A 72089-nucleotide genomic window follows, 5' to 3' on the forward strand; every position below is an offset into this window, starting at 1 on the left:
ATCCTAAAAGAGCTTAAAAGTTATTTAACATAACAAGGAGAAACTATTTACTATTTCTTGCCCCTGGAAGTGGGCCTTTTTGTAAGATTCTTTGTAGCTCTTCTTCAGACTAAAGGTTAATAATTATGCCATTTTCCTGCATCTGAGAGCTGTTAAAAGAAGAGCTATATGATGTTTGTAAAGGATGTATGTGTTTATAGATAGCACATAATAATTAATACATGCTGATTAATTTTCTACCATGTGCTAGCAGTTGTTGAAGAACATAGGAAAAAATGACAGCACCTTGTAAACGTCCTAATGGAGTTTATTTTGGTCAGTTTTACAGGTGCGAAGAGGGCATGAAGTGCCTAAGTGAGGCTCAGGGAGGTGTGCATCACAGGTTGTGACTGCCTGAAGTCTTTTTTTTTTTTTTTTTTAAAGAGAGAGTGAGAGGGGAGAGAGAGAGAGAGAGAGAGCGAGCGAGAGAGAGAGTGCCTGAAGTCTTGAAGAAGTTAACCAGATGGATGGGGAGGTGGGGGCAGAATGGAATTTGGGTGTGTGAAGCTGTGGTCATTCCAGCAGGGTAGCCAGAGGCCAGAGCTTGTACACCTTGATACAGAGCTTTGTTAAGATCTCATAGGTTTACTCTATAGATGAATTTGCGTATTACTCAAGGGATTTAACCATAGAGTGGTGTGGTCAGATTTATGTTTCCCCCCAAAAAAAAATCACTAAGGAAATTATATATAATTTAGAATACCAAAAGTAATTGGAAGCTATTGAAATTGTTCAGGTAAGAAATGATGATAAGCTTTTCTAAGACATTGGAAGTGAGGATGGGTCTGGGTGAATTTGGAAAATACTTAGGTGACAAAGTTTGGCTTTAAGATATATTGGATATGATAGGTGAAGCAGTGGTAAAAAGCCAAAATTCCTCCCAAGTTTCTGATTACAAGGTGAGTCTTGCACTAAGGAAAAAAAAAGAAAGAAAGAAAGAAGAAAGAAATTAGTGCTTAGAACAGATTTGGAGTGCAAGGTAATGCATCCAACTTTCCGTTTGTCATATTTAAATGCTTATGGGGCAATAAAATAAAGATATCGGTAGAGAGCTACATATATGTTAAAATCTTAAGTACAAGCTTGGGAGTCTATGGTAAATCGAGGGTTGGGGAACTCATGACAGTGAGTACTCAGCTCATCCTGGGTAATCGAGAGGTAGGAACTCATCATTCTCAATGAAGCTTTGGGGGAAGGCCTGTATCTCACCAGTATATAGAGAAAGAGAAGTCCACAAAGGAGTCAGAAGAATCAGAAGAGGGAGTAATTCAATAAAATATGGAGTCTCTGGAAGAAAAATAGTCCACAGTGGGAAATTCTGGACAGAGTATGATGATAACAACTAACCAGCATTTGTTGGGTTTGGCAAATCCAATTAAATATTAAAAAGTAAACTGTTATCTTCATAAGCAATTACTTTCTTTTCTGAACTACTATTACAATTTAATTGTGCTTCTCTTAAGTTTATTTTATTTTTAGTAATTTATATCTTGAGTACTATTTATGTTTTCACTCAATTGCAAATTCCTGAGAGTAGGGGTCATGATTTATTCATCTTTGATATATGAATTATGTTGGCATTTTAAGGAATCACCCCAATATTTATTGAATGAATAACCCATAGTTACATATTTAAGCATCAAAATTATAAACTTTAAAAATGTTTTGCTAGAAACATATATAAATATCATTGTCTTTTTTCCCACAATTTAAAATTGAGAATACTGAATATAATATAATTCTTTGTTTTTTAGGATCACTCAGTTATACACAGGGCTATTCATCGTAAACTAAAATAACTGTGCTCTAGTCAGTAATTCAGCCTTATCTCTTCTCCTTTTATGCTTGGATAAAACACAATAGAAAGCCAAGTGGCAATATTAACACTTGCCAGATATTAAAAATTCTGAGATAATCGTGCTTACAGGCAAATTATTTGTTTGAAACCTATATAATTTCTCAATATCTCAGTATAGTGTTCCAAATTGATTGGGAAATGAGAAGAAATGGTTTCAAGACCGTGCCAAAGGTAGCCTTTCTATGTCTCAAGTTGTGAATGCATAGACCAACTTTTAAAAATATTGGTTTTGGTACTTTCTAAATGTGTATTGGCTACATCTATTACTAATAGTTAAACTGTGAGTTTTAAACAATGCAGTAGGTGATGGACACCTTGCTTAGGGTGCATAATATTTGCATTTTTATAACGTTGATTATCACTGGAATTGGTATTGTAGTGGTAGAATTCATTGTTTCCCCTAAGGAATGTAGAAACTAGGAAGTAAGCTAAATATTGATTTTATGCTTATGCAGGGTTTACATAAATTTGTTTGATCTAATTTATACTTTGGATAGATATTTAAAATAAATAGCCATTAATTATTGGCAAATAGACTCTATGAAAACTGTGATAGTAGCATTTTAAAACTATCTTAAGGCTGTACCTAAATGCATACATCTACTGCAAAGGGTATAGCGCTCTTGAAATCTGGTGTTTTCATAAGTATGAGGATTCTGAATGTGCACAAAATAAAGCATACCATGTTGTCTGCTTCTTTCAGGCTATTTTGGCCAAAATCAAAGTGTTATGATTACTTATATCAAGAAGCAGAAGCTCTTCTGAAAATTTTTCCAATACAAGCCACAATTTCATTTTATGAAGATTCCGATAGTGAAGATGAAATTGAGCAGCTGACCTGTGAAAATTAATCTAATTAGTTACTTCTGATGATATTCAAAGCTCATGGGCTTTGGTGTATAAATGTATCATAATCTTTTAAACTAATTTATTTGTATATAATTTATTAATAAAAGGAAATATTATATAAATAGTATGGTAGTATTGACTTTTTTTATCCCTTCATTAGAATTAAATGTTGAAATTTAAAATAAATGCCATTTACAAATGTCTTGATTATATTATAACTATTTGTGGCTTACAGAGATACTTTCGGTCTTTTCATTAAATTACACATTTACCTGTATATATAATTTTGCAAAGAATGACAATATTTAATCTCTGAATACTAGATGTTGTAACATCTAGTATTTTGTACTGACCTCACTGGGATGTTGTAATTACAGATAACATTCTTTTATTAGATAATGAAGAATATCACTTTATTACCAAGCACACATTTATTATTATGTGTCTGCTAGCAGATAGTGAAAAATACTTTAAAATCATTATTCTATAATTGGAAAGTAAGTCAGTAGTAGGGCTCTGAAACTTTTAGGAATTATAAAGAAATAATGATAATAATTCTCGTCTGCTCTTCTTAAATCTAGTAGTAAAATAGTGTGGGGTATCCAATATTTATTGTACTACATTTCATGTAAATCACTCCCATTTAAACATTAAGGGGAGTGATTTACATGAAACCTAAAAGAGTGGAGACTAAAGAACAGAATGGAAAAATATTGATCCTTTTTTGTCCAAAGGGAAGCTATTTGGTAGAAACATTATTCATATTATCAATTTTCTTAATGAGAGAGAAAACAGGAGAAATTTGCCGGATTAAGGTAATATAGTAATCTGTGATCAAGAAGTCCTTTTTAGTTCATACCCAATCTCACAATAAACAATGTAATTACAAGTAAACATATCTCTGTAATATTCCAGGATGATAGCAGGTAAAGGCGAAGATCAGAGGTAGTTGTGAGATTCTCCTTACTGTACAGCCTGGTGTTTCACAGGAGAGAATTTCAAAGAAATCAGACTGCTGTAATAGTGTTATTTTAGTCCATATTTCAGGTAGTACAATCGTACCGCTTATCAACGAACAGAGAGTGATGTTCTGGGTTAACAAGACTCTACAAGAATATATTCTCCGATTCCATCAGCACCAGGGCTGAGGAACAGCTTCACTCTCTGGTCTTTCCGCGAAATAGCTGTCACCTCCATCCAGTGCTGAAGTTTAGTCGGCCGGACCCACTGAGCATGCGTACTTTCCCCCTGTTGCCGCCCCGCCGGCGCTCGCTCCATTGGCTCCGCCCTCCGCTAACGTTCTGCGTCACGGCGTGCTTCACCCCTGGAGACCCCGGAAGTGGGTCGGGGGCTCGGCCTCTGCCGGCCGCTGAGCCGGAGCGGGAGAATCTGGTCTGAGAGGGGTCCAGCCGAATGAGCGACTCCGGGCAGAGCCCGGGCCAGGGATCCAGGATGCTAAACGTACCCTCTCAGTCTTTCCCGGCCCCCAGCTCTCAGCAGCGCGTCGCCCCAGGGGGGCGTAGCAAGGTAAGCCAGTGACACTTGGTGGCGCCCAGAGCTCGCCTCCCGCCTGCGTTTCGCTCTTCATCTTCAGTATGGTCTGTTTTGCCCTCACCGCCTGTCCGCCTCTGGAGCCTTCGTTCCCTTCAGCCCTTGCTGGTCTTCAGTCCTGGAACTCTCCTTCCCTTCCTCTCACCTGCTAGCCCCTCTTTCCCGCAGTCAGTCCCCTTCCTTTAGGTCCTTTCCCCCGGAATTTCAGCTCTCTGGGACAGGACCGCTCACCATGCTTGCCTTATTTTGGGTACTTAATATTGTCTTCCCTCCCTTCAACCTGTCCTCTCTGGTCTCTTCTTCATTGTCTGAAGGAGTTGTGAGTGTTGTGGCTTCTCTTGCAGAAGGGAAGGACTAAACAGTGGCGACTAGAGACAGTCTGCAGCGGTGGGGATTTTTGGAGCTAGGGAATATTTGAGAAGCTAAGACAAATGTCCACAAACCTCCATTCAGGTTTATGGACACTTCTCTCCGATCATACTTCCTTTCTCTCAGGTATCTGATTGTTTCAACATGACTTTTGTACTGATATCACTTGCTGACTTCGGAGCTAATGTAACTAATGCTAGAGTATTTGTTAAGCATAGTTACGTTTAGCAACAGGTGGGATGCAAATACATTTTATATTTGCAAAATATAGTAAAAAGTGTGACCCTTGTTCACTTAAACCTGAATGCTGCTTGCTTCTCTTATTTGCTAATGCTTTGTTCTGTAGCCACTTCCTCATGTTTTGTTTTTGAGAATTCCAACTATTTAGGCTACTCCTTTTTCTTGTCATTTCTGGACTCTTGGGTCTTAGCATCATTTAGGACTTTCTCCGACTTTCCTTATTTTTCTCTAGTTAGACCAGAAATTCTGATTTTAGACTAAAACATGGGTTCAGGAATCTGTATTTTTCACGTGCTTCTCAGAGGTCTGTATCCTCAATTATAATACCAATACTGAGATTTATTAAATGCTTCATGGCCATATATGTTTTGAGTGTTTTTCCTGTATTACCTTGTTTAATCTTCATAATGACCCTTGAAATGGAAGATTTCAGTATTTCCATTTCACAGAAAGGAAACTGGTTAAGAAATGTTGCCTTGGAGCATATAGTCTTGTGATGTGATTCTGTCTGTGATATTTCATTTATTGCTCTGTACGTCTATTTACAGCCACCCAATCATGTGTCCTTTCCTCCCTTGACCTCTTTCTCTCCTTAAACTAAATACTCACTGGATTATAGTGTAGCCTTTCCAGAATTAGATTATGAGTTGTGGCCCCTCTCCACTAAAATCTCCATCGTTGTTCTCAACATCCATCTAAAGGAAAAGCTTAGAGGCAAAGACAAAAAGTTACACAGATGGTGATGGCAAATGTGAGTCTTTGAATCCATAAAGAAAACAAATAATATTATTGTACAATTAAAAAGAAATTAAGATTCTTTCTTTTCTTTTTTTTTTTTTTTGTGTGTGTGTGTGAAACAAGATAATCTTGACCATATTGGAAACTGACTTTGGATGAGACAAATACAGATTGAAGAAAATGAAACCTAGTTGGTGACATTGTATATCATAATTGTTAAAAGCATAGACTTTGAAGTGAGAAAGACACGGATTCTTTTCCCAAATCCATCATTTAAACTCTGAATTTGTTTCCTTGGGTATAACTGAAAATAACCAATTTTATCGGATTATTCATAGGATTAAGTAAGATAATGTTTTTTCTTAGCACAGCTTTGGTAAGCACTCAGTAAAGGATGTTTACCCTAGGGTTTTATTCAAACCTCACAGATTTGAATTTGACATAGAGAATGCATTCAATATGTGATGGCTATTATTATTTCTACTAATAACTCATAAACCAGTATTTATATACTACTTAGTAGAGGTGTGATCTCTAATTTCAAGTAGTCTCATAGGTAGCAAAGATTAATAAACAGTCATATAAAATACCATAAATACTACAGTAGTGTGTTATGACCAAAAAGTAGTCTGAATCAGAGAAGCCTTCCAGAGGCTTCTGGGGGGTGGGGCAAATCTAGGAAGAAAAAGCAACACTTGAGAGCAAGTACTTGATAGTAATCAAGGAATTAATTCCCATTTGGCTAAAGCATATAATGGAAAGAAATGAAAGTTTAATCATGGATCTTTTGAAACAAATTATGACCATATTATGAAGGATCTGGTAAAGCACTAGGGAATTTGGAGACATTATTATAAGGTAACATGAGGAGCCGCTGAAGGAGGGAGGGTACATAATTTGACTTGCATTTCTAGAAATTAACTACCCTGGGGATTATGGAATGGAGGTTTGGAGGTTTGGGATAGGAAAAAATAATTTCAAATGAATAAATTATAAGATTGGGATCAAGAAACTTGGAGAGTTTCACTGACAGAATGGGACAATATAGATTTAAAATTTTGGGTGAAATGTGAAATTGGAAATGTACCACAGATCTATTAATTTGTTTATTTTGGGGGTAAATTGATACACGAAATAAGTATGATTCAGTAAAGAGAGGTGTAAAAACTTGAAGGTGCCTGCTTTTGCATTAAACATTTTTTTTGGTACTATATTACATACTAAATATAAATAGTAGCCATGTTACAGAAAAATTTTCACTAGGTTGTCTTAACTGATTGAAATATTAATAACACTTCTGTATATTACTCAATACTCAAACCTGGATAATTGGTAAAGAACAGGGATTGATTTGTTGCAGTTTTGGAGACTGAAAAGTGTAAGGTCAGGGGCCTGCATCTAGAAAGGGCCTTTGGTGGAACATGGTGGAAATCATAGAGATCAAGAGAGCAGCCTTAAGCCATCCTTTTTTTTTTTTTTGATAGAGTTTATTTTGACATATTTATACAAACATGGAGTATGTCTTATTCTAGTTAGGATCCCAGTTTTGTGGATGTAATGATGTGGAGATTCACTGTGATGTATTCATATATGTACATAGGAAAAACATGTTAGATTCATTCCACTGTCTTTCCTTTCCCCACTCCCTTCCCTTCAGAGCCCTTTGTCTAATCCCCTGAACTTCTATTCTTTCCCTCTCCTCCTTGTTGTGTATTATCATCCACATATCAGAGAGAACATTCAACCTTTGATTTTTTGGGATTGACTTATTTCATGTAGCCTGATTGTCTCCAGATCTATACATTTACCAGCAAATGTCATAAAGTCATTCTTTTTTATGGCTGAGTATTATTTCATTGTGTACATATACCACATTTTCTTTATCCATTCATCTGTTGAAGGGCATCTAGTTTGGTTCCATAGTTTAGCTATTGTGAATTGAACTGCTATAAACATTGATGTAACTGTGTCACCATATATTGGTCATTTGTATTTCTTCTGTGAAGTGTCTGTTCAGTTCCTTTTCCCATTTATTGATTGGGTTAATTGTTTTCTTGGTGGTGTTTTTGAGTTCTTTATATATCCTAGAGATTAATGCTCTGAGGTGCAGATGGCAAAGATTTTCTCCCATTCTGTAGGCTCTCTGTTTATTCTATTGATTGTTTCCTTTACTGTGAAGAAGGTTTTTAGTTTGATACTATCCCATTTATTGATTCTTGATTTTACTTCTTGCGCTTTGAGAGTCTTGTTGAGCCTGTTCATTCCTAAGCCAACATGATCGAGTGTTGGGCCTACATTTGCTTCTAGTAGACACAGAGTTTCTCTTCTAATACCTAGATCCTTGAATTTTGTTCAGAGTAAGAGACAGAAGTTAAGATTTTCTTCTGCTACATATGGATTTCCAATTTTCCCAGCACATTTGTTGAAGAGGCTATCTTTTCTCCAATATATGTTTATGACACCTTTGTCTAGTATAACTATATTTATGTGGGTTTGTTTCTGTATCTTCTATTTGTTCCATTGGTTTTTGTGTCTGTTTTGCTGCCAGTACCATGCTATTTTTGTTACTATAGCGCTGTCGTATAATTTAAGCTCTGGTATTGTTATGCCTCCTACTTAAGCCCTTTTATAATCAGCATTAATGCATTTATGAGGTGAAGCCCCTATGAACTTTATAAAACCATTCAAAGGCCACAACTTCCTATCCAGTTGCCTTGGGGACTAATTTTACACATGTGCTTTTTGGGGAACACATTCAGACCATAGCAGCTTTTCATCTAAAAGACTTTAAAGTGTAATTTTTAAAACCAAACCAAACCCCAGAACATCCTGTTAGTAAATCCTGTAATCAGGTGTTGGCAGATGTTTTCTTCAAAGGACCTAATGGTAAGTATAGTAGTCTACTCTTATTCATGGTTTTGTGTTCTGTGGTTTCAGTCATTCACAGTCAACTCTAGTCTGAAAATAATTAAATGGAAAATGGCAGAAATAAACAATTCTTAAATTTTAGATTTTATGCTGTTTTTAGTATTATGAGGAAATCTTGTGCAGTCCCTTTCCATCCTGCCTAGCATATGAAACATTCTTTGTCTAGCAAGTCTAAACCATATGGGCAACACACCTGTCAATCATTTAGAAGCCATTTCTTAGTTATCAGAATGACTATTGCATATTGTAATTCTTATCTTCAAGTAACATTATTTTACTTAATACTGACCCCAAAGTGCAAGAGTAGTGATGCTAACAATTTGGGTATGCCAGAGAAACCATAAAGTGCTTCCATTAAGTGAAGAGATTAAAGTTTTTCATCTTAAGGATTGAAAAACAAATTGTATGCTTAGGTTGCTGAGATCTGTAGCAAGAATGAGCTCCTGTCTGTGAAACTGTAAAGAAGGAAAAAGAAATTTATATATAGGAAAAAGCTAGCATATAGCATATATAAGGTTTGCTGCTATCCTTGGTTTCAGGTGTTCACTGAGGATCTTGGAACACATCTCCCACGAGTATCAAGAAACTAGAATATTTTAGGCTTTGAGAGCCTCATAAGTTTTCAGTCATTTCACTATCACCACCATGTGTGAAAACTAGTCTTAGCTCAGTGCTATGTAGAAATCTGTCAGGGTTGGCCAGGGGTTGGCCAACCCCTTCTGTACAGTGTGATTATTTTACATTGTTTGATAAACTTTCTCAGTGGATTCTTAAAAAGCATTTTTAATGCAAAGTTATTCCAGTTTTTCTGTTTGTAGTGATAATTCAAAGAAAGTCAGTGATAGTCAATCATTTGTGTATCTTTTCTTTCCTCAAATCTCTGTATATTTAGGGGGAAGAAATTTTGGTTGAGAGTGGCTGTTCTAACAGTGACAGAGCCAGGACAAGGACATGTTTCTGACTTTGGATTGAATATTTTTCCTGTTATGTTGTGATACCATTATGATGAAAATTCATAGCCCAGATATTTTAAGTAATTTTCTATTTATAATTCTTATGTAGCACAAATAATGATGATGCCTCCTAAAGCTATGAGGATTTGTAGAATTGTTAGATTTTCATTTTTATCTTTTTTTAAATGAGAATAAAAGTAATGCAGTATTCTGAAGACAAGTCTCAGGACAAAGGGAAAGCAATTAACTTGAAGATTCCAAATTTAATTCAACTTTTTTCCTTTTCTAGGTACCTTTAAAGCAAGGCAGAAGTCTTATGGATTGGATTCGACTGTCCAAAAGTGGAAAGGACCTAACAGGATGAAAAGGCAGGTTAATTGACGTAACTGAAGAAGAACTTAAGAAACACAACAAAAAAGAAGATTGTTGGATATGCATAAGAGGTAGGTGGTAGTTATTAAATAACTTAAAAAATGTGCTGGATTTACCTTTTGTTATAACATATCATACATAGTCTTATTATTTGGTGATCAGATTCAGAATTAGAAAACAAAAATATGCCCATACTGGGCAATAAATAATATTGTTCTGGCCTTGGACAGTGTTCTTTCTTTATGTAACTGTTTACATTTTGATGCAGAAAGTTTCTGAAATGAAACACCCCCCCCCCACATCCCCATATTCTGTTCCCTTTGAAAGGAAACAAGTGTTGGCCAGGCAGTTTAATGCCAAAGGTAAAATTATTCAGTAGCACACAGTTTATACAGTCTCAGAGACTCTAAAGGAAATCAGAAGGCCTACATTAAAGCCAAATATTTAGTTCTCATTTACAGGAAATTTTATTACTTATGTATGTGGCAATATTAGTTTCCTGTTTTTTCTAGCTCATAGTAACTTAGAAGCTCCAAAATAGTTGAAGAAATGAGCTGAGAGGTGTAGCTGATGAAAACAGAACTCATGGTAACCAACAATCTGGCGTCTCGGAGAGACAAAAGTATAGTAATAGATACAGTGAACCTGTACATCCAGTCTCCACAGTGATGTTCTTGAGACAATCAGACATACTAAACATCTACTGTTTTATTCAGATTTTTCGCTGTTGTGACTAAAGGATTGGACCAGAATAATTTTAGGAGAGGAAAAGTTTATTTGAGGGCTCATGGTTTCAGAGGTCCTAGTCCATAGAAGGCTGGCTCCATTCCTAGGAATTTGAGGTAAGGCTGAGCATCACAGTGGAAGAGTATGGCAGAGGGAAGCAGCTTACATCATGATCCACTGAGTGATGTGGACCATGAGTGGTAACTGAAGGCTGGTAGGGTATGGCTGGAGGAGGTGAGAATTAGGGAGTGGCTTTGGGGTATGTTACCCCAAAGGGTCTCTTAACCCAGTCATTTTCCCTCTGAACCTTCTTGCATTGTCTTATGTGAACTTTAGGGGGACACTTTACGTCCAAACCATAACACTACTAATACCCTCTGTTTAAAGGGGAAGGATTACCAGTAATTTCTAATGTAATCCCAAATGAAGGTAAAAGAAAATATGTGACTAAATGTAATTGTCCTTTTCTTCATACCTGTTATAATTTTTTAAAATTGTGGGGGTTCTGTTGAACAAGTTGCCTTTTTCATGAATTCCCTTACCATTTACCATAGGTTTTTATTTTCACCTTTTTTTTCATTCTGTGAAAATGAAGTATGTTATCACTTATCCATTTAACTCTATGGCTTCCAAAACTTCATTGCTGTCATTTCATTTTCTGACTTCTGTGTCTCTGCGGATTTACATCTTATTTATCCCTAACATTTATTTTAGAAAGTTTTCAGGAGTATGGAAAATAAATGAATGCTTTTAAATCCAGAAGTCCTAAGATACTCTACCACCCAGTAACTTTCACAAATCTACCTTTTAGTTATTTTTCTTTAAAATTACTTTAAATTCTTGAGAAATCCATTTATTTTTCATTAGTTTCTTTTCCATATGTTTCCATTGAAATTGGCAAAAGTTATACTGTTTTTCTAAAATAACATGCAGAGTTATATTTAGTTATAGCTGATTAGCTTCTATTGGACCAGCACTCCAGCAACCTCAGGACAAAATATAAGAAGAAAAATTTATCTAAAGACCTGGTGAGCAACCGAAAGTGGACAGAAACTAGAGGACAAGGACCATTTGTATTTAGTAGAAGGGAATGTCCCTGGGTAAGTTTCCTGTTTCTTATAGCATTTAATTAGAGGTTAAGTCTGAGTGTTAATGCCATGAAATGTGGATAAAACTCAGATGGAGACTGGCACCCCTACTGGCTTAAAGAACTAGAAGACAGAGATTGGGGTATTTGCAATAAGTAGAAAGTGAAGGAGAAATTTCAAAGAAAGAAGGATCCAGAGAAGAATATAAACTATTTCTTGCATATATGACAAACTATAAGTATCCCCAAAGCTAAAACATTGAAGAAAGCTTTAAATTTTCAATTTCCCAAATGGGAAAGAGTTTGAGTTTGGATCTAGTCAATTGCCTACTAAAACAGAATTTGTTGGAGGAATATAACAGAATCTAGAGTTTCTACTATCTTATCCAAAGTTACTAAACACACTGAAGAGAAAAGGCATCCTGGAGATGATACAGGTGTTTGAACTTAATTCACAAGAATTTTAAAGTACATATTATAAGTATACAAAGAAGTAAAAGAATGTATGTATAAAATGAATAAATAGGATATCTCAGAGAAATAGCAATTATAAAAAATGAACATCTAGAACCAAAAATTAGCATATATGAATTTTTTTAAAAAATTTGATATTTGGTTTTATAGTAGTTTGGAGGTGATATAAGGAAGATTTAGTGAACTTTCAGATAGATAAGTAGGATTATCCAATCTGAAGAACAGAGAGGAACACAATTAGACAGTCTCAGAGACTTATCAGAGAAGATAAAAATGTCCAATATATATGTATAGAATTCCAGGAGGAGGAAAAGAATGAGAAAAATATTTGAAGAATAGAGCCAAATATTTCACAAATTTGAAGAAATCCTTAAAATTGTGAATTTAGAAGCTTAGCAAATCCAAACATGGTCAAAAGAAAGCAAACCACATCTAGGCACATCCATTTGCTGAAAGTCAAAGAGAAAATCTTGAAAGTAGTCAGAGAAAACATACCAAGAAATAATAAAATGACTGCTGAGGAAAAATATGGTACCATCAACTCTGAATTTTATATTCACAAAGATACAGAATTCTTTTTGAGGCTAAGTTGAAATAATAAGTTTTTAAACTGAGAATTTATTACCAGCTAACTTGCACTATAAGAAATGCTTTCAGTTTGAAAGATAGTGATTTCTGATGACAGCTCAAGAAGTCAGGAAATGGTATTTGTTATGGTTTGGATGTGAGATGTCCCCCAAAAGCTCACATGTGAAACAGTACGAGAAAGTTCAGAGGAGAAAGGATCAGGTTTTAAAAGTCTTAACCCAATCAGTGATTTAATCCCATGATAGTGATTAATGAGTGGTAACTGAAGTGGTATGGTGTGGCTGGAGGAGGTAGGAATTGAGGCATGGCTTTGGGTATGTATTTGTATCTGGCCAGTGGAGTCTCTCTCTGCTTTCTGATCATCATATGAGCTGGTTTCCTTTGCCACACTCTTCTGCCATGTTGTTAACATGTGTTTTACCTCAAGCCCTGAGGAATGGAGCCAGCTACCTATGAATTGAGACCTCTGAAACCATGAGCCCTCAAATAAACTCTTCCTTCTCAACAGTTGTGCTTGGTGGGGTCATTTCATCTCAGCAGTGAAAAAGTTGACTAAAACAGTGTTTGCATAAGAGAAAAGATTACATTTTACTTTCTTCACTATTAAAGAATATATGACTGTTTAAAGCAAAAGTTATAACATTGTATTGTGGACTTACATAAGAAGCAGAAGTCACCAGGACAGGGAAGATATTTCGCAAAGAAATTTAAGAGAGAAAAAATATAATAAAGTTAGTTTAGTGATAAATTTTTAGTATAATTTTTTGATACCTGTGTAAAAGTGAATTCTGTAAATAATGATATGGGTGGGTTTATGGGAAGAAAGAATTTTGGGGCTCTGGTTTGTCTTTAGAACTCTGCAAGGGGTCTGCAAGGGGCATTGTTGGCTAGTTCCTGAGTGGTAATGATTCATGTCTGGGGAAGGTGGGCAAAGTGTATTTTTTCCATATTGCAGAATAAAGCCCTGCTTCCTGATGTCAAAAAAAAAAAAAAAAAAAAAGAATAGGCGATAGGGCTGAGGTTGTGGCTCAGTGGTATAGCACTTGCCTAGCACGTGTGAGGCACTGGGTTCAATCTTCAGCACACATAAAATAAATAAGTAAATAAATAAAGGCATTGTATTCATCTACAGCTAAAAAAAAAGAATAGGGGATAGAGAGCAGTAAACATGAATTTACACATGAAGAGGTATAATATTAATTCATAAGTAAGCAAGTAAAAGTTCTGGATATATGCTGTAATTTTTAAAAAAGTTATTAAAAATAATGCAAAGAGATAAGTCTAAATTAAATTCTGTAGAAAATTGGTTAACTTAAAATAAGGAAGGGAGAGGAACAGAGACAGAAAATTTAGGGACTGTGGAATTAATAAAAAGGTAGATTCAAATTCATCTATAATAGTTAATCTACATGTAAATGGACCAAGTGCTCTAATTAAAAGGTAGAGACTGTCTATGTTGCGTGTGTGTCTGTTCATGTTATCGGGACCTGTCTGCATAATGTCTATAAGAGATATACTTTAGGGCTGAGGATGTGACTCAAGTGGTAGCGCGCTTGCCTAACATGCATGAGGCACAGGGTTCGATTCTCAGCACCACATAAAAATAAAATAAAGATGTTGTGTCCACCTAAAACTAAAAAAAAAAAAAAAAAAAAAAATTAAAAAAAGAGGTATACTTTAGAGATACAGATAACTTACAGATTAAGTTGAAAGTTACAGATAAGTTGAAACAAAATGTGTAGAAAAATGTATATTATCTAGACAGGAAGTAAAAGTTTGATTTAATCTGACTGGTTGGATTATATTAATATCAGATAAAAAGTATTACCAAGGACAAGAATTTTAACAAATATGGAAATTTTGTAATGATGAAAAGAGTTCTTAGTGTTTTTATGTGTCAACAGAGCTTCAAAATATATAAAGCAAACATTAGCAGAATTGAGGGAGAGAATTAAAAATCTTCAGTTATAGTTGTAGATTTTTCTGAGCAATTGTTGTAATTAGATAAATATCAGTAGACACAGTGAAAATAATGTGCAGTTTCTTTACTGAACACAAGATGGCAAAGTAGTCACAGTAGTTACAAAAAAATCAAGCTGTACATTTGAATACAGTGAAATATACCATGATTTTACCTTATGAACATATCTTCTCCCTCCTCATTTATTTTGAAGTCAACAACATGAACAGTGGTGAATAATTTAAATAGGAGTAATACAATATGGTGACATAATACTTGGTACATACATGACAGGCTTAAGATAAATTTTGTTGATGGGATATAATATGGGACTTTAGAGTTAAATATTTGAATTTTAAAACTAAAAATTATTTTTTAATCTGATTACAAAATTACTAATTTTGCTTATAGCAGTGATCCTCAAACTTTTTGGTCTTATGATTCCTTTATTATGTAAGAAATTATCATGGACCCCCAAAGGACTTTGTATGATGATCTTGATTGATATTTGCCTCTTAGAAATTAAAATTAAGAAACCTAAAGAATATTTTAATATTAATTTAAAAATAAAATAAAATTATTATGGTTTGGATCTTGAAAAACTCTTGTTTTAAAAGTATAGTCCCCAATAGAGCGAGGTTCAAAGGTGGGGCTTTTAGGAAGTGATTACATTGAGAGCTATAACCTCATCAGTGGATTAATCCGTTTGATAGACTAATAATTTGAATAATAGTTAACTGCTGTACTGGGTGGTAACTATAGGCAGTAGGGCATGAAGTAAGTCCGTGGAGCTGTGGCCTGGACCACATCTGTCCCTGGCCCCCTTCCCTCTCTTTCTGTTTCCCAGGTGCCATGAACTGAACACCTTTCTTCTACCATGCCCTTCCACCAAGATGTTCTACCTCACTTTAGGCCCACCAATAGAGTTGGCCATCCATGGATTGAGTCTCTGAAACCATGAGTCCCAAATAAACTTTTCCTCCTCTAAGTTGTTCTTGTCAGGTATTATGGTAACAGCAACAAAAAACTGACTAACACATAAACTCACTATATGTTATCTTTTATAGTACTTATGTTTATGAAAAATAGCTACTTTTTAAATCAGAAAAACAGAATAGTGGTATTATTTTACATTTTGGTAAATATCCATGATGTGTGGCAGTAGATGATAAGTATATTATCATGTTACCTTCTGCATCCAGTCTTATATCACATGTTTTGTAGTCTCTAGAAAACCCTACATTTGTGGAAGAATGTGAATTTAAAAAGGCATAACATTTTAGTCTCACTGTGAAAATTTTTTTGCCTTGGACCACCAAAAGTGTCTTGAGCTCCCTCAGGAGTCTCTGTACTAACTTGTGAGACTCTCTGACTTACAAAAAAGAACAAAGAAGAAATGAAAAATTATTAATGGGTGTGTGGTCTGAACCATGGTGATGTAGTTAATTGTGGTAGCTTCCTCTGGGAGAATGATTAGTAGGTATAAAATGTTTCAGAGTCTTCCATTGGACTGTCTTTAAGCACTGTCTTACAGAGCTAAGTGTGAGATGAGGTTGAAGTATCCTGTAGTCCAGTTCTGACTTTAATCATCTGAGATAGGTGATATGATTTGGGTTCTCAGTGGGAAAAGGCTTTTTCTCTCTATGGGGAGTTGAAGTAGTGACCAAAAAAGAGCTCTCTGAAATTAGTACCTTCATACATTGCTGGTGAAAATGGAAAAATAGTCTGGCTATTTCTCAAAAGGTTAAATATAGAATACTGTGTCAGTCAGCTTTTTATCACTGTGGCAAAATACCTGAGATGAACAACTTATAAGGAAGTAAGCTCATAATTTCAGAGCTTTCAACTCATGATCAGTTGGCTGTATTGCTTTTGAGTCTGTGGCAAGGAAGTATATCATAATGGGACCATGTGGCAGAGGGAACTGCTCTACTCATAATAGCCACATGCAGAAAAACAAGAAAGGGTCACAGTATCCACTTCAAGGCCACAACTTTAATAACTTAACTTCTTTCCACTAGGACTCACTTACTGAAGGTTCCACTATCTGCCAGTAGCACCATGGGCTGGGAACCAACCCTTCTACACATGGACCTTTGGGGGATATTCTAGATGCAAATTGTAACACTATCTGACCCACCAAGTTTACCCCTAGGATTATACGTCAAAGAAAATGAACATGAAAACATAAATGTCTACACAAAAACTATCTGTAGAAACAACCATGTTCATCCACTGATGAATGTATAATGATACACAATGTGATATATCCATACTTGGAATATTATCTATTCACAAAAAGGAAAACTACTGATACATGTCGTGGATGAACCTTGAGAACATGCTAAGTGAAAGAAGATAGATCTTAAAAGATCACATATTGTATGATTCCATTTATAGGAAGTGTCTAGGGTATACAAATCTATATAGACAGAAGGTTAGTGGTTACCTAGGGCTAGGAGAATGGGAGGAAGTCTTCATGAAGAATGTTTATATATTGGTTAAATTGTAATACCAATCATGTGCTCGTTTTCCCCTTTATAAAGACTTATTGTTCTTCACAGTATAAAGAGAATTTCTCCCTTTAAAAGAACTAATGAGTTCCCTATTTTTGTTTATCTTAATATTTGTTAAGATCAGATAATCATGATTACTAGTCTCTTCACATTGGCTGCTAGTCTACATTGTATTAAAAGCTCATTCACAGCAACACTGTTAGGCAACTGGTATATTTTCCTCTACACATCTTGCTGTGGGTTTTAAAAGTTTTCACACAGAAATTGACACATACTTATTGATAAGTATTTTATTGTAAGATACCTGCAGTCTTTATCAGAGATAATTGGGAGCTTAAATTAAAAGCAAATAAATACTAAAACTTTACCTAAAAAAAATTAGACAGTGTTTGTCAAGTTGGAAAGAGTACTTTCTGTGTAGAATGGAAATATCGGTTTCTAATGTTTATTTTTAGTTATCATAAAAGTGATATTGATGTTTGTATTCATAATAGCTACCATTCTGACTGGAGTGAGATGAAATCTTAGAGCAGTTTTGATTTCCATTTCTCTGATTGCTAGTGATGATGAACATTTTTTCATATATTGATTGATTGTATGTCATCGTCTGAGAAGTGTCAAAAGGTACACTCATACATTGCTGGTGGGACTGCAAATTGGTGAAGCCAATATGGAAAGTAGTATGGAGATTTCTTGGAAAACTGGGAATGGAACCACCATTTGACCCAGCTATCCCTCTCCTCGGTCTATACCCAAAGGACTTAAAAACAGCATACTATAGGGACACAGCCACATCCATGTTTATAGCAGCACAATTCACAATAGCTAAACTGTGGAAACAACCTGCATACCCTTCAATCCATGAATGGATTAAAAAAATGTGGTGTATATACACAATGGAATTTTACTCAGCAATAAATGAGAATAAAATCATGGCATTTACAGGTAAAGGGATAGAGTTGGAGAAGATAATGCTAAGTGAAGTTAGCCAATCCCCCCAAAACAAATGCTGAATATTTTCTCTGATATAAGGAGTGTGATTTATAGTGGGGTAGGGACAGGGAGCATGGGAGGAATAGACAAACTCTAGATAGGACAGAGGGGTGTGAGGGGAAGGGAGGAGGTGGGGATTAGCAATGATGGTGGAATGTGATGGACATTATTATCCAAAGTACATGTATGAAGACGTGAATTGCTGTGAAGATACCTTGTATACAACCAGAGATATGAAAAGTTGTGCTCTATGTGTGTAATAAGAAAAAAAATAATTAAAAAATGATATTGATCCTTGAACTGAGCTTTTAGAAGGGTAGTGAACTCCCAGACACTGGAATTACTCAAATAGACACTGGATGATCCTCTATCTATATGTGGGGTAGAGGTGAATCTTGGGCTGGATGAGAGAGCAAACTAAAAATTGCCTATAAAGATCTTCCAGTGTTCAGACACCATTTTGTGATTGACTTGAAGTAAGAGTTTCTGATAAGACAAACTATCAAGTGATCATTTTAAATGGGAAATTTTTATTCTAAGAACTTATCTGAGAGCTCAGCGTTCTAGACTCACAACACAGAAGACATAATTTACTGTGAAATGTGCTAAGAACAGGTAACACCAATGCATTACCTAAAGAAACTCAGGTTAGCTGTTGTCTTGCATATGTACTTTTAATTGTGCTACACCTCTGCTAGAATGAATTAGATAATTGTATACCCTGAATTCCTAGGGCATTTGAAAATGGTGTATTTAAACATTGGAATATATCTTCCTAATACAGCTGTTGTATTTAATTTAATACATTGCTTTTCTTAGTAGTACTCAAATTAGTCCTTTTCTTGTGTGTACTCTTGGTTATAGTTTCAAACACACACACACACACACACACACACACACACACAATAGAGTATGAGCATAAAGGAGGGGATGGATTGATGGATAGAGATAGATATTTTCCTCTGCCACTGAAGGTCACCCATGTAAATGATAGTACCAGTTGGATTGTGATCAGAAGATCTTGGTCAAAGCCCAGTTTTGCACTATCCAGGGTTAGTGTTTCATAAATCAGTTTCTGCCTATTTTTTTCTTATTCTATCATTAGAATTTACATTTTTGCAGAAAAATTAGAGCCTAGCATCAATTTGAGTGTATGCTTCTTGGTCCACAAATATTATTCATTTCTATTTAATGGTAATTGGCTGCTGAAATCTGCCACATCTGGGCAATAAGAGATGTAGGAAGAAATTTAAGAATTGTGTCACTGCAAACTTAAGAAATTATTTTCTAAAGATTAGGTGCTAAGGGGGCTGGGGATGTGGCTCAAGCGGTAGCGCGCTCGCCTGGCATGCGTGCGGCCCGGGTTCGATCCCCAGCACCACATACCAACAAAGATGTTGTGTCCGCCGAGAACTAAAAAATAAATATTAAAAAAATTCTCTCTCTCTCTCTCTCTCTCTCTCTCTCTCTCCTCTCTCACTCTCTCTTTAAAAAAAAATAAAAAAAAAAGATTAGGTGCTAATAGGTAAGAGGCTAGAACATTGTACTCCAGAGATTTATTTGATAAAAGCTATATATGAACAAAGAGCATAATAAGGCATGATGGGAAAAAGCATAAAATTTTTGTGATTTTTTTTTATTCCACATTTAAGGGTCCAACTTTTTAATTGTTAGGAAATGGTTTTGTAAAGGAAAAAAAGGAAGGAGACAAAAGAGGAAGGGAAGAGTCTGAGTATCAGAGGAAATGGACCAGTTCCCTTTTGGAGCTTGGTTTAAGAGTCATAATGAGCAGATTACTAATACTACTAAGTGTGTTTGGATCTAATATATCTTGAACTGAAATACTGTCTAATAGACTTAATTACTAAGGTGAAGGATTTTGTAAGCATTCCTAATTTTGTCTGTCTGAAAAGGATGGGATGTTTTTTCAGGTCCACAGGTCCTGGTCTCTCAGAAAAAAAAGGCAGGATTATGAGGGGCATCAATCTAAGGGGCGATAAGGCAGCAGAGAACATATGTGGGATATTTTAGGCTTTACAGGCTGACACAACTATTAAAGCTACCTGAAAAACTGGTTGTGAAACATGACATTTGTCACAGATGATCATGTGTTGTAAAGATCTTGTTCCTGAGAAATTTTAGAGCTCTGGTCAAGACTAGATTGCAGAGAAAGTTTGAAACTTATTTGGGATGCATCCTCTGTTTTAAGAAGCCCACTGGGAATAATTTTAATCTTAATCATTACCATCACATTTGTGTTCTTTGGATTTTGGAGCATTAAACAATACAAACACGTTTGATGGAGAAGGAGAAATGTAGTTTGACTCAACTAGTTTTTTTAAACTTCTTTGGAGGACTTCTGAAAGAGATTCTTTTAATTCATTTCCTTTTGTGCTTGCCTTTAGGCAGTTTTATAAAGAACCCTGGACTAATTGGTTATTTTCAAAAATTGAACTGGTGGAAAAGCTTCAGTACTTTTCTCGGGACTGAAATTAGCTTCTTCTTTCCTTTCAGGATAATTATATCACTGGAACATTTAAGTTATTTGAGGTTTTTTAAATTCATGGAGGTCATCATATGAAAAGAGGCTAATCTTGGATTTAAAAAAACAGTTTTTATTACACTTTCAAGGTGTCTTTAGGGCTGAGTTTATGTGCTTTTTACTTATGTACTGTTTATACTTAAAAAGCAGCTCACTTCTTTCAGAAGGTTATTCATTGAGATAGCTGCTTTATTTGTTCCCTGTTTCTCACAGATAAAAATGTAATTGAATAGATGAACAGATTATATAAATATTTAGGAAAAAGCTAAAGATTAAAATATAAACTATACATCTTTGTTCCTGGACAATTGAAAAGAAGAGTTGGACTTACTTTTCACAGACCGAAGTGGTCACCTGTGTTGAATCAGGTCAGGCATATGGATGAGATCTTGATTCCTCTTTATCTACCAGATCCTTCTACCAAGACAATATAGGATGATAGAATGGAATATTATTGCTGTGTAAACTCTCTGGGCATGTTTTACTTTCAAAAATTATGTACACATAAAGAATTTCATCATTTTGTGTTGGGAGGCAATGCTCTATGAGTATTTGCATTTTTGTGTATCTTATAAGCAGATATTGACTGTTTTTTTGTTCTGGACTATCTTTTTAGGTATGTTTGCATAGTGAACAAACTTGGGTGATAAAGTATCTCCTTCTAGAACAAAGAGCAGGTTTGCTTATGGTTCTATATAATATAGATAATATCTCCCTTTAGAATAAGGACAGGTGTGCTTACTGTCCTTTATAAAAGATTCAAGTTTCCTAAGCTCAAGGAGCCTCTCCTGAAGGAACAGATCTTACTGGGCCATTTTCATAGCTTCATAGGAATTGAGATTCAGGGAACCTGTACAAATATTAATATTGCATTTATTGATGTGAGTGCTAAACATGTTTCCAACCTTCAAGTCTGCCAGGGCCCATGAAACTGGCAGGTAAACTTATTGGCTTGCAAGTATAGTGAAATTTCAGACCCTTTACAGTTCTGAATTAATAATTTGTTAAATAAAATGTATTGGGAAAGATTTATTGGAACTTACATGTATTGACTTTACAATATTTAAGAAGTTTATTGAGGATATTATTTCTCTTTGCTTTGATATAGGGTTTGTTTATAATGTCAGCTCATATATGGAGTTTCATCGTGGTGGAGAAGATGAACTGATGAGAGCAGCAGGATCAGATGGTACTGACCTTTTTGATCAGGTAAGATACTGAAAGTAATTGAAGTAATACAATGGAAGAGTGCTCATAGATTTAGCACTGTGACATTTTTAGGAAGAAAAAAATAGTTGCGTAAATTTCAGATATGTTGACTTGAATCTTGAAATATAGGCAGATGTTCACAGTAGCAGCTGTCCATTTAATTTGTTTTTGTATTAAAACTTTTGAGGTGGTTTCAGATCCTTGGCTTACTTGCTGCTTCCCCCTTGGCAAGTATTTACCACATCTTGATTATTTTTATAATAATGGTAATTGATTTACAGAAAGCAGTAAAGATTGGAAAAAGGAACATTGAAACCTGCTGCTAACTTGCTGAGTCTCTCACTTTAAGCAAGTCACTTAGCTTCTCTATTCTTAGTCTTTCCTCATTTAGGGATTGTATATACATTCTGCCTGCTCACTGTACTGAATCTGCATATCACATAGAAAGATAGATGAGGCTGATAAAATGAATAGAAAAGTTATTTTTTTCTGAGTGATAGCAAAGATTGTCTATGGGTATCTCAGAAGATACTTAGTTACTTTCTGCCTTATATTTAGGTAAATGTAAGCTCTTGTACATTAAAAAAGTTACCCAGAATATTTTAATTATTCTCAACTGTTATTCTAGCGATCTTTAGAAGGATAGAAATTTGCCTTTGTTTCACATATGTTTTTGTTTGTATTTTAATGATAATTAGCCATGTTATAGTACTGGGATTTTATCATTCAAGAGACCTGAATTAGATTGGGTTATTTTGTATTGTTTTTTATCAAATATAATTTGGTTTCTGTTCTTCCTATTTTTTTAATTTATGTTAATATTTGTTTTTTTGACTAGGTTATGGTAAATATAATTTGTTTAATATTTAAAAGTACTAGTATACATCTACTTAAGTGACAGAATCTCATTTGCTGTTAATGTTCTACCTGGGTTGGAGAAAAGTCATGTTTGCATATTGGTTGTAATAGCATTTTCATTGGGAGACTTATTGCTGTTTTAAAGGAAGTTCCCATTGTCATTTGATATTTGTTATTATCCAGCAATGCAAACCAAATAAAAAGGATTAGGAATATTTGCCTTAAAACTTGTCTGTCACATTTTTCTCCTGTATCCGCCTTGATGCTGGATGTACTGTTTCACAATAATAATTTTCAGTGAAATCTAGTCTTACTTCGTGTTACGAGTTTATATGGGCCTTATTTAAGGAAAGCTTTTTTGGAAGAAGTTATAAGAACTACTATATCATTAAGTCTGGCTGCTAAACCAATGCTGTAGTTACCAAATTGCTACATTCCCCTTGTCTTTAATTAGACCAGTGAAATTTATTTATGACTTTTCACTCACCATGAAAGTAAACAACTTTGTATATTAGAAATTGTGATGAAGCTTTTTGGATCTTTCAATATAAAACTTTTCTTGTGCCAAATATTTGAGTCATACAAAGACTATTAAATAATCTCTTTATTTTCATAATTGTCTCCAGTTTTGATCCCACTCCTGACCTCTTGTCTTGCATTTCCAAATGCCTCATGAGCAATTTGATAACCTGTTGATATTTTGACTCAGTGTGCTCTCAAATGCTATAAACTTTTCTTCTTTCCTATTTTCCCCTCTTTTGTATTTATAACAGGGACTTGAAGGCACTGAATAATCTTTGCCTTCTCTCATTCTGCCCCAGTATCCAGTCACTGTCCAAATCCAATGATGACTTTAAATCTTATACGTTTTTCTCCCTTCCCATTGCCTTGTTTCATCATCACCTTCTTTAGCCCTACTATTTTAATACTGCTCAGTATCTTCAGTACCAGTTTAGATAACTTGACAGATAGATTAGTTTTCTTTTTCTTTTTAAATACTGTTTTAGTTGTCAGTGGACCTTTATTTTATTTATATGTGGTGCTAAGTATTGAACCTAGTACCTCACACGTGCTAGCCAAGTGCTCTACCACTGAGCTACAACCCTAGTCCCTAGATTGGTTTTATTAAAGACCATTGTCTTAGCACCTTGCTCTTCAACTTTTCAGTGGGTCACTACTGACAGTGGAATAAATTTAGTTATTTACCTGGTATTTGACACCCTAAGGAAAATATATCAGGGTAAATAAATATAATAAAATAAATATAACAAAAAATAAAATATATTAGGGTAAATCAGTTTGCTCTGCTTTGAGCAAACTGAAGTCCCTGCTGTTTTTCACCAATTCTATGCCTTTGCCTCTCTGATTATCTTTTTTTTTTTATGTATTTACTTAAGTTCTACCCCAACCATTTCCTTCAAAGATAGTTTTTTATACATTAGTGGATGCTCCATAAATATTTGACAAATTTAACTTCAATTTATATTAATAAATGAGTGCCCATTATAAGATATTTATATTTGTAAACTAATTTTCTGTTTTAGTGTTACATATTTACTCAGGGTGATAAAGATTCTAATATCAACATTTTTGACCTGATTATTTTAATGTTTATATAGTATTTTACTGGGTAATATATTATGATTTTCCTTTACTGATCTTTTTACAATTGAATATTGAGATTGTTCCAGCATTTCATTTATTTAAATAATGCTGTGATTGAGTGTCGTGGTATTTGCATCTTTGTGTAAATGCAAATATTTTTTTCAAGTAAATTCCTAAATATATGAGTGAAAGACCTATTTATTTTAAGGCTTTTAATGCATATTGAGAAGGTGCCAACCAAAAAGATTATTGAAATCTAATTCCCACCAATGTTGTCTGGCAGCAAATATTGTCAGTTGTTTTCCTTGAAGTACCTCCTGCTTTGCTCATTTTCAGAAAAGTGTCTGCTAAATACCCAAATCTGAATAACCAGTTTGCTTATAAGTTCATGTATAAATGATTTTTCATGAGAAAAGCCCTATTCAGTTTGCAGATTGAGCAATTTCTTATGTGTTTTTCCTTAAGATGATCATCATACTTTATAGTAGAAGTATGTTTTGAGACCTTCCTATTTTGCCACACAGAATCTAAAAATATCCACACTAAACCGTCCAGGTTTAATAAAATTAATAATTTTTATATTTTGTATAGGATAGTCTTAAATATCATCCTCCCCCAAGTCTGTGGTGGCAAAGAATATAAAGATTACTAGAACATTTAGGAGCCATTGCCTTGATTAGTAGGATGCCAGCAGTTTTGCCCACTGTTGCTTACAGCATCATTGCTGATGTCAAAACAGTGAAAAAGGTGAGTGACATCTCACTGTTCTCATGAAACTAATTTAGACTTTGTGTATACCTAAAGAGGTGTTAAAAACTTCCAGAAGTCTGTAGAGCATACTTTGAGGACACTCTTTTAAATTGTCTTTGTCTATTCTGCTTTCCTATCACTCCTTGTTGGCTAAGTGAAACTGCCCCAGAGCAGTCTCAGAAGGTTGTTTTTTGTTCATAATTAAATAAGAGCATCCTGTGAGTTAGACTTATGTTGCATTTCTGCCATTTATCTCCCATGCCAGGTTCACCGTTGGGTCAATTATGAATCCATGCTGAAAGAATGCCTGGTTGGCAGAATGGCAGTTAAACCTGCCATCCCAAAAGGTAAGTAAGTGGTGCTAGTGTTAAACTGGCATTATTGATGTGTGATATATAAGTAGTATTTTTCCCCTTGGAGTTCAATAAATAGACTTAAATAAATCACTGTATTTTCCTCATTTTCATTATCTTTCTGCTCTAGATACACCAAAGGTTTAATTTTAGTTCTTCTTGAGAATTATGTGGTGACTTTGTTTTAAAATTTTAACACTTTTTTTTTTGAGAATTCATAGTGTGAGGAGTAAGCATTACAAAAGTAAGAAAACTTTATTTACTCTTTGTTTAGTTTTAATTAGTCTCTTAGCCTGTTGTTACATGGGCAGATTGGCAACAATACTTAGTTAGGGTTGATTTTTAGACTTAAATTGTTTGATTGGGATATATTCACATGATTAAAAAATCTGAAAATATGAAAAGTTATACAGTAAGATTTTCCCTCCTTCTTTGTGTCCACTTTACCTGATTGTTCACATTCCTTAGACCCTTAATATAGAATACCCCATTCTTCTATTAAACTTCTTTCAAAGTATAATCATTTTCTTCCCCTTACCTCTGAGTTGAGGCTCCATAATCTAAGTAGTCATGTCTTACTTCCTGACCTTCTTTCAGAAGAGCACACTTTGAGAATTTTAGACATGGAATTGAAGTATAAGAAATAGCTTGTATAATCGCTTTCTATGAAGGAATGTTCGTCATTTCTTTTGAGTAACTCCTAATCTTGACACTCAAATTAGGAATAAATTGGTACAACTAGAGTCTTCTGCTACTTATTTCAGTGAGTTTATAATTGAAGGATTGATTGCCAGAGGCTTCTCAATAGAATGAAACTAGCATAAGTATATCTAGATTTGAATCATAGCACCATGACATATTAGTTGTGCAATCTTGAAGCCAATTTCTACTTCTAATTTGTACAATGATTCATAATATTAGGAATTCACGTGAATAAATTCCCTTGCACAATGAGTGGAATAGAAGATAAGTAAGGATTATTTTCCTTCCTATCACTGCAAAACAAATAAGCAATATGTATATATAACAAAGTAAATAAGTTTGAGCTTCATGTTTGAAAATTCTTCTAAACCCACTTACTTTTGTAAACCAATCCCTTTTGCATCTACATTGGCTCCTATGTTCACTAATTAAGTGCCAGCAGGAGAGATGATCCTACCCAAAATTTCTTAACAACTAACTTTACCAAATCCTCAATGTTATGTACCTTCATAATCTAGTAGTAAAGATCATGTGTTCTTCTATGATGCCATTCAGGGTGATTAGAAAGTATGATCACGCTCCTTGGGTATGACTGTAGTTTGGATCTGGAATATTTCCCAAAGACTCATGCATTAAAGGACTGGTTGCCAATGCAGGTGAAGATTTTTGAAAGTGATTAGATCTTGAGGACTCTGACCTCTCCAAAGGATTAGTCTATTGTTGGATTAATTGCTCAGTAAACTATTGGGAGGTTGAGGAAACTGTAGGAAGTAAAACCAACTGGAGAAAGTGGGTTATTGGGGGTGTGCTCTTGGGGACTATATCTTGTTGCTGGGTGCCCCCCCTTTTTTTCATGGTCTCAATTAGGTGAGCATCTCTACTCAGCCATGATCTGCCTCATTAAAGGTCCAAAGTGGTGTCGCCAAGTGTCCATGGACTTTTCAGTCCATGAGCCATGGTCCAAAATAAATCTTTTCTTCTTTAAGTTGTTTAATCAGGTACTTTGTCACAGGATAGAAAGCTAACTAACATAGGTGTCTACTCTGTAGAAGAAATTTAATTAGTAAAATAACTTTTCTAATTTTTTTCTATCTCTCTGGAAATGATAGAAATCTATCTTCAGCATGCTTGATCAAATACAACAAACATAATTTTAAATTACAGGTTACTCTGGGTGTTGAAAAAGAGAAAGATTTTTGCAGTATTCACCCAGCAAGGAGTCCAGAAACTGTTAAACTCAGATTTGCCTCTTGCATCAGTTGGTAGCAGGAGGACTTATAGAAAGAGAGGGAAGCAGCTTCTTGTATATTGGATGTTGAGGAAGAGGAGTTTTAGGTTTGTCTTATGCAGAAAATTTCCTCATAAGGAAATTCCCAGATTGAAAAAAAAAAGTCAGGGAGAATAGCAATCAAGAATGATAACCCTCCACTTTCGCAAGCCATTATATAGATACTAGGAACTTAGAGCCACACATTTCCATAGTCACACAGGAATGGAAGACATTTTTGAGTTCATAATAGGCAGGAAGATCCCTGAGATGTTGGAGTGTCTTTTCTGTCTTAATCTTGTTTACAAGGTGATGGAGAAGAGGAAAGAGAAATTTCTGAGAATTTAATACCAAGCAAGGGCTTGCTCTCTGCACACAGAAGCCATTACTGAAACTCTGGGCGTTGAAAAAAAGAAAGATTTTTGCAGTATTCACCCAGCAAGGAGGCCAGGAACTGTTAAGCTCAGATTTGCCTCTTGTATCTCTTGGTAGCAGGTGAATTTATAGAAAGAGAGGGAAGCAGCTTTTTGTCTGTTGAATGGTGAGAAAGAGGAGTTTTAGATTTGCCTAATGCAGGCATAGATGGTCATCATGCCTCTTCACAGATTGCATATTTCTTTTACTGGGGAAGTTATCATGTTTTGCATGGAGGCTTTTGATCTTATAATGTCAAAAGGTCATTGACTGGAGGAACTGTCTTTTTCTGTTGATGTTCTTTCTTTCTTTCTTTTTTGTCACAGTTATGAAAAGCTGACTAATCCAATAGCTTAAGCATTTTGTTATTTATGAAATTTAGGTTCAGGTTTAGCTGATTTCAGTCCTACCCACCTGTGAGTTTAAATGTACTACGTATGAGTTTGGAATAAGCATTTGGGATTCAAATATCACACCCATGTGGTCTCAGAAACTCCAAACCAAGAAGTAAAATGGTCTCTTGTTATTGGTTTATAGGCTTCCTGGCAAATATATGCATAAATTTTTAATGAAGTAACACATTTCATCCTGAATCCCTAAAACCCCATAGATACAGATCAGATAGTTATTAGTGCTCAATAAAAAATTTGAGAACACATCCTCGCCAACATTTATTGTTGTTTGTCTTTATAATAGCTGCCATTCTGACAGGACTGAGATGAAATCTTAGAGTAGTTTTGATTTCCATTTCTCTAAAGGTACACTCATACATTGCTGGTGGGACTACAAATTGGTGCATCCAGTATGGAAAGCAATATGGAGAGTCCTTGGAAAAATGGGAATGGAACTAGCATTTGACCCAGCTATCCCTCTCCTCGGTCTATACCCAAAGGACTTAAAAACAGCATACTACAGGGACACAGCCACATCCATGTTTATAGCAGCACAATTCACAATAGCTAAACTGTGGAAACCAACCTAGATGCCCTTCAGTAGATGAATGGATAAAAAATGTGGCATATATACACAATGGAATATTCCTCAGCAATAAATGAGAATAAAATCATAGCATTTGCAGGTAAATGGATGAGTTGGAGAAGATAATGCTAAGTGAAGTTAGCAAATCCCCCCAAAACAAATGCTGAATGTTTTCTCTGATAAAACAAGTGTGATTCATAGTGGGGTAGGGACGGGGAGCATGGGAGGAATAGACAAACTCTAGATAGGACAGAGGGGTGTGAGGGGAAGGGAGGAGGCAGGGGTTAGCAATGATGGTGGAATGTGATGGACATTATTATCCAAAGTACATGTATAAAGACATGAATTGGTGGGAATATACCTTATATACAACCAGAGATATGAAAAATTGTACTCAATATGTGTAATATGAATTGTAATGCATTCCACTGTCATTTATTTTTAAAAAATTGGGAACACGTGAGGAAACAAATCAGAAACAAATTGCAGAATTTCACCCCTAGAATTTTATCTAGAATGAAGATAGTTATGTTTTAAATATTTGGGAAAATAAGAATGAACTGGTAACATGAGTGGAAAATAGCCACATAGAATTGAAAAAGAACTGTCTAGAACATCTAGAAATGAAAAATGAAACTGGTGAAAGTAAAAAGTATATAGCATGAATAGTCAAATAAATCAAAAATAGTAGAAGAGTTAGTTCAGTAAACAGCAGGATTGAAAAGCAGAACCTATACAGAATGTGGCACAGAGACAAGAAAATATGCAAGAAACCTGAACACCAGAATAATAAAATCTAACACTTATAAGCAAATTTCCAGAGTGAAGTAGTAGGAATAAGGAAGAGGCAACATATGAAGGGTCAGTGGCTTTGATTTTTCCAGAATTTTTAAAAGTATAAATCTAAGTTTAGCTAGTTCAGCAAATCTGAAACAAGGTAAATGAAAGAGAAGCAACATATAGACTCTTTGTAGTGAAACTATAGAATATCAAAGATAATGAGAAAATAGGTAGTCAGAGATAGGTAACCATTAGTTAGAACATTGACAACTAGTTTTATTTACTAGCTACTGTAGCCAGTTTACTAAAACAATGGTAGGCGCCAGTGGAATTGTATGTTGAAAATATTGAGGTAAAAATAACTGACAACCTAAAATCATTCAGTAACAACGATGAAACAAAGTTACATAATATCAGCAAAAAATCCAGAAGACAAAATATTAAAAAATTTTTAGAAACCACAAAAATCCAACAAACTATTTTTCCTTGTCAATAAAATGGGGTTTAAGAATAAATATCCTGGGCTGGGGATATAGTTGAGAGGTAGAATACTTGCCTAACATGAGCAAGGCCCTGAGTTTAATCCCCAGTATGGCAAAAAGGAAAAAAAAAAAAGCAAACTTCCTAATGTTATTATAAGGATTGAATAATGTTTGCTACATAAGAAGCAACAGATGATGGAGGAAATTGAAGTGGTTATTGCATTGTGGCTATCTTTGCCCCTCTGTTCCTTTGATTCTTGTATACATCTCTACAGTTATTGGATATATACTAGCATGCAGTGATCTATTTTACCATGAAAGATGCTTATATTTCTGTGAAAATTGAAAGATTATTCTTATTATTAACAGGACCTGTAAGAGTGGAGTTGTGAATCAGTCTGTGCTTCACCATAAAATCTTTTGAGATCATGAAGATTTGCTAGGGTGAGGCCAGTAGTGGATGGTGAGATGAGAAAACTTGAAAGGCATTAGGAAGCAAAGATAAGAATTTTACAAACCAGAAGAGCATTGGTTGTAAGTAAAGGGACTTCTGTAACAGTGGAGACTTAAGATCCACCCACAGAAAGATTGCAAATTAGACCAAACAGCAGTGGATTAGGGAAAAGTATTAGGTAAGGTGGCCTGAACTCCAGGCTGACCAGAACAGGGAGACATTATGAAAGGGACAAAGCAACTAAGGAGGAAGATTGAATGTGTCAGAAATAAGAAAGCTGTTTTAACAACCCCTTATATGCCTTTCATCATAGGCAACGATGAATCATCAGTCTCTGCTGGCCTGAGACTCACCAATAGAGACTATTAGATGGTATAACTGTAATTGTCCAAACTAGGACAGTTTTAAGGATGAAAGCAGGCTCTATTAGTAATTATGCTGGCAATAGAGAATAATCTGTGACAAACCAGGGTATGTGTTTCTCTTACAATTAGAACTCCAAGTGATGGTGAAAGGAGACTGTTGCTGAAATGGAACTTGGTGGGTGAGGTGGTAGATATACTGAAGAGGAATTTTATACATGGGCTTCTTTCAGAATGACAGCCTAAAATTTTTAGATGAGGTGAGCTGTCAGACCCCAGTGTAGGGATCCAGAACTGGCATTTTGGGGATCACCAAATTAGGCAGTTCTATGTTAGTTCTAAGTTTATTTGGTGGTTTCTGTTGTGGCTTTGGAGTAATGCCTGTGATTCAAGGAATAAAACTGGACAGTGAGTAGACTCAGAATATACAACATAATGTTATTACTAAGCAAAGAATCAGCTTTGCTTATTATAATCCTTTGTTTAAAAGTATTATGATTTATAAAAGGCTCTGGGAAGTATTAATAATAACGAATAAAGAAGAAGCTTTGCTTGAAAAGGTAAGCTTCCATTTTGGTAATTTCTATGGTGGAACACTTCATTCTCTGATAAAGATGAAAAATGAGTTCTTATTCTGCCCTTATTCTTTGGCTGTCATTATTGTAGCTACTAACCACATGTGGCTATTGAGCAATAGAAATGTGCCTAGTACAAATTCAGATATAATGTAAATTTAAAATAAAATATCTCTGGATTTAAAGATAGTTTGGAAAAAATAGAATGTAAAATAATTTATAATCTTTACATTGTTTACATGTTGAAATGATAATATTGTGGAAATATTGTCAAAACCTATTACTAAATTTAACTTGTTTCTCTTTTACTTCATTAAATTGTTATTAGATTTAAAATTATACATTTGGCTTGTCTTATATTTCTTTTGGACAGCACTGTTCTAACACATAAGTATACTTTAAAAAATGTAATATAATATTTTAAAAAATAATTATATTTTCCAGTGGCATCATGTAGTCTCAGAAATGTTTCTTCTTAATTTCTCTTTGCTTTATTGTAGTTTCTATTTGCTTTATGTTTTTAGGTTTCATGGTCATTCCCTAGCATTTAATGACTGTAAACAATTTAGAACTGTAGATTAGTAGAATAGTTGAAGATGGAAGGATTTAGAGCTTTTATTACACTTCCAGTTGAAAAGCAAAGACACTGAGGCTTATATGTGTACATACTTTACCAAAACTTGAGTTCCTCTTTTATCATTCCTTCCTTCCCCACTCCCCCCTCCCCTTCCTTCCTTCCTTTCTTATACTGGGAATTAAACCCAGAGTTATTTAATTGGAGAAGCCTAATGTTTGAAGAAATCATAGGCACCTTTTTGCTTTAATAATGTTAACCACTTTTAAATAATTTATTTTCCTTTGTTCTTAACCACTAGTATATCAACTAGGGTTGATTTTCTTCCTAATGGAACATTTGGGAATGTTTGGAGACATTTTGATTATAGCAACTAAACTAAATACTACTAGCATTCTGTGGATTGAAAGAAGTCAGGGATGCTACTAAATACTCTACAATGCAAGACAGAATTTTACAACAAAGAATTGTCTATCCCCCAATGTTAGTAGAGCTGAAATGGAGAAAGCATTTTGCATGTAGTAGTTCTTTATTTAAAAAAAATATTAGTGGCACATGCATTCTAAGCTGGTTTGAAGACAGTGGATAGCTCTCTGGTTCATCCCATGCAAGTCAAACCCTGGCATCTGTAGAGTCAGAGATATAGATAGACATTGCACCAGTAAGGTGATGAGTCATTAATTTCCAGGTGTCCTGTTCTGTCACAGCACTGTTAACATGCACAAGAAAAGTGTTAAATGGGCCAACTGCCAGCTTGCAGTTCAACTTCTTGTAAAACCAAAATTCTTTTTATAAGGAGCCTAAGTTTCCTCATTGGTAAAATGGTATAATTCAGGTAGACAAAGCACAAGCTTCAAGGCTAACAGGTAGGGGAGAAGTAAGACTAGTGGAGAGCAGGGACAGGTGGTCATAATGAAGTGGTCATAGTGAAAGGCTTTACTAAATGAGCAGATTTGCTGTTTCAGTCTGGCTGACTTAATTTGTTCATGCTGCCATAGGGCCTATTATCTTGGTGATTTCTGCCAGAAAGATTAAAGGGAAATGTAATTGGTTAGGAGGCAGATGCAAACCCAAACAGGAAGTGTATCTTCTGGTGTTGGTGTGCCTGACTGACATTTTGTGTCACCATTTGTTTTGTTTTCAGATGTCTTAGTTACCTTTTTGTTGCTATGACAAAATACATAAGATGATTAACTTAAAAGGAGGAAAGATTTATTTTGGGTTATGGTTTCAAATGTTCAGTCCATGATCACCTGGCTCCATTGCATTGGGCCTCAGGAAAGGCACAATATTATAGCAGCAGGAACATATGAAAGAGAAAGCTACTCACCTCATGATGTCCAGGAAGCAGAGAGACAGAGGAAAGGGCTAGGGACAAGATACAGATTTCGAGGACATGCCAAAAGTGACTCACTTCTGCTTCCTGAAGTTTCTACCACCTCCTGATAGTGCCACCAGCCAGGGACCAAGCCTTTAAATACGAACCTTTGGGGGACATTCCAGATCCAAACCATAACATCATGCAAAAATGATTTTTAAATGTGTATATTGATGTGTAGGTGATTCCACACGAGGAAGAAATTGTTAGACACTCAGAGGATAGGACAGGAATGGAAAATAACTGACAAATTGGAGAATTGAATGAAAATTGATGAGGTTAGCTGACTGAGGAAGAAAATATAAACTTCTGGAAGTGTGGTATATAGTATGATAATTAAATGAACAGTGGAGGAAAAACTGTAGAATATGTAAGTATCTGATACTTTAAAATCTTTTAATCCTGGGATTTTTTTCAGAATATATGTTTAAACCTTTTTTTCCCCCCAGTGCTGACAGTTGAACCCAGAATCTTACACAGGCTAAGTCAGTTCTCTGCCACTGACTGAGCTACATACCCAGCTTTTTATTTTTAACTATTAAGTCTTCATTTTAATTCTGTTAGTAAACTGCCTCTAGGAGAATGTGTAATCCCAAGCCTTTGAAATTAAAGGAGATATATAGAATATAAAGGAGATTCAGAAGGTATTTACCAAGATGAACACAGGAAACATAGGTTAACGATAGCTTAAAAGCATAGAATTTATAAGATTTTAGGAATGAATATGTAATTCAAAGCAAAATCAAGAATTATCATTGTGTTTCTTTAAGACAAGTTTTGTTTAGAGATATGGAAGATGAGAAAACAATGGTTATTAAACACACTGTAGAGAACCAGTGAATCTTCTGGCAAGAGTAAATAGTCAAGGGCTGGAATTGTGCTTAGTGGTAGAGCACTTGCCTAGCATGTGTGAGGCACTGGGTCAGATTCTCAGCACCACATATAAGTAAATGAATGGAAAAAGGTCCATCAACAACTGAAAAAAAAGTCTATTAAAAAAAAAGAGTAAACAGTCAAGGGAATCTAGAATGGTAAAGTTTGAACTTTGTGAATAAGATCCATGGTATTAAGACTGATCTCATATCTGATAGTTACATAATACCAACCTTTTGGAATAAGAAAAGGACATGAAAAATGTAATTACAAGATGAATAAAAAGCATTCAAATATAAATTTTCAGAATTTTTCTTTATAGAATGCTTTTCTTTGGGGCTGTCTGACAAATGCCTATATTTTCAAAACAATAAAATACTACTTCCTCAGTGTAGTCCTTTAAATTTTCCAAGTATAATTTATTCTATGATTCTACAATGTCTCCTACTTACCTTTTTAATAAATCTTATCACATAATATTAAAAAGAACAAACATTTTTATTTTTTAATAAGTAATAAATTCTTATGATTCAAAAAGTTCCTTGTTATAACTGTCTCCCATCAGACCTTTCCCATCCCATGCACACATGAAAGTAACCATGTTATTATAGTTATATTGTAAATCTTTCAAATTATCTTTATGTATAAATAATCTGAATATATTTTCCCTGTTAAGATGATTATAAATAGATATTTATTAAAAGAATGAGTGTGCTGGTAAAACAGCCTTTCTTTACCCTAGGAGCTCCACTCAGTAATGGTGAACCAGGTTTGGGTCACAGTTAAAAATGCTCATCTAGTCCCCTTACTAATGAAGAGTAGATTGCTGACAGATGACAAGTCAGGCCTTCTTAATGACTCTGACCTCTTCAGGAGTAGAGGCTCTTTTCAGAGTAATTAACCAACATTATGAGAAGATATAAATTTGATTATTCATGGGGCCAACCAAATGATAGGATTAACTATCAAGAGAGAGTATCAAAGTTCTATTCAAGGGAGAAAATATCTCCTGTGACTAAAATTATTGAGATATAAGTATGCTTTAGAGTAAAAAGTGGTCTATATTTCTATGATTTAGTTTTTTTAAAAACAGTTTTAAAAGTAATATTATCTGGGCTGGGGATGTGGCTCAGGCGGTAGCGCGCTCGCCTGGCATGAGTGAGGCCCGGGTTCTATCCTCAGCACCACATACCAACAAAGATGTTGTGTCCGCCGAGAACTAAGAAATAAATATTAAAAATTCTCTCTCTCTCTCTCTCTCTCTCTCTCCTCTCTCACTCGCTCTTTAAAAAAAAAGTAATATTATCTGGTACTTCTTATATTGGAGTAAAAATACTTAGGAAAACATTGACTAATCTTGCAAAATTTAGAAAGTTCTGAAGATTCAACTCATCTAAGGCAAGAAGTGATCACATGAAATAATTTTTTTTCCTAGGAAAAAATTATCAGGACAATTTTTCAAAATCTTGTGTAACTCTTAGTTTAAAAACAAATTGTTTTTCATGATAAATAAGATCAAACTTTTTTCTGTGCTGTACACTGAAGATAGATTTATTTGCTTATGTGTTGTGAATTTACTGTTTACTATAAGATTAAGAATCACAGATGCATTAACAGTGATAGATAAAACTGGAGTAAAGTAAGTGATCAGGGGGAGACATCTGTGTTCCTTGCAGATTATAAGATTAGATTTTTATCTGAGGGTTGACAAAGAAAGCTCATTTTGAGGAATAATTTAAGTATATTTTAAGTCTCATGTCTTTTTGAAATATATTAAACAACAGCATGTCAAAAATAGGGCCAATTTTCAAGGGAGACAAATTCCATCTTTGATTTGTAGTTGAAAGTGGTGGATTTCATTCAGGCCCTTACCCTCTAATTTTTATCCTTGAAGGAGGGGATTTTTTCATTATTATATGTTATTGAGATCACTTTCTGTCATAAAGTGATTTTAGTAAGATGGGGAGAATGGAAAGGAATATGATCTGGCCTCCTTAGACATGCTTATTGTGTGACGGATAAATCAAATAGAAATAATTGTGGAATTTCTGATGATTAGAAATTAGAAGACAAAAAAATTGGAAGCTTTGACTTAAGGACATTGTTTTATTTTTCTTAAAACAAGGTAATGTCAATTTAACAAGTGATGTGACCTTAATGATAATACACTTATAGTTTTTAAGATACAGCTTTGTGAAATTGGCTGCCATCCTGAAAAAAAAAAAAGAGAGAAAAAACAAACCTGTTAAATTTTTAGGGGGTTTTAACACTAATAATTACATTCAAAATGCATGTGAAAGTCTTAATGTATTTTCATTATTTCAGCTACTTTAATCTTATAATAATGATTTTTAAGTGTTGATAATACTAAAAGAGAAAAACTATAAAGTGCATTTCTTTCGGTTGTTGACATGTGTGTTTTATTTTATGGAATATAGTTTCATAAATCTGTTTATACTAATTTAGAATATGATATCCTAGACTAAACCTGGGTTTTATTTGCTTCCTAGAGGAATTAACTTCCTCAGCCATTTAGTATAACCCAGTGATAGAGCAATTGCCTAGAGTTTCCAAAGCCTTCCATTTGATTTCCAGCATAAAGTAGGGTAAGAAAGAAAGTGATTAACTGAGGTATTAGAAAAAAGTGACCAAAGAAGTAGAAAAAGGCCCAGTGAAATGAGAGACAAACATTGGGAGAAATTGCCTGGCTGTTTTTATAGATGAAACTCACTTAGTTTAAACAAAGGCCATCTATTTATTAGATTCATTTCTGTCCTCAGGACTTACCAAAAAAAAAAAAAAAAGACTTTTAAGAAGGAAGGGCTGTGAGGATTAAATCAAATATTCTAATGTTGTCTTTGACATGATAGTATTCTTAACTGACTTTTCCTCCCCCAAATCGCCCTACAGACTATCGTGAGGAAAGGAGAGTCTTAAATGGTAAGTCACACAGATTTATAATAAAAATATATCATACTCATATGCTTATGTCCAATTTGACATAATATTTGGGCCCCTTATTCCAACCATTTTTCATTTTCACAGTAGTGTTTTCTGTGACTTCCCTGAACACATATTCATTTGCCCAAAGCTTGAATACTTGTGGTGATTAAAATAGTGCTGAATGATACAATGCCCTCAGGCATTTGAACTCACCTTCATTGTTTATACACAGATGTTGAATAGCTTATTAATCTACCAGTCTGTGCTAGCTTCTTCAGCCATTTAGTATGACTCTTAATTTTGACTGACATTGCCCCTATCCTCCCCAAAATTTGCTGTGTTGGTGAATACTGATTCATGAAATGCATGGGGTTACTCTGATTGAATTATGTAATTGTACATTTGGAGAGACATATTTTTCTCTCTGTTTGCAAAAGAAAGTTATAGAAATGCAGCCAATAAACCAGATTGGATGAGTTACCTTTTTCTTTTTGATTAGAGAAAATAGTCTGTATTTTACATGAATTTATGCAATTTTTGATACCTGAAGCTGTCGTCTGATGGTATTATACTGTATTAAATTAAGGATTTAGTTTTCGTCTGATGATGGACTCCTTTGTGGTACTACAAAAGTAACAAAATTGGAATGGAACCACCTTTTGACCCAGTTATCCTACTCCTTGGTCTATATCCAAAGGATTTAAAATCAGCATACTATAGTAATGCATCCACATCAATGTTGATAGCAGCTCAATTTACAATAGCTAAACTGTGGAAGCAATCTAGGTGCCCTTCAATAAATGAATGGATGAAGAAACTGTGGTATATATATATACAATAGAATATTACTCAGCATTAAAAGAGAATAAAATTATGGTATTTTCAGGTAAATGGGTGGAGTAGGAGAATGTCATGCTAAGCGAAGCAAGCCAGTCCTCAAAAAACCAAAAGCTGAATGTTCTCTCTGATAAGTGGATGCTGCTCCATAATGTGGGGGACATGGGGAAAATGTAGGAACTTTGATGGGGCAAAGGGGAGGAAAAGATGGGGAGGGGGAATGGGGGTTGGAAAGATAGAGGAATGAGATGGACATCATTACCCTAGGTACATGTATGACTGTGCATATGGTGCGATGCTACATCGTGTACAACCATAGAAATGTAAAGTTGTGCTGCAGTCATGTACAGTGAGTCACAATGCATTCTGCTATCATACATATCTAATTAAAATTTAAAAAAGAATGAGTGAACCCCATTGAAATATATTAAAAAATTACTAACACTGGGCATTTTCTTTCCCACCGCATGTGCCTGTTACCTTCCTTTGGATGTACTGTATTTAACTAATAGACCAGTTAGAGTTAGGCTTCAAAATGGAAAATAGTGTCTTTTCAGTTCCTTAGCCCACTTATTCATTGGGCTAATTGGTTTTTTTGGTGTTAAGTTTTTTGAGTTCTTTATATATCCTGGAGATTAATGCTCTATCTGATATACAGGTGGTAAAAATTTTTCTGAAGGCTCTCTCTTCATGTTCTTTATTGTTTTCTTTGCTGTGAAGAAGCTTTTTAGTTTGATTCCATCCCATTTATTGATTCTTGATTTTAATTCTTGTGCTATAGGAGTCTTCTTAAGGAATTTGGGGCCTAAACTAACATGATGGAGATTTGGGCCTACTTTTTCTTCTATTAGGCCCAGGGTCTCTGTTCTAGTGCCTAAGTCCTTGATTCACTTTGAGTTGAGTTTTATGCAGGGTGAGAGATAGGGGTTTAATTTAATTTTGCTACATATGGATTTCCAGTTTTCCTATTACCATTTGTTGAGGAGACTATCTTTTCTCTAATGTATGTTCTTGGTGCCTTTGAAGAAATACAGTCGGTCAACAAATATATGAAAAATGTTCAACATCTCCAGCAATTAGAGAAATGTAAATTAAAACTACATTAAGATTTCATCTCACTCCAGTCAGAGGGGCAATTATTAAGAATACAAGCAGCAATAAATGTTGTGGGGAAAAAGGTACACTTATACAATGCTGGTGGGACTGCAAATTGGTGTAACCATTCTGGAAAGCTATATGAAGATTCCTTAGAAAACTTGAATGGAACAACCATTTGACCCAGTTATCCCATTCCTTGGCATATACCCAAAGGACTTAAAATCAGTATATACACTGATACTGCTACATCAGTGTTTATGGCAGCTCAGTTCAATAGCTAAACTATGGAACCAATCTAGGTGCCCTTCAATAGATGAATGAATGAATGGATAAAGTATCTGTGGTATATATAAACAATGGTATATTACTCAGCGTTAAAGAAGAATGGAATTATGGCATTTGCTGGTAAATGGATGGAGCTAGAGAATATAATGCTAAGCAAAACAGGCCAATCCCAAAGAACCAAAGGCCAAATGTTTTCTCTGATACACGGATGCTAATTCACAATGGCGGGGGTAGCTAGGGAGGTAAATAGAGGTACTTTGGATTAGAAATAGGGAGGGGAGGTCTGTAAGTAGGAAGGAGAGTAGAAAGAATCCAACATTATTAACCATTATGCAAAAATGGTTACACGACTGGTGTAATTCTATATCATGTATAATCAGAAGAATGAGAAATTATACTTCATTTATGTATGATGTGTCAAAATGCATTCTACTTTCATGTCTAACTAATTAGAACAAATATAAAAAAAGGAAAATAACACCCCAGAAGTGATCTGGCTAGCATCATTACCACTTGTAACTTGTATCCTATAGTATTAGAATACTTATCTATATTTATTAGCTGCCTCACACTTTGACTCATTTAAATCTATTTGATAAGTCTGTGTGTTTTTGAATATGATTTGCATGCCTTCTGTGTCATTATTTCAACAGTTACTTAAAATACTGAGTGGGATAGTTACTTTCATATTCCACATGAGACCTAATACCTTCAAATCGCTGTTAATCATTACTAACATTTTAGGGAAGGAGAATGTTTGTTCAGTCCACCTTATTTTACTTACTTATTTTCTTCCACTTCACATTTACCCCATATTCTTTCAACTTATCCAGAGAGATATTGTAGGATTGATTAGTTTGTTTTTGGTTTTCTTTTTGCAAATGTTGTAATCAAGACACATTTCTGTGGCATATGACATTACTCTGTGTAATGTCATACTTTTTATGGTACTGTATAGTTTTTTTAAAAATTGTTCTTTTAAATATACATTTATGTATTTTAATATATATCTTAATATATATTTAGTTGTCAATGGACATTTTATTTTTTTTATATGTGGTGCTGAGAATTGAACTCAGTGCTTCACACATGCCAGGCAAGTTCTCTACCATGAAGCCACAACCCTAGCCCTAATTTGTTCTTTTTAATATACATAACAATAGAGTATATTTTGACATATTTATACAGACATGGAGTATATCTTATTCTAACTGAGATCACAGTCTTGTGATTGTACATAATGTGAAGGTTCATTGTGGTTTATTTATATATGTACATAAGAAAGTTGTGTCACATGCATTCCACTGTCTTTCCTATTCCTATCCTTCTCCTTTCCCTTCATTCCCCTTTGTCTGTTCCACTAAACTTCTGTCCACCCCTACCTGCTTGTTTTGTGTTAGGATCCACATATCAGAGAACATTCAACTTTTGGTTTTTGGGGATTGGGCTTATTTCACTGTGTAGTTATTTTAAAGAAATCTGGAAATTGTCTCATGAGTTTTGGGGAAGAGGAAACAGTGGTTTATAAGATCACAGTGCTTACACTGTGCTAAAATTCAGATTTTCTCATCCTAATCAAGTCATATAAGATGAAAATTGATTTATAATTTATGAATTCTGTTGATGGCTTTTTCCTCACATAAATTTATATCTTACAGCACTTCTTAAATGATTTGGTAAGATTATCTTTTCTTGCACTTGCCATTTTAGAAAAAAGAATAATGCTTGCCCTGCCTTTTATTACACCTATAGTTTTGTGGTAAACAGCATCAGAGTACCTTTAAAATACCATGCTGAGGTAGACCCACAAAAATGAGTAAAGACTTAATTAGAATAAGATATTTTCCATGCTTATATAAATATATCAAAATAGATTCCATGTTATTCTGTTTTAAATATTAATAATAAAAACCAGCTTTCCAACTCCAAAAAAGAAAAACGATTAAAAAAAAAAAAAGAAGGAGTAAAATAGAAAAGAATTCCATGTTAGTGAGATAGTAGAGCAACTGGAACTCTCAATGTGTCAAAAATTGTAAATTTAGTACAACCACTTTGAAAAGTTGCTTAGCAGTAGCTACTGGAGTTAAACATACATAAACCTCAGATACTCACCAGAAATGTACAGCACCATGCATAATAGCCCCGATATGGAAATAATTCGAACATCCATCAATGGAATAAATTGTTATATATTCATGCAATGTAGTACTGTTCAGTAACAAAAAGAAAACAAACTACTGGTGCATTCAGTAGCATGGATCAACCTTGCTTGTTTGCTCAAAGAACTATAATGTCCTTAATGTAAGACAAAAAAGCCAGGCCAAAAGAGAGTGCATTTTATGACTTCTTTGTGTGCCTTTTAGTTGAAAATGGCATCTTAATACACTAATAGTGTTGTCAAACACAGGCAAAAACTAATCAGTGGTGTTAGAAGTCATAATAGTGACTATCCTTTGGGGAGAGGCAGCTATTAGAGGATTGAAGAGGGTGCTGGCTATAAAGGTATGTTTTAGTGTATGAAAATTCATTTTACATCCTTTTATATATTTATGGAATATCAATAAGAAGTTAACTGAAAAAAATTTAATGTTGTTAAGATGAATTGTTGCTATTTTGTTTTTCTTTGTGAAGGCCTGCTTCCCAAGAGCCAAATGACAGACATATCTACCAAAGAAGGTCCTAGTTCCCCAAGGTATACATGCTTGTTTTACATTATTAAAGCTAAATCTGTTCTATGCAAAAATGCATACATCATAAAAAGAAAGTAGTTCTGGGTTTGATATATTATTTACTATTAATCATTCTTTTTTGACTCATGAATTATAGTGCCTCATTTATCACGCATTGTTGGAGAATGAGCATTTCTCTAAATGTGAGTTCTAAATATAACTGAAGTTTGATCCATCTTAAATATCAACACTTAAAATGTTTTAAAAATATTTTTCTGAAGGGGAGGGGGGATAGTAGGGGATAGGAAAGGTAGCAAAATACAACAGTCATTAATATGGTATTATGCAAAAATGTGGATGTGTAACCGATGTGATTCTGCAACTTGTATTTGGGGTAAAAAAATGGGAGTTCATAACCTACTTGAATCAAATGTATGGAAGATGATATGTCATGAGTTTTGTAATGTTTTGAACAACCAATAAAAAAAGTATCTACTATGGAAAAAAATATTTTTCTGATTATAAAAATGTACATGCATAGTATAAAATGTGAAAATATAAAAATACAAAGAAATACAAAAGTAAGTGATGAAATCAGTTGTAAGCACCCAAACTTACATACTCTTAACACTTGACTTATTCCTTCCAGTTTGGTTTATATAATACCTATTTCATATAACTCTGTTTTTGTAATATTGGTATTATAGTATATTTTGTGAGCGATTTCTGAGGTCTTTAACTATTCTGTGAAAGTATTTTTTGTTTGCTTTTCATGATATAACCATACCATAATTCAGCAATTCAGTATTTTGGTAAATATAGTTTGTTTTTATCAATTATTAATGGAAATGTTTCAAAATGTATTAGACACTAGTTGTCTTAAACATTTAACACCAAATTAAGCAATATATGCACACTTTTGTTGATGACATTTCAAATGCCCACAGGACCCGGTGTGTTCTCTGAAGTTCTTTTTCTTCCTGCCTTTCTCCCCACGGCTTTCTATATTATTCTTACAGAGGCATTCTGCTATTCTTTTAAGTTATTTTATGACAGTTTTAAGTTAAGGGACTGAGGGTGCCTGCTCTAGATTCATGTATTGTTGCCTGTGTGTAGGTAATAAGTGCAGAAACCGTATTGATTTCATCAATAGCTGCAGCAAAACAGAAGACTTAATTTTATCTGAAGTTTTATTATAGACCTATTAAACAACCTGGATGAGTTAATTTCTATAGTAGCAATGTACTTATGACAAGGAGTGAAAGTAACAGCATGTAGATTTCTTCATGCTTGTTAAAAAGCATGTATTATTCTGTTATTACTCTGATAAAAGATTTTAGCAGGAAGATGTGTAACCTTTTCATAACTGTCTTATCTTGGTTATTTTGTTTTTATTAAAATACATGGAAGTTTAGATACTTTAAATTTAGAAATAATTGTCAGCTATGTAATGAATACTGTAACATGTTAATACCACTGTTAATTTTAGAAAAATATTAACTTAACGAATTATATTTCTCACTATAAATTTTAAACATTTAATGATTTAATGTTAATGTACATCATTATTAATATGAATATTCATTATTTTCTTAATGTTTTACAGCTATGACTGGTTCCAAACAGACTCTCTCGTCACCATTGTCATATATACTAAACAAAAGGTAAACATGTTTTTAAAAATCAGGGGAAAAGGGGCTGGATTTTGGTTCAGTGGCAGAGTATTTGCCTAGCACATGTGAGACACTGGGTTAGATCCTTAGCACCATGTAAAAATAAAGAAATAAAGTTATTTTGTCCAATAAAATATTGGAAAAAATATTTTTAAAAAATCAGGGAAAAAATAAATACTCATGATAGTCATGTGCCAGGTCCTTTTCTAAGCACTTTTCTTATATTATTTACTTCCCACAACTCTGTGAGGTAGATACTGCTATTATTCCTATTTTACAAACAAAGAAAAGAAAAAGATAATAATTTACCCAAAGCTACACAGTAGATGGCAGATCTAGAGTTTGGAACCCAGGCAGTGTGGCTCCTGCCTGGCATGTATGTTCTTACTAGCCATGCTGTAGCCTCTTAAAAATCTAGACTGGGAAGTATTTTATATGCTTTTTTGTGATTTTTTTAAGGCATAGATGACAAATGTGAATATTAGTTAAATTCACTAACAAGAATGAATTTCCTAAACATACATTGGGATTAGTAAGATTTAGTGCTGTGGTTTTAGTTTAAACCACTAATTTTATTGAGATGCCCATTTGAACTAAAGTTAGGGAGATAATTGATTCACCAAGTCTTTGTTTAACACTTCTTTTGTATGAGGCATTGCCTTAGATGTCAGGGATCTAATAATAGGCCAGATGCATAGAGACCTAGCTTTTACAGGGCTTACAATCCAGTTGGAAAATTGGATAAAAAAACAAACATCTTAGAATTTCTAAACATATCCTCTAACAACATCCAGGTTCCCAAATTTCACATTTATCTTTAAAACATGAGTTTTGACACATAGGAATTTTAGAGAATTCACTCTACTTCTGTGATAGCAGAATCACATCTGAACCAGTGGATCTTCTGACTCCTGCAGTATGGTTTAACCATTCTGCAGGAGTAACCAGCCTGGGCTTGATAGAGCCAGGAGGGCCAGAAACACAGCTTGCCCTGCCTCCTTCTTCTTCTTGCTGTAGCCTCCTATCATAGTCTAAAACCAGGAGGGCAGTGTCCACTCCTTCTATTCATAGCAATGGGACATAGAGGGTGGAAGGTTAAGGGAAAGGGGAAGGTTTCTTCATGCAATAATGAGATCACTGTGACAGGTACCAAAATACTTTGCATCAAGGCTGTGTAAAAATTAAAAACCTCTAAGAATTTGCTAATGAACTCATTTTTTTTTTTTTGGATGAGCTGAGGTTGGGAGATTATGTATTTTGCCCAGCATCATAAAATAGTGGAAAAATTAAAATGAACACATATCTTGTTTTCTGATCTGATTCTAATCTTTTGACACATTGTTTGTTTATCAAATATTTATTGAATATCTACTAGATGTCTCACAGTACTCTAAAGATAGTCTCTTAATTTTATAGTTTAGAGACTTCTGATTAAGATACATATTAAACAGAGAAAAATATATAATTTAAATTGTGATAATGTACTTTGAAAGAAAAGAATTGGGTTGTATAAGAGAAAAAAACCTAGGAGTAGCAGTTAGTGTGGGGATCTGTAAAGTAGCACCAGGAGAGCTTTCATTGATAACATTAAAAATAGAATTGTAGAAGTTTGGCAGGAAAGTAACTATTTAATCTTTCTATTTATGTTTTCTGTTAAAGGATATCCATTTAGACTCAATAATAATTGATCATCAGAATGATTCCTTTAGAGCAGAAACAATTATCAAGGATTATTCATACCTTATACATATTGGTGAGTACCATATTTTTATCAATGAAAACAGCTCCTTCCATTATGGCAATGACTTGGACTATCGTCTAGGTAACTAATATTTTATCTGCTTTTGTTACTTTGGTTTGTCATTTTTGATAGATTTGATTCCCCCCCCCCCTTTTTTTGGTATCAGAGATTAAACCCAAGGGTGCCCAATCACTGAGCCACATCCCCAGACTTTTTAAATTTTTAAATTTTGAGACAAGGTCTCACTTTGTTGCTCAGGGCCTCACTAAGTTACTGAGGTTGCTTTAAACTTGAGATCCTTCTGCCTCAGCCTCTGAAAGTGCTGGGATTACAGGCATGAGCCACTGCTTCTGGCCTATTATTTCTTTATGCTAATAAAAGTGCTAACAAATAGCAGTATGATCTCACCTTTCCAAGTTTAAATAATTAGATGTGACCAGAATCAATATTTGTTGGCTTAGCTTTGATGAATCTCTTGTTCTTGGCACCTACAAGTAAGTTTCTAGAATCCTGCTTGTCACATGCTCCTACTGAACATTTGTCACTAGGTGGCCCATTCCTTGCCAACTGTTCCATGAGAAGTCAGAGGCTGCAACATAATGGCCCAGACTGTAAGTTTGCATTACATCCTTCAGCCGCCTGTATCTTCATGGTCAAAGACCAACCATACAATTCTAATTGACATTTATGGGAGAGTTTTAATCACAGTACAAAAGTTTATATTAGTTGTTATCACTGTCATGATTTCTCCTTAAGTAAAACTCCTGTGTTAGCATCTGTTATTTTTCAAACACTTTGTAATTAATTTTATTCACACTGTAGCTAACAGTACATCTAGCTGTTTCATCCCTGGAGTGGCCCCAAAAGCACTGGCAGGGAGTTCCAGCAAAGGAGTGAAGGGAGTTGTGCCCCCCACCCTCTGGCCCCACCAAACTGTCTCAAGATGGTGCTGATTGGAGTTCCAAAGAAGCAATCACTAATTGCTATCCAAGCAATGTTTGGAGGTCCATCTAAACATTTATTAGGGGAACTTATGTACAGAGAGGGGCTGTAGCATATAATTGAGGCTAACAGAAAGAAAGGGATGTTTTGTCTAGGTGTCTTCAGTGAGGGGATTGGGTTATGGAGTTTATAAAAGCTCTTGAGGAATTTGGCTCAGGGCTGGGGCTACTTTCTTTCAGTGTTTTGGACAATAGACTTTTTCAGTGCCTGGGAATATTAATGGCCCCTTCATAGGTTCTAGCCTCTAGAGGAAAACATGTAGCTGGCTGGGTCCCACAGCAGTCAAGGCACTTTGTGTTTCTAAGTCAGGACAGTTAAGGTAGGGGAAACTGAAGGCTCTTACACTAGCACATACATAAATTTTTTTTTTCATTAAAAATTGTGCAATTCTTGGTGGGAGCACTGGCACTCATATACAATCCTAGTGACTCAGAAAACTGAGGCAGGAGAATTACAAGTTTGAGGCCAACCTGAGCAAGTTAGTGAAACTAACTTAGTGAAACTGTCTCAGAAAGAACTGCAATATAGCTCAGTGATAGAGAACCCTTGGGTTTAAGAATGAAGTAATCATTTTGTGTAAACCAAATGAAGAAGGAATTTCAAGAAAGAAACAGTCAACAAGAGCCACATGACAGAAATGTCACATAAAGTGAAGATTGAAATGATGCTGCTAATTGATCAGTTAGGAAGTCATCTGCAACTTTTATGTAGTCGAGTGTCTGTAACATGTGGGTTAGAGGCAAAACCTGATTGTGACTAGGAGGTGAGATAGTAGAGACTCAGAAACCTGGAACATTTAAAAAAATTGACAAAGGACTGAAATAAAGAAGAGGCTATAGCATGTTTAAGTTTATTTCTTTAAAGGTTGGGGCTGCTTAAGCCAAATATGGTGGAGAAAACTTGAATGATGGACTTGGTTCTGTGATCATCTCTGGGGTAAGCTTGAGCAAGTGACTTTACATCTCTAGTCTTGGTTTTCTTATCTGTGACACAGTGGCTTAACCAAAGTACCTCTGGGATTCCTTGTAGCTTTAGTGTTCTGTGGTGCATTCATGGATAAAAGGAACGTGAAAATAAAGCAAGAATAGCAAAGCAATTTTGAAAATACAGTATTTTTTTCATAGATACCCTCTAATTTTTACTGGTCTGCTTGAATTGTTGATTTTATAATTGGATTTTATGATATTAAAATGAAAGAGAAGAATCTAGTGAGCATTTAATTTCAATCCTTTGGCCAAAAAGTGTGTTGTGTTGTGTCCAACTACCCCTCAAATGATTTGGAAGTCAACAGGATGGTTGATGTGGATTGTGGTTGATTATAAGTGGCTAAAAATTCCTTGGTACTTGTCCCATTGAAAGATAAGTTCCATTTTGTTTTTTTAATCCTTGAATATAGAAGGGCTCTCTGCAACTGCTTAGCCATCAACATATGAGCAAAATATGCTATTTCTGGGCCCTTAAGAGAATGGGATGCTGACTATTTCAACCTGGCTGCTATGCTATGAGGAAGCCCAAGCTGCCCCATGGAGAAGCCTTATAGAGAACAAATGAGGCTCTAGCCAATAGCTCTGGTTGAGAACTGACTTGCTAGCCAAGTGTGTGATCCATCTTGAAAATGGATCTTCAACACCAATTGAGATATTCTAGCTGGCACACATGGAGCAGAGAAGAGCTGCCCTCACTGATCCCTGCCAAAATTTCAGATTTAAAGGAAAAATAAGTGGCCATATTGAGTCATTCATTTTAGAAATGATGTAACACAGCAATACATAACTATATTGCATTATTTGTTATTGATCTAATAAAACAAATCCAATTGTATAGATGATTCTTCTATCAGTACATATAAGCATTCCTGAAAAAACCTGTATTCTATAAAATTGCATATCAATTTCATACAACATCTATGAGGACAATAAGATTGATGTATAATTTAGCAAAGAAAGTCCTAATTAAAATAGTAATGCTCCTGTTTAAAATACCAGTCACTGACCGGGTGTGGTGGTGCATGCCTATAATCCCAGAGATTTGGAAGGCTGAGACAGGAGGAACACAAGTTCAAGGATGGCCTCAGCAACTTAGTGAGCTCTAAGCAACTTAGTGAGACCCTGTCTCAAAATAAAAATAAAAAGAGTTGAGGATGTGGCTCAGTGATAAAACACCCCTGGGTTAAATCACCAGTAACAACAAAGACCAGACATAACAAATCTCTTCTGGTATTCACACTTAGAATCACAGTGCATCCTTATCAGGCCTATATCCTGGGACCTGTATTTTTTTTTTTTTGTATTGGTTGTTGAAAACATTACATAGTTCTTGATATATCATATTTCACACTTTGATTCAAGTGGGTTATGAACTCCAATTTTTACCCCGTATACAGATTGCAGAGTCGTGGGACTGCAAATTGGTGCAACCAATTTGGAAAGCAGTATGGAAATTTCTTGGAAAGCTGGGAATGGAACCACCATTTGATCCAGCTATTCCCCTTCTGGGTCTATTCCCTAAAGACCTAAAAACAGCATGCTACAGGGACACTGCTACATTGATGTTCATAGCAGTTCAATTCACAATAGCAAGACTGTGGAAGCAACCTAGATGCCCTTCAATAGACGAATGGATAAAAAAAATGTGGCATTTATACACAATGGAGTATTACTCTGCATTAAAAAATGACAAAATTATAGAATTTGGAGGGAAATGGATGGCATTAGAGCAGCTTATGCTAAGTGAAGCTAGCCAATCCCTAAAAAACAAATGCCACATGTCTTCTTTGATACAAGGAGAGTAACTAAGAACAGAGTAGGGAAGAAGAGCATGAGAAGATGACTAACATTAAACAGGGATGAGAGGTGGGAGGGACAGGGAGAGAGAAGGGAAATTGCCTGGAAATGGAAGGAGACCCTTAGGGTTATACAAAATTACATACAAGAGGAAGTGAGGGGAAAGGGAAAAATAATACAAGGGGGAGAAATGAATTACAGTAGAGGGGGGTAGAGAGAGAAGAGGGGAGGGGAGGGGAGGGGAGGGGGGATAGTAGAGGATAGAATACCTGTATTTCTTAAAAGAAATTTTCACCTGTAGTTTTACCAGAGACCACTATAAAATGGAAAGAATAAGGGTTGTTGAGCACTAAATCATCTACTTATTAAACTGAAAAAGGTTCTTCTGCAGATATTTCAGTCCCTTTCTCCAAGGTCTTTACATATTGCTGAAGATTTCTTTTCTTTTTTTTATTGGTTGTTCACAACATTACAAAGCTCTTGACATATCATATTTCATACATTAGATTCAAGTGGGTTATGAACCCCCAATTTTACCTCAAATGCAGATTGCAGAATCACGTTGGTTACACATCCACAATTTTACATAATGCCCTATTAGTAATTGTTGTATTCTGCTACCTTTCCTATCCCCTACTATCCCCCCTCCCCTCCCATCTTCTCTCTCTACCCCATCTACTGTAATTCATTTCTCTCCTTGTTTATTTTAAGATTTCTTTTTAAGTAGGAAAGTTTGATCCTATTGCCTTTTGAAGTTCTTGGAAATTCAATAGTGAATCTAAAGGACTTGTGAGTATCAACTTTCTTATTTGTTGTTCAGCATAAATGGCCCATTTGTTTGTGGCATATAGAACAATATACTGAAAATAAGGGCCCAATCCTCTGTTGCCATAGCCTGCATCATGAACCTGGGCCTTGTAACTTACCTTGTCCTGACTGACTCAAGTTCAAAGCCAAAAGAGATTGATGTTCTGAGTGGGGAGCAGTTGGTGATGCTTTGGTTTCAGCTTCCTTCACCAGATCAGTCAGGAAAGGACTATCAGTACTCACTGTGGGATGGGAACTAGGGCTGAGAGAGGACACTGGGTATCCTGCTCCTCAGAAGCCAGTTCATTGGACAGCTCTTCTGTTTGAAGTGCTGGTGAGAACAACTCTTCTCTTGGAGGGAAGATGACTTGCTCACTTGTTTTTGAGGTAGTGTTGCAGATGGATTCCTAACAAAGAATATTGTCATCTATCATTGACTTTGTGCAAAGAAACTCACCAGGTTGGCCAGGTCCTTCTGTCTCCACTGTATCAACCCTGGGTTCAATAAGAGGAAGCTCTGGACTCAAAGTAACATCCTGAAGAATGGATTTAGAAAGAAAAGTTGAATCAGAACATGTATCATACATTAGAAGGGTTATAATCCATATTTTACATATTTTCATCTAAATGTAAGCAAATCATTTTGTAGTTAGCATACATTTACTACAGAGGAAGGTTCTGATTTAAAAATATATCTTGTAAGGGTAACATGAGCTGGTATAGTGATCTATTACATGATCTATTGCTTTTTGGCTAACTGGTTAGTCTGAAAAAGGCTCACTATTAACAATTTGAATTGCATCTGTTTTGTTCCAGCTTTGCAATTCTTTCATTTTAAAAGGGAATATTGGGCTGGGGTTATGGGTCAATTGGCAGAGCGCTTGCCTGGCACATGTGAGGCACTGGATTTCATCCTTGGCATCACATAAAAATAAAATAAAAGGCATTGTGTCCATCTACTAGAAAAAGTATTTTTTAAAGGGACTAGAGCATAGTCAACACTTTCATTTATGAACACTTTAGTGATAACTTCTGGCACAAAGTAAATTAATGTAGCTTTAAGTACAAAATTACTACTTATTATTTTTACTTTCTAAGATATTAATTTGAATTCACCACCTCCCATAAATAAACACATAGGTAAGACTTTAAGAATTAAAAGTAAATTTATAAGGTATGTTTACCTTTCCAGTTATTTCTGAAAAACAAAGTTAAATAATATATTCTTTAATTATTCTTTTTGTTCATAAAAATGTGTTTGTTTTATCAAAGAGGGAGCACAACTTCACTCTAATTGAAATGAGTATCTAGCCAAATTCAAGGAAACTTTGAATTTTAGAATATTTGAAATGCAAGTTGAATTATATTTTATTAATAGTTACTGGAAGTGGGTTAAACCAAGCACAGACTGTAGAAGCAGAGTATTATAATTAACATTGCATCTCTATCCAGTTCATAAAACTGATTTTGTTTGATGGAAGGTTTTGAAGCTTTGTTTCCATTTGAACAAAAGGACAACAAATGCACTCACCTTTATGACATCAGCAAGGGGTGTGGGCAACCCTGACTGGGTGTCAGGTTTGGAGACTGGTGATGGTAAAACTTCTGTGGGTGAAAAATCACAAGATTTGACTATTTATTTTTTTCTTTTATAATTGGAACAATAAAACAAGGTTGGAAATAGCTAATTGACAATAGCCAATTCTTAATGTGCAGTACAACATATCATTAAGAAATCAGCATTGCAGGGCTGGGGTTGTGGCTCAGCGGTAGGTAGAGTGCTCGCCTGGCACATGTACGGCCCTAGGTTTGATCTTCAGCACCACATAAAAATAAATAAATAAAAATATTGTGTCCAACTACAATTAAAAAATAAATGTTAAAAAAATAAATCAGCATTGCATAGACTACTGGTCATTAATATGATTGGCTCATTGAAGGACAAATACAAGAGTTGCATCTTGCATGCTTGTTTGATAAGAAGGGTGTGATGGTGGAGAGAAGCCGGTCAGTGGATACAGATGGGCCAGATAGGAGGAATAAGTGCTAGGGTTCTATTGCTCAGTGGGATGACTTAGTTAAATGTATTTTACATTTCAAAATTTGCTAGAAGAGAAGTTTTTGAATCCTCTCATCACAAAGAAATGATAAATGTATGAAGTAATGGACAGGCTAATTATCACAATTTGATCATTACATAATGATTATTTGAATGATTATATTGTATCCCATGGGGGGGAAAATATATATATATATATATATATATATATATATATATATATATATATATAATTATTGTGTCAATTAAAAATAATGACATTTTTAAAGGAAAAGTTCTTAGGGTCGATTTTTAGGATGTTCAGTTCTATTCTACAGATTCTGGACAAGCATTGAGACTGATTGAGTAGGCCAGTGGGGATAAAAATATGACTGAACTGACAAAGAAATAAATGGCTGGCATAAATACCGGAGTCACAGACAATTTGTGGAGTCCTATTTCCTTTCTTAAACCTAATTCTCAGAATATCCCAGAAGGCTCAACTATGAGACAAACCCAGATTATCAGTTGGTTTTTGAGAAGAGACCAAGGTTGACCTTCTTTTGCCTTGGAGGTACATGATATACCTGTCACAATAAGGATCTGACCTGGTTTCCTGCCAGGACACTGCATCAGGTCTCAGGGATCTTTGAGAAGTTTTTCAGTGTTAATATTTGCCTATCTGAATCAGAAAAAAAAGAACTGGAAAAGAATGACAGTACTGTGCCATGTGATACTAAAATGACCTCCCTTTCTATCTATTATACTGTCTTCTGAACCAGCTGGGCAGTTCCAATCTCCTGGGTCTCTCCGGGCACCCTCTGAAGATCTTGAGTGTGTCTGTTTATCTTGTTGACCTCTTTAGATTCATTTACTAGTCCTATCCCTTTAACTTTCTGTCTTTGAAGATTGACTTATGTAGACTGCATCAATGGTTCCTTGCCTTCTGTCTTTGAGATGGCTTAGATCATTAGGGAGGTAGGAATGAGGCCTTGCTGCTTCTACATGTAGGAAACTGCCCTGTTCCTTTGACTAGAGGCAAACTCTTGTGAATAGTTCCTTTATCAAATTCTCATCAAATGATTCTAATTTGAATGTGCCATCTGTTTCCTTCTATGACCAAACAATTTACTGGATGAGGGAATCAATTTAGATTATGCAAGGTGAATACAATTATTCATGGGTTCTTTTGTCTGTCTTGGTTCCACTGGATGACAATAGTGGACCTGGGCTGAATTGAAAAACTTGGATTTTTCTAGAGCTATTCTTGGTACAGAGTGGTCACCAAAGGCTCACAAACAAGACACAGAAGGAAGTGAATACAGATAGAAATGATACCACACATGATAGGCCTGCCTCAGTAATCATTGACTTTATAAGGCCTACATTAAAATGAGTTTCCATGAGACACTCACACTTCCTAGCCTCTCTGTCAGAATGAGGATAAGTTTAGAACCATGAAATCATCAACTGACCATCAGTGAACTGAATTGTTCCCACATCCAAGGACTGGTCTTCCTCTAGTACTCTGCTGATCAGTTTTTTGAGGTCTGTGATTGTGAGATAGATTTCTGGTTGCTTGCTCTCCTCCATGGTTCCCTGGTGGAGTCCTTCAGTTTCAATTTTGTTGGAATCAAATGATAGGAGGTCACCGGTGGGTCTTTTTGCTTCTGCAGCATCTTTATTAAAGATGGCTGTAAGTTGCATCTCTATGGAACTTGAACTGTAAACAGTAGAGGACACATTCCACTCAAAGTCATTGTTACATGCTTTCTAAAGACAGTCACTATGTTGCTACAAATCTTCAGGACAGCTTCAAACTCTTTTCTATAGGATCTTAAGGAACATTCCACATAAAACATTTCAGTGTTTACCAGACAATTGACATGTAGAAAAAGTATTGACATATTTTAGTTCTGAAATAGAATGTCAGAATTGGGATTAAGTCAAGCTTGAAGAAGTCAATCTGAATCCATGGATTTCTTTTTTTTTTTTTTTTAACTTTAGGTATTTTTGAAAAAGAGTTAACTATCCAATGTTAATTGACAGTGTTTTTGGTGGTCATGCTGTGCTAATTAGGAAGAGGATGAAGTACCGATTCTTTTAATCCTCTTTACAAAGTTTTATGAAATAGCAGTATAGCACAAAATAGTGGGACATTAGGCTATGCATATTCTAATCAAGTCAAAACTTCAGTTTTTAAGACCATTTCTCTTCTACCTTTTTCATGAAGTATTTTTTAATAAAAAATACTCTTAAGTGAAATAGCCACAGGAAGAAATAAAATAACAGAATATGTAAGAAAATAGGGAGTTAAGTAATACATTTTATACAATTATTGTATTTATTATCATTTTTATTATTCAATGCCTTTTGCACATAAAAATGAAACAAGATTCTCTATAGCTCTGTCCTCAAAAATCAGGTTTTACTTTATGGTTCATGTCATAAATCTACACAGAGGGATGCAGGAGTGGTTTAAAGGCCACGGAAACTGATAATGTGTATTCTTGGCAGTTCTTCAGACCACACAATCAGTCAGAGTCTACAGTTCATTATTTCACTAGTCAATTAGAGGAGACAGAGCTTCTTATTATTGAACTCTCTAAGGTATAGTGGGTCCTTTTCCCAGTTCAAACTGACCTTGGAATAAAGGAGAAAATTAGTTTTTCTACTTTATTCCAGAGTTAGGTTGGTTGCCTGTAATGTATGCACAGACAACTTCCCATTACAAAGAACCTTTAAGAAATAGTTAACTTTAAGAAATAGTTAAATCATGCTTGCACCTTAGCTATGCATTTAATATTAGAATTATAAAATTAGAAAAAAATAATTCTATAAAACTCAAGGTCTAATTAGAAAAACAAAAAATGTTTTTCTAATTAGACCTTGAGTTTTATAGAATCCTTTTTGGCTGATCAGGTCAGTTTTTCACAGCTTATCTCTCATTGTGATTTTTGACTGGAGAGTTTTTTTTTTTAATTACTTCCATTTAAATAAGAAACCATTAAAAACTCATTGGCACATCTCAGATATTATATGTAAGAATTATTAGTACATAGTCAACATACAAATTGTGGAGGAAACCATGCTATATTTTAAAAGTTAAAAAAAACCCAAATTACCCATTTGTTTCTTTCTTTGGTCTTCATTTCATCACGTACAATGGAAACATGCAAGAGAGAGAAAGTTTTAAGATATTTATTGAGTCATTCAATGAATTATTTCATATATAAAATTATTTTTGCATAGTTTCTTATGTTTGTCCAAAGCTTAGAAGGACACATATAAACAGTACACGTGGAAAAATGAGAATTCATACCCTATTTGAATCAAATGTATGATATATCAAGATCATTGTATTGTCTTGAGCAACTAATAAAAAAAATAATAATAAAAGAATTTGGAAGGAAATAGTGACAGCTATATGAATCTCAGATGTAAACATCATTACATGATATTTCTATTAGAATTTGAATTTTTGCTCAAAATGTTGTATGTTCTTATGATCTTCCTCCTAAACTCCTTTATTTCCTCATATTGTTCCTTAAATAGGCTGCATGTATATCCTATGCATTTTGAGTGGTGCTATTGCCAGCCAGGAAGTTCTTAAAACGTATTTTATTCATGGGTTTCTCGCCTCCTCAATAGCATTAGGTGATTACTTTATGCCTAAAGATAATTTACCTGATGTTCAACCCTAGATCTAATGTTTTATTGGCTATATTTTGAGTTGCTTTGATCCATAAACTTTGAGGGATTTGTTCAATTCCCCATGGGACAGCTTGCAAAGAAATCCAGCACCTGTTTACTGAGTGGGTGCTATGTACCAAGCAGTTCATATGTGTTCTCATTTAATTTTTTCAACAGCACAATTTTCACATGATATGGGAACATGAAGTGAAAGTATCATTTGGAATGTGTAGAGGTAGGATTCAAACTCTGGCTCATCTGCCCTCGCCTGGGCTCATTTTGCCATACCACCACCACCTGCTGATTGCCTGAGAAAAGGCACTTTGGCTGCCAAAAGTGAAAGATATATCTTAGACTCCTCTGGGTATGTATGAATTCACTTTAGAAGCTATATTCAGTTTTCAGAATTTTAAATAGTTGCTCACAAAGACACTACCCATGAGATGGCATTAGTGTCATTGGTGTTCCTGCCTGAACAATGAATTCATCTAGCTTTCTTCCTCTGATGTACTATGACTCCAGTGGACGTGTTACAGGTATGCTACCACTTGTCCTCTGTGGTTTCAGAAAGAATCTATGACTGCTTAACTAGCCTATTCTGTAGGGAGAGATTTCCTTCTCTACCAGGTAGATATTCAACAGGACCAACAATAATTTGTGATCCATGAAGCTCAGGAGAGAGGCCAGGCTTCTTGGGCCAAGACTCTAGTCCTGCTAATTAAAAAAATTGCTTTATTCACGTATCTTTGCATAAACCAACCAGACATACTTAAGGCATATGATTTGATATATTTGAAACTATCCACCTGTAAACCATTACCCCAAGTAAGACAGGGAGCATATTCTTTACCCCAATGCTTTATCATGCCCCTTGGTAATCCTTCTTTTCCATCTCTCTCCACTATCTCTAAGCAATTTCTGATTTGTTTAATGTCATTATAGATCAGTCTGCAGTTTTTAGTATTTAATATAAATGGGATTATAATGTATTTTTGTTTGTTTTCTTTCATTTAACATCATTATTTTGAGATAGACCCATGTTATTGTATCTTCCAATAGTTCATTTCTTTGTTGAAAAGGAGTCTGTCATAAGAATATGCTGCTACTGTTGGTCAACTGCTCTGTTGATTGATATTTTGGTTGTTTCCAGTTCTTGGTTATTACAAGTAAAGCTGCTATGAACATTTGCGTACCTGTTTTTGAAAGAGTGTACACTCCAACTGTATTGAGTGATTGTGAATAGTTTACTACATTTGCTATACGGGATAAGGCAATATTTTACCTTTACTGTTAAATTTTAACAGTAAAAATAATTTACAGTAAAGATAAATATAGTTTTACACATAAATACTATGGTTAAAGTATTTAAACAGTGAAAATAATAATAGATGTCTTAATTTTCCAGTTGTGTTAAGAGAATAAAATGAGGTCTCTGATACAATAGTACTTGTGAGAGTATAAATCAGCTTTTATACAAATAAGCTAAAGTAAAGACAGTATAAGACTCTGAGTTTTGAGTCTTCTATGGAGATCTATCCCTATGAGGAAACAATTTCCTTCATATTAAATTTTATTTGCAATATACTGAGCATTCTTATTGATGACCAAAAGTTTGTCTTGCTCACAAACATATCATTTATTCTATTCAGGAGCCAAAATACTTTTCTGGTGGATTGAAGTCTATGACATAGTTAACATCATTGGGAAAATGTGATCAAACTTACTTATAAGCATCTTTGGCAAGAATAAATCCTGACAGAGATAAACACTTGGGAAAGACTCTGCTTCCAGAGATATATGTTTAAAAGTTTTACTTTGAAAATTTTCATCACCTAACATTTTTGTTTCTTGATGCAATAGGCTTATTTTAGATTAGTTTTTTCATTTGCTAAAGGGAAGGAACAATCAGCATTTAATCATTCATCAGGAGAACCATTTCCATCATTTCCTTTGGCTTTAGATTTAAAAATTTATTCTTTAACTGTAGTAGTTTATTCAGAAGGCCTTACCAACTATGCAAAATATTCTCCTATCACTTTTTATTTTTCTCTAATCCATCTGATTTCACATGGAATACTGCAGAGCAGCATCTTGAAATATAGAGAAATGAGTTTGTTTTGGTAAATGTCAAGAGTTTCATCTTTTATAGCTTTTGTTTTTCAACATTGTTTTTCTTTGGAGTTATATGAATCAGGCGGCCCAACAACTGTGCAAGAAATCACCTGGAAGTGCTCCTAGAAGCTCTTCCTCATAGATAGGGAAGCTCCTGGAGGAACTTCCAGTGTGGCTGCTCTCTCCCTTCTGTTCTCTCCCTTCTGCTCATGGAACTGCATTCTGCTCATACCAGGGCAAGTATTTGCCCCTCCTGCACATTGTTAAACAAACAAACAGAAACAAAATCAAACCATCTTATGACCCTACCTGTAGAATAAAGAGAACTTCTTGCCTAAATCCACATACCTGCATTGGAGTGTCAGGATGGGGCTACTGGTCTGTTCCTGCCAAGGTGTTGGGAGCATGATCCTGCTTTACTGTGGCATTACATTATGATTTTGTTTCTCATATTTAAAATTTTAATTTAATAATCTTTGAGTGGTAATACAGTACTATGGTTCAGATATTAAAATAATATAAAAGGTACACTTTGAGAAGTCTTTTTGTACCCTTGACCCTGTCCACCCCATTCCTTCCACCCCTCTGCCTCCACTTTTCATTGGGTTTGCCTCTCTCTCCTGAGTAACACGATTTGTTAAACCCAAGATAATATGTAACCTTTGATAGGAAACCATGCAATTTGACACGAAGGCAAATTAATTGTTCCTGTTTTTGGATTTGTCTCTCCTGAGGTATTTTCTCAAGAGGTTCATTAATAACATTGCCAAGGACAAGCAGTTGAGTGCTCTGTACAGGGCACCCTTGGCAGAGCTAAACAATTTAAAAATTGTTTCTGACTCCTGGGAAGAGTGACACAATTCCTGTGCCACTCCTGAAAAATCATGGGATTGAGGCAGGAAGTTAGATCTCCCATAGGCAGCCAAGATAAGGGCCTTGGAGAAGCCCAGGAAGGAAAGGGGACTTCATACCAACATGAAAGGAGATATTGGGTCTGAAAGACATCCTGTGACTCGCTGTTCCCTGCCAGCATTAACCACATGCCTTCTTCTGACCTAGAATACCTGCTTGTGTTCCTCACAACAGCAACCACAGCAGCCCTTCCTTATTACCCTTGCCCTTACCCCCCACAAGGGTCTACCATAAGTAGACCCCTATCCAAAATGTTTCCTCTAACAGACATGACAAAAACTATCAGATAAGACCCATCCTAATGATGTAAATAAGAGATTAAAATCATGCATTTGTGATTGGCTTATTAAACTCAAGAGTTTAGAGAGCTTGATTGGTTCATGCTAACATCTCTCACCCCACCAATCACCTGTGCTGGGCCATCAGATATGCCTTTTAAAACCCATAGATTACAGACACCCATTGGTATCCTTCTCTTGTGGCCCCTCCCCTCTGGGACTTCTGTTTTCTTTCTTTCTGTTATTATAATAAATTTTGTCACTTTACTCTCACCCTTGTTCTTGTGGATTTCATTCCTCAAATTCACAAGACAAAGAACCAGACTGCCTAGATCCAGTGTTACAGGATGTTCATGTTCTAATGAGATACATGGCTCCTTTATCTGGAACGTATTCAGCCACTAGGGCTTGGCAGAGCTAAACAATTGAGGGAAAAGTGACCTTATAATCCCTACGACATCACTTTTAGAAGAGAAAGTAATTTAAAAATTGAGAAAAGTCCAATTTTCTTACTTACCTAAATTCTAACACATGGATCTCTTTGAATCCTGGCAGTTTCTTAAATACCTTTTGCATCTGCAAGAGAGAAAGACATTTATGAAATATTCTTTGGTTCTACTGGGTCAGATCTTACCTATCTGTAAAAGCCTAAATACTTTTGATGATTAGGGGAAAAAAGGAAAATGAAAATTGAAATAATGAAAGAGGTCAAACTTCATTCTCAGTTATTTCTGAAATCCAGAGGAAAGTGTTTTGCTGTAAAATTGAAAAGCCATAATTGAGTAGTTCTGACCTGTTTTAATGGCTACTTTACATAATAACTTTAATGTGGTATTTGGAGGAAACATTTTGGCTACAGGATTTTCACTTACATAGTAATAATATATTTTCTGACTGTATAACTGTAGTGATTATAATGTTTTCACTACAGTATTATATGAATTGAATTAGATGACTTGGAAAATATCTATAATAATAAAGATGGTATTAAATTCAAAATGGCTGCTATACTTAAACCAAGTGGTAGAAACAGACTGTAATAGATAGGTTTGTACTTAGAGCCAGGTAGACTGCACAGGTTTTCTTAATTAATTTGCTCTTGTTAATGATACCTGAGGAGGATTCTCTCTTTGGCTCTCTCCTAATCCAGTGGCATTTCCCATTACTTCTTAACAGAGTCCTGCTCTTTCCTGGTTCCTTTACCATCTCTCTCACCACTGTCTTCTTTGTTCTACCCTATTCCTTTCTTTACTCTGTACTTTAAATACAAGGAATCCGAGTGTCTCCATCCTCGGCCTCCTCAGCTTCCTCATCTTTCTTACTCTCCTGTTTATTCCACTGTAGGCACTGTGTTAGGCTGTGGGGACCCTGGCATAGACCAGTATGGCCCCTGGCATAGACCAGTATGGCCCCATCCAGGTTTCCTGCAGGAAGGCCAAGAGACAAGAGACTCTAAGAGTAAGGTGTCACCACTTGGTGATAAAGCTTGGGTGGGTGAGCAGGGTGAAGGGTGAAGAACTCTGCCCTGGCTTACCTTCCCTGTGCCCACTTTTTCTCCCTCTTGGGGAATCCCATTTTCTCCCATGGCTTCAATGATCACCTGATACATGGCCTTGAGTTCTCATGAATATTACAATATTTGTCACTAACTAAATCTGCCCAAATTGGGGTCATTCTCTTTCACAGATCTGCCTTTTCCCCTTGACTCCTCATCTCAGTCAGGGTCAGAAAGGACAGAATCCACAGATACCCTACCACATGTAGCCACACACTCCTGTTAGTTTGAAGCTCACGATGACTTTTGCTTTCACCATATTCTTCTTATTCCTGGGTAGTTCTCCTGCCCTATTACCTCTCTTGCATTCCTGAAAGGGGGTTTCTGAGTATTTGTGAAAAAGGAGAAGAAATGGTTCTTTGAGTGCCATGTTTTTTTCAAAGTGAGTTAAGCATTCCATATCTGTTGCTCTTCATTATAAATGAAGTACAGACTGAGGAGTGGGATAGCTGGTTCAAATGGGGTTCCATTCCAAGTTTTCTAAGGAATCTCTATACTACTTTCCAGATTGGTTGCACCAACTTGTAGTCCTACCAGTAATGTATGAGTGTGCCTTTCCCGCCACATCCTTGCCAACACTTTTGTTGCTTAAAAATAGCATACTACAAGGACACAGCCACATCAATATTTTTAGAAGCACAATTCACAATAGCTAAATTGTGGAACCAACCTAGATGGATAAATGGATAAAGAAACTGTGGTATATATACACAATGGAATACTTCTCAGCATTAAAAGAGAATAAAATTATGGCAATTTCAGATAAATGAATGGAGTTGAAGATTATGATACTAAGCGAAGTAAGCCAATCCCCAAAAAGCCAAAGGCCAAATGCTTTTTCTATAAGTGTATGCTGATCCATAATGGGGGTGGGGACATGGGAATAATGGAGGAACTTTGGATTGAGCAAAGGGGAGGGAGGAAAGGGAAGAGGGTAGGGAAGATGGTAGAATGAAATGGACATCATTACCCTAGGTACATATATGATTTTGCATGAATGGTGTGACTCTACTTTGCATACAAAAAAGTGAAAAATTGTGCTCCATTTGTGTACAATGAATTGAAGAACATTCTGCTGTCATGTATAGCTGTTTAGAACAAATAAAAAACATACATTTAAAAAATCCTGTAATGGGATGCACTGTCTGTTGAGTAAAGTCCAATCCTTTAGAAAGGCATTTCAGAACTTCCTGAATCTTACCCCCCCAGCCTAGCTGCCATACCAGTCACACTTCTTGCCTTCATTATCCCTTGGCCAATATTGTCTCCTCTTGACGTTAAACTGACCCTTGCCCTTCTCCCATCCAACATGCACTTCTATTTCTCTAGGTACCTATGTTATGGATTCTTTTTCCTTTTTGTTTTTGGAGGTAGGTACCTGGGATTGAACTCAGGGGCACTCAACCACTGAGCAACATCCCCAGCCCTATTTTATTTATAGACAGGGTATCACTGTTGCTTAGTGCCTTGCCATTGCTGAGGCTGGCTTTGAACTTGTGATCCTCCTGCCTCAGCCTCCAGAGCTGCTGGGATTATAGGTGTATACCACTGCACCCAGCCTGGATTTTTTTTTTTTATCCCAAGATGACCCCCCATCTTCTGCTCATTGACTGCTTCCCCTGCCCATACCCATTTGCAAAGCCAGCTTGAACATCTTGCCAACTGGAAAGGTTTTGTAGAGTTCCAGGATTAGGTGAAGTTACTTCTTTCCTCTGCACTCTAGATATTATTACAGTATATCACACATAGGTTTGTAAGGCACATATCAGTTTCCTTCTGAGATCATGTTCCTTAGCTGCATAGATTATGACTTGCGCATTCATTTTTACCTGCTTTGTTCTTAGTTTCTAGCAGATTGTCATTCACATAGTAGGAACTCAGAAAATATTATTTGAATTGAGTGTATCTCTTTATTCTCTAAACTTGTCAACATGTCACTGTGTAGTCACCAGATCTAAAATTACTGCTGACTCTACCTATGCCAAGGATGAGAGCAGTGATGGACAGATAATCCCTAAATCACTCAAATTGGGCTTTGGGCTGCATCATGATATTTTTCGCCCCCAGAAGACTCATTTACCTTCTGATTACATTTCCTTGTATCAGTATTAAAAAGAGTTTTCCTTTTCTGCATGTATAGGAACTGCAATGATGGGTGATAAGAAGAGCCTTGTGTGGACCTGCATTAAAATAGTGGTTCTACTATTTCTTTTTTAGCTGCAAGACCTTGAATTTATTGCTTAATCTCTGAATTTTCATCTTCTTAGCCCAAATGGGATAACAATACTGATGCTACAAGGTTGCTGTAAGGAATATCTAACAGGTAATAGGTGCCTGGCTCACTCTGGCAGAGTTGGTGACACTGAATTGTTTATTTGCCTATACTCTACCTTGCCTACTACGGACTTTGAGGGCCTAATTTTCTTTTACTTCCACAGTGACCACACAGCATGGAACCTAGCAAGGGCAGAGTCAAACTTCAGACTTTTTTTTTTTTTTTTAACTCAATAGGGGAGGGCAGGGTGAGGGTCCTCAGAGATATCAGGGAAAAATGGCCTGGTAGTAAGTTTCTGTGCCTCCACCTCTGTCCTGGTATGGGTTTAACAAAGAACTAGGAGTCTGAGCTCTGTACAGCTGATCTTTATTATGGAGCAGGAAAGGGCTATATGTACATACTTCAGATCTGCTTTGGTCTCCTGTGATAAACAGCTTTGGGGCTACAGGGAATTTGTTGTGTTGCTCCAGTAATAGCACCAGGGACTGAAGGTTTAAATGTGAGCTGCAGTGTTTATAGCAGGAGAGTCAGAGACAGCTATACATATGAAAACAGTCAATCAAGGAAAGAACTGCCTCTGTAGAAGCAGTGGCTGCACTGACAGCAGGGAACAGCACTGGGGAGAGCTGTTCTGCCCTCCAGGAATGCTCCACAGCACTGGCTCTTGTGGAGAGAATTTATTGTTTGTGTCCTGTCTGCAATTGATTAAGAATCAGCTTTGCTTAGGAGGGTGTAGACAGTGTCTAGAGAGCAGACGACAAAAGCCTTCAGTTAATTCTGCTAAGTAATCTTCTGGGGGACCTTCCAATCATGGAGCTCTAACCACTTAATTGCTAATTAAGCGCCCAGTTAACCTATTAATAACACTAAATGCACAGGGGTCTCCCTGAGTCTGCTGTAACGGGGCTGTAAAAAAAGCAGCTCTGTTGAGTTCCCAGTGAATTGTTCGCACAAGAGAAAGCATTCAGACAACAGCTAAGCAATTCCTTTTGACATTTGTATTAAATTTCTCATTAGGTTTATTGTGGAAATTAAATTACAGCAGAGCACTGTCCATTAATTCCTGATGGGCCTGAATGGTTGTGCTAATGTAGCTTTGGGTTGTGGTGGGCTGACTGGTTGTCTGATGGCAGGCCTTGAGGTGGTCCTGCCCAGGAGCCTGGGAGGAGAACAGATGCTGTAAGCAGAAGCTCCATCTTAGAGAAACTCGGCTGTTCAAAGGGAACCAGCAGGAGTAAGGTGATGGGTCTTTGAGTTCAGACTGGCCAAGATATCCTCTTCTGTACCTGGCAAGTTTTTCAGAGACTACAAGGAGGGTGCTCATTTGAGGACGATGCAACAATAGTCCTTTCCTCAACATTTATTTGGGAAAAATTAGGAAGTGTAGCATACTGATTAAGAGAAAGGGTTCTGATGCTATATGTCCTGGATTGAATCTTGGGTTTGCCAGATAACAGATGCCAGATAATATCTTTGGAAGATAATAATTAGTTTTATTGTGCCTCAGTTTTCTCACGTATAAAAAAGGGAAATAATATTACTTATTTATGTGATTGTGTGAAAAATCAAAAGAGTTAGTATCATGTAAAGCATTAAGAACAGTGTTCACTATTATTTCTTTTCACAGCAGTTAAAAAGCTAGACCCAGAAAGGGACTTTGAGGTTATCTTTGATTTCTAAGACTGGGGAAAGCATGATCCATAAATGTTCACTGCTAATTCTTGGCACAAATGGGAATTAAAACTTAGATTTTAAAAATACCTCAATGTATTTCTGTTATTTTCCATTTAGGTGCTTAGAAAATTAACAACACATCAGTGAAGAGTCTATGGCCAATTATCTGACTTTGAAGATACTCTGAGTATATTAAAAATTTGCCAAAAAGAATGTTTCAAAGAACAAATGGAAAAGTTAACAAACTTTTAAAAGCTCATTCTGTCTAATAACCCATGTCTAAGTACTTGTGTGGTTCCTAAGCTGAATATTTCTCTTTGAAGTTTTATAGAAATGATGCTTTGTATTTTATTGACTGAATGCTGATGCAGAGTGGGGTTGGAGGTTAAGAATATTTCACGTCTGCATCTTTTCTCTGGGTGAAAAGAGATGAGTATTAAATTCTTCAAACATGAGAAGCAGGTGCCCTTTTGTTCTCTGGCCATGCAGAGTAAGATTCATGCACACTTGGGCTATCCATAAATGTGGTTCACAGTTATATAATCTCATGGTGCTTCTATTTTTCAGAGGCATTTATAACAATTACTGTCCCAAGCTCTGCCTTAGGAGGTTAGGCTTCAGAGGTTAAACAATTCCTGCTCTTGAGGGGAAGGAAGCTTATACCCTGGTGGTGGTGAGGGTGGTTTGTGAGGAGGGAAGAATAGAGATAGCAAAGGCATAAACATGTAAACAGTGACCTCAAACGGGGTCATCAGTGATGTGACAGCAGTGTACTAGGTTTTTGTGAACATGGCAGACAGGTACTAAAGTCAGAATGGGTGGAGGGAACCCTCTGTGACAGTATACCTAAAATGAGCCTTGGGGAAGAGCATTCTGGACCAACAAGGCAGCATATGTAAAAGCTAAAAATGAGGAAAATTTGCAAATAGTTTTGTATTTCTAGAAAATAGAGTGCAAAGGGGAGGGATGAAAGAAACTGGTGTAAGATGGGGCTTAAAAGGAAGGCAAGGGCCTTATCACAGCTTGTAGATACTACACAGCAGAGTCATTGTATTTACCCTGCAGAAAATAAAACAGCATTTGAATTTAGTCAGGGACAGACACATGTGATAATTGATGACATGGACAATATAATTGCTTTCTCCTTATCACTCATAAAAAATGTCATGTCTTTCAATTCATCAAACTGTAAAATGTAAATATTATGTCAAGACAAAGATTGGGTGTTGGAATCCATATTTCAACCCACTATATTGTCTAGTTGGTGCCTATGTAGTCATTTTATTTTATTTCTTTAGAATTGTAATCCACATCACTGATATATGATTGACATGGAAAGAACTGAACATATTTAATGTATACAACTCAATGAGTTTTGAGATAACTATACATATAGAATTTCTGCGGGTATCCGTTAAATGAGGTTTAAAAGCCTAATACTGTTTAAAGAAAATCTGAAGGTAAATAACATTTAAGAATGGAAAAGATAGAATGGACAATTTGTGCACATTCTGGGACTTATTGTAGTGTTTCTTTTCTTTTTAATAATTAAAAATGGATGCCTGGTCACAAGAAGTTGCAACTACTATCCCAAAGGGTATGTGTTCTGTTAACTCCCACACTCTGAGCCACTTTTGGGATATAGTTGTGTGGCACTGTCCACTCACCTGCAGCTGTGACTTTCCTGCCAGCTCCTGGTAGTAAGTGGAGTGGGAGTCAGCAAGCTCTGCCTTGAACTTCTGGTTTGGCAGAGAGATGCTGAACTCCACCCTCTGCTCCAGTGGGTCCTCCTCCAGTGGGTCCTCCGAAACATTAGTGAGTTCAGTCTCTTGTTCCTGAGTCAAAAAATCAGGATTCCTATTAATGTAAGCCAGAAACACATGCTATGTCATATAACATATTGACACTGTATCTAGAGGTGTATTATGCAGGCTCAGGTGCTTTTAGATTAAAAGTCTTAGTGACCAGAGGAGGTCTCTGAATTTGGTGAGGAATTAAATTAAGTACCAAAGCTCCAATGAGTTAGCTATTATAGAATCCTTGAGAACACTGTTATTCTATGACTCTGTGATCTTCATGAAAAAAAAAAAATATATATATATACACATACACATAACACTCCTCACCATATATATCCTTTCACTCATCATGCATGAAAAATGTCATGTCTTCTTCACAGAAGAATATAATCAATTAACAAATATATATAATATAATCAATTAACAAATATATATATATATATTCAATATCTCTAGCAATTAGAGAAATGCCAATTAAAACTACACTGAGGCTGAGGCAGGAGGATGGCGAGTTCAAAGCCAGCCTAGCAAAGAGCGAGGCACTAAGCAACTCAGTGAGAACCTGTCTCTAACTAAAAAGGCAGCCCTAAGGGAAGGTGGGTCCTCTTCAAGAGGAGAGTGACAACTCACTTCTGTGTGTCCCAGGTCCAACCTCTGAACACATGAGATTTTGGGAGACATTCCCAATCTAAACCATAACACTGGGCAAATAGCAGATGGAAGAATATTTGCTTTTTATTATGTGAAGAAATTCTAGTAGACCAGTATTACTAGATCAGGTATGAATAAAGTAATTTTCTGAAATGGTGATGAGACTTTACTGACTCGGCCACAGTCTCTATTCTGATTTACTTATCAAAGGTGGATACACATCTGCAAAGAGGGTGTCTTCCCTGAGAATCCAAGGTTGCAGGGTGATAGCATTATCTTTTTTAGCATAAAAGGTTGAAATAACCATACAGTTAGTATGATTTAAAATCATTGTGGAATTTCCCCTTTCTATTTTATTTGAAATTATTGAATACTTTTATAAGGCAAATTTTATCTTTTTTATATCATTAGCCATTTGGATGATTTTCTCCTCGAGAGTTTAGAAGATGTTTTTGTCTAACAATTTATGGCATCCAACAAGTGTCTTGAGGTCAGAAAGACTTTTGAGCATTCTGGGACTTTCTGATCAGTTTTAACCCAATATTTATAAAGCAAATAAATAATCGTAATTTAGGAAAGTTTGAATAATTTCACTGTACAATTTGATCTCAATATTCTTTTAAAGGTGTTATAAAAATATTGCTTAGATTAGGTAATTAAAATTACCATAGACTGGGTGACATAAACATTTACTTCTCAGTATCAGAGTTATCTTTTCTTATATTTTGGCTTATAATATGCTGACACATTTGCTCTTATAAAATACTACAAATTAATTTTTAAAGTACAGCATTTGCAGTATATTTCATTATTTTTAAAAATTCTAAGTTGGCACTTGAAATTCTGTTATTTGAAGAGCTTCTTTAAATACTGTTTATTTTCAATCTTGGTTTAGTAGCTTAACAGCACACAGACATTCAAGTGATATAAGTACATCATGAGTTACATTTTTTAAATTATGCCACTTAAATCCCCAGTTGTAGAGAAGCTTTTATGAAAACTTGGCTGGTAAATTTTTATATTTCCTTATATCAATCAAGTGATTTTGCAAATTGGAATTGAAGAGGATTGTATGTGGATGTATAGATTAGTGCAAACTTTCTGATCATTTTTTGACATATGCATTAAAAATGAAAAAAAGTTACATCCTTTGACATAACCATCATACTATCATGGATTTATGCTTAGGAAAAAGAAGAATATATGCACTGACATTCCTCTGAGATTGTTTACCGTCTTTTTCTTTCCAATGTTAAAAAGTGGAAAGAACCTAAATATTCAATACTTGGAGATGAGTTAATAATGTTTTTTATATAACAAAATTATATGGAGTCATGAGATATATAATACTGATAGTTGTTACTGTGTTTATTAAATATTAAGTAAATACATTTCAAAATTTAATCCTCATAATATCCTAATGCCTTGGAGATCTTATATAATATACAATATCTGAAAGTTCCATGTCCAAATAATGACTAAAATTAGACTAAGACCCAGGTGTGATTGTCTCTAAGATCACACCTATCAGACCTTATGGATAATTAGAGACATGCACATAACTTTTTGCTAAGGGAGAGGATAGAAAGTACTCTGTATAATGTTATCATAATTCAAAATTCCTTATATGCATACAGAAAAAACTGGAAGGACATTACCAAAGTGAAAATAGTTACTTCTGGATGGTGGGGTTGTAGGATTTGTTTGTTTTATAATTAGTATTTTACTTTGTTTTTAAGCTTTTATGTAATTAGCATATGTTAAAATGTTAATAGAAGTATTATTTTGAATGTAACTGGCAATATTCCTAATGTCTAGCAGTAGAATTGTTTAATGAAACATTGTTTATCAATTCAATGGAGTAATATAAAATAAAATGATTGCTATTAGATACAGGTAATAAATTGGGCTAATATTTATTGATGAATGTTCTGTTAAATAAGAAGAGCCAAAAATACTATGTATCCTATGATTTATGTTACAGAGCAAAGATCTGTCACAGAGCTGAGGCAGTCATGATGGGCTAGTTACTGGTTGTTGTGATCACGTTGGAAAGATTTCAGAGTTGTTGCTCAGAGTAGCATGCAGAAACATATTGGGAGGGATAGGGAAAGGGAAACAAGGGAATCTCTCAAAAGAGAGAGGATTGATGTGCCTTTTCTGCCTTTCTGTTTTATTGGGGGTTCCATCGAAGTTTCCAGAGAGTCCTGCCAAAGATGACCTCTCGACCTCTCTGACTGATGATAGGATTGTATCAGACTTTGAAATCCCCACTGTGCATGATATTACCACAAATGGTAAGATTTTACTATTATAATGACATGCTGAAGATCCAAGGTGACTCTGGGTCACTTTGGCTCATTTGAGTGGTTCAAATTGGAAATTATTCTTCTATCCGCTGGCTTGACTTCTAGTTATCCTCTCTGAGTTCTGGAATCTGGTCTGTGTAAAGGTCACAAAAGTCCCCCTTTCAGGGTAGCTTGTGTTCTTCTTATTGACAGGCTCAGGAGCCTTTCCAGCTTCAATTTCTCCTAAAGATAAAAGAATATTTCTGAGAAATGTAACATATCCCATTGACTTAAGCCAGACAAGATTTCAAGAAAATTCAAATCAGCATCAAATCCTCAAGTGTTTCTGAAGCTTGAGGAAATGTCACAGACCACCTATTAATCATGTCCCTCCATAGATAAAGTTAAAGTGAGTAAAATAAGCATCTAAAGGCCTGGGAAATGTTGGCTACTTCTGATTCATCTCCATTCAGTGGACCTTCAGTTTCTTCTTATTTACAGTGATTTACAGTAGATCCTTCCAAATTACAAGCCTGATTCAGAAGGCTATTCTTGAGCTAACTTACTTCTATATCAATGCTACCAAATGCTCTCTTGTCTCAAAATTTCAATTACTCATGTATGTTCCAATATTTCATGAGAGGACACGATCTTGTGGTACATATTATTTCATGTTATTTTATCTTTAACAGAAGTTACTTTTCTCTAAGTATAAAAGGATTTAAATTAGTTTTATGGAATAAAAGTATAAAAATGGGATGGAGGAAACACTAAGTAACCTAGAACTTCACACTCCAAAGAAAACCACTGTAGCATTTCCTGCTCTGGGAGTAGCAACATCAGTATATGAGTGGGCATCTTTGTAACTGCATCAGGAGAGAAATCTAAAAGGAGGAATAAGCTAAGATTGAGAGTTACAGCAGGCCCTGCCCACCCCTCTCTAAGGGGAATGCTTCCAAGTCTCAATCTCAGGAGGTTGAGCATCCATGTTCCCTACCAAGTGGACCCCTACCCACCATCATCTTGCAACAGAGTACCACAACTCTGGAGTCACCTACCAAACTGTCTCTCTCTCTCTCTCTCTCTCTCTCTCTCTCTCTCTCTCTCTCACACACACACACACACACACACACACACACACCACACACACACACACACACACACACACACACACATATACAAGCGAATAACAGGACAAACCAAGACGCCTTCTCCCATGCTCCCTTTTTACCATGTAGTCTCTGTACTTCTCATTCTGATGGCTCTATTTAGAGACTGACTGGAGATTACGTATATTCTCATAGCTGAAAACAACCATGGAAAGTGAAACTTTCAAACATTCACTGTTAATCATCATGTTTCCTCAAAAACTTCTTAAAGGCAATATACCAATGACATGGGAGTCTGGGTTTTAGTAGAAAAGTGGATGGAAGATATGAACAAGGGTATTCAGCTCCTAATTCAGGGAAGTAGAGAAGTGGAGATGCATTTTCCATCTTCACCACCACAACACCCCCAAACTGGAAAGAGATTGGGAAGGACAGTTTGAATGAAGAAAGGCAAATTTGCCCTCTGTAAATTGCCTACGCCCCCAAGACACAATAAGTCCTCTCAGCAAAAGCCAAATGTAAAACCTGATCTAGAATTACATAGAAGAAATGGTTTTGAATTCACTGGGAAAAATTGTTGCATTTTCTCCCCCATAAAGAGTATGTTAAAGAACTTCAAAACCATATTGCAGATAAGCCTCTCAATACTTTTAATGATATCCATGAAGTTAACAGATAGGTTATCTGATAGGAGATTTTTATTTTTTTATTAATATAGTTAATGGACTAGATCAATTTTTTAAATTTGATTTAATTCTGTGCCTCTTTGGGATGCCAACATTAACTCTGATTTGCCTAGTAAGATGCATTTAGACCACAAAGATATCTTGATTTCTGAAAGTAATATAGAACTTAGTTCTATTGGCCTTTTTCTCTCAATTCAAAATCATCTTATCGAAAGCTAAAATATTCTTGGTATTTGTTCACATTTTACTGTGTTTTGTACATTTAAGAAGTTTTCATTGTGCAATTCTATATGCTGCTTGGCATATTTGTCTAGAGAGCTAGAAAAAAAACTATACACTTTGAACACAATGTATGTGAACATAACGATAATTATAAGCCTGCAAAGACTTTTAAATAAGCAATGTATAGTATTGGTAAGAATATCTGATAATGGTATTTGAGTAGTTCTTATTTGTTAATGAAAACTAGGCATAGCTTTGGGTGGGGACAAGTCTTCTTTTGCCATTCCATTTACCCTTGAAGTAGTTAATGAAAATGTAGAAACTTAAGTTGCTGTAATATGTGAGTACCTCAGAAAATATAGCAGTTAAGTTTTCAATAACAACAGCCTCATTCCAATATTGGATGGCAAAGATAAGTTGTTGACTTCCTTGGAGAATAGAACTGTGGTAATCAGAGCCTGGGAAGGAACTAGAAGAAGAAGGGTTGAGGAGAAGTACAGGGGTGCAGTTGGATGAGAGGAGTAACTTCTAATGTTCTATAGCATAGTAAATATGTTTGACA

General features: G+C 35.4%; 1 pseudogene across 1 annotated transcript; it reads left to right on the plus strand.

Moving 5' to 3' along the window:
• Nucleotides 1–4114: 4114 nt before the first annotated feature.
• On the plus strand, nt 4115–50495 carry LOC308649442 (cytochrome b5 reductase 4-like; annotated as a pseudogene). Its single transcript, XR_014024427.1, has 8 exons — nt 4115–4273; nt 9815–9968; nt 21892–21992; nt 25471–25552; nt 42192–42252; nt 43836–43893; nt 45562–45724; nt 50323–50495. The product of XR_014024427.1 is annotated as a cytochrome b5 reductase 4-like (transcript).
• Nucleotides 50496–72089: the final 21594 nt, after the last annotated feature.

The sequence above is a fragment of the Spermophilus citellus genome, assembly GCF_964194105.1.
Source record: "Spermophilus citellus genome assembly, chromosome: 5".
NCBI classification, from domain to species: Eukaryota; Metazoa; Chordata; class Mammalia; order Rodentia; family Sciuridae; genus Spermophilus; species Spermophilus citellus.